General features: G+C 35.6%; 1 protein-coding gene across 1 annotated transcript; it reads right to left on the reverse strand.

Annotated features, from left to right (window-relative positions):
• Positions 1-24,409: 24,409 nt before the first annotated feature.
• Positions 24,410-26,786, reverse strand: LOC115709290 (homeobox-leucine zipper protein HAT5). Its single transcript, XM_030637356.2, has 3 exons — positions 25,909-26,786; positions 25,327-25,724; positions 24,410-25,230 (listed from the first exon to the last, which is right to left on the reverse strand). The coding sequence occupies exons 1-3, from the start codon at positions 26,057-26,059 to the stop codon at positions 24,736-24,738; spliced, it is 1,044 nt and encodes a 347-aa protein (XP_030493216.2). The 5' UTR covers positions 26,060-26,786; the 3' UTR covers positions 24,410-24,735.
• Positions 26,787-72,089: the final 45,303 nt, after the last annotated feature.

Below are 72,089 nucleotides of genomic sequence, written 5' to 3' on the forward strand. Positions count from 1 at the left end.
TTTTGAAATTTGCAATTAAGTTCCACCTTATAAAATCGAGCTCGCCGACTTCTACTATTTTCCACTAAAATATGGTAAAATCTCTCCAAAAGACTCTAAATGCATGAATAATCTTTAAAATAGCTTAAAAAATTAAAATCACACTAATCAATAATTTAAAGAATCAATTTAAGAATATTAACACATAAATCGATCATATTTATAAGACAAATATTGACTCATCATTGGACTAATCCTTCCTTTCTTTAGTCTTCTCTCCTTAAAGCCAGATATTTTAAGCACAATGAGTTTCTTAGTGCTTCCAAAGGCCACTGTGTTGGAAATTATTTTACCAGGATCTAGATTTACTAACAAGTATGTTGGATTAACAACCTAATATGAATTCTAAAACAATGAAAATAAACACATATAAAGTTAGAAAACCTTACAGTGGGTGCAGCGGAATAATATGACTCCTTCCGTTCAGATCTCTAGCCCTTGATTCCTTTCTGTAGCAGAGCATCACCAAGATCTGAACCTGGATCTTCTTTGATGCAGAAATTCCATAGTCTTCCATACTATGATTGAGATACCACTTGATGTGTGTGGGCACTACTCATCTCACAAGGATTTCGAAATTTTCTCTCATTTTCTCTCTTGAATTTCGTGGCTCATCATGCATAGAAGAGAAGAGAACAAGGTTGCTTTATATAGGGAAAAGGGAGAGCACAACTTTCCAAATAAACAGTTTCCTCTTTTACTGTGTAATCAATTAACTGCCTTATTTAGTGTGATCCACCACTTTCCTATTATAGCTAGGCTTTGATTAGCAATTACATGGCAATTAAAAAATAAAAATAATAATTGGGAAACACAAAGGGAGTGCTCGGCCATAGAGGGAATATGGGCCTCACTTGGATTTTGCAGTTTCCTCAATTTTATTTCAATTTCTCCAAAAATGCCATTTTTCCAATTCTAATCATTTAAATGCCAAAACTAATTATTTAATAACTAAAATAGATTATTAAATAATATTGTCATTTAAAATAATTATTAATTAGACATACAAAGTCTCTTAATTAATAATTAAACCTAGAAACCCTTTTCTTTACGATTTCATCCTTAAACTGTGAGAATTCATAAAGTAGACATAGTCTAACTTTTAGAATTATAATTGATTAATTAAAATCAATTAACTGAGTCTTACAAGCAGTATGGCCTCAAATAGTATGGGGACCAGGGGTCTATATAACCGAGCTTCCAATAAGTCGAACCGAATTTACCAAGTAAATTCCCTAACTTATTAATTCCTCATTGAATCCACACTTAGAACTTGGAATTGCACTCTCAGTCATATAGAAACGCTCTATATGTTCCACGATATAGACACGTCATTAGTTATCCATTGTTATAACCCTAATGTGATCAATGATCCTCTATATGGATGATTTACACTGTACAGGATTAAATTACCGTAACACCCTACAATATATTTTATCCTTAAAACACTTAACCCTGTATAAATGATATTTCACCTAAGTGAAATGAGATCTCCACCATTTATCTTCGTTTGGTTAAGCTCGAAGGAAATCATCCTTTAGTTCTATTTGCCAAATAGAAGCTATAGATTCCATATTTATGTTAGCGCTCCCCCACTCAATTGTATTACCGTGTTCCCAAAATGTACGTATTACCCTGACTAAAAATTAGGCTTAACTAACAAATCAAAGAACACGAATAATACTCTTGAAATTGAGCCTAACCATATCAGGATTTCGATCATGTGATCTAGGATCAACTTATGATATTGAATTGAATAGATGTTTACGGTAAGTTTCAAAATCTAATTCAAAGTTCAATATCGGTCCATTCCAATGTATACTCCATACATCCGATACTGGTAAACTTTGCCAATGTCCTGGAAAGGACATAACACTTTTCCAAGGTGTAAGAATACCTATCGCTGATTATACCATGTTAGTCTAAATCCAGTGTTCTGACAAATCAGGGAATCAACTTTTGAACATATAATAAAGATTATATTCCACTGTGCTGACAACACTATAATCTTTAACAAACTCATATGTTCTGGACTTAAAAAGAATTCATACATTATATACATATAATCATGAAATAAATCATGTGAACCATGCAACATAAAATGTTATTTCTGATCTTTATTAATAAGTAAATCTGATTATACGAAATGAGTTTTATTTAGGGCATAAAACCCAACAAACTCCCACTTGCACTAATATAAAACAAAAAGTGCATTTCAAATAATCATTAACACCTTGATATACCAATCAAGTGTAATAGTAGTATACTCCTCGTAATGGGATCTGACAGGTTGAATTAAACACAACCTCTTCTCCACCATTACTCTTCCTTAATCACAAAATCCTTGATAATGTGAAATTCCTCTCTATATGTCTACTCTTTTGGGATCTTTTGGATTCTATACTTTTGGGCAACTACTCTTTCGTTATTCAGGAAGTAACCCTAGTAGTTAAGGCAAGTTGGAACACTGCCACAAATGTATAGAACTTTCCTTAGACTGAATAAGTATCTTTCCTGCAACTTTTAACATTCAGTCTCTTTCTGGTAGACCAAGAGATTTCAGATAGGTTTTTACACTTCTCCAAAATCACTGCTCCACCCCCAAAGTAATCACCATCTCATCAGCAGACTTTCTAGCACACAGGCAAATCTCAAAATCTGATGTGGTGTAGTCTAAGAGTTTCAAAACCACCCTTATTGACTAACATATAGTTCCTCTTCTTAATCTTTAAAATTTTTTTGATTGTCTTCCAATGTTCTTCTCCTGGATTAATCTGATACTTACTCATTACTCCCACTCAACAGCAGGTGTCTGGTCTAAGGCATACTAAAGCATATCTGAGACCTCTCACTGTTGATTTAAGAATTTCTTTCATGGCTTTATCTTCTCTGGAATAGTTGAAACTTTTCCTTAGATAAATAAAATCTATGCCTAGAAGTTGTGAAGCTTCTATAGATTGCCATTGGAAAGAAAATGTTTCAGCATCTTACTAAAGTAAGTTGCTTGCATTAAAGTAAGTAATTACCAGGTATACCACAAGCCATAGGTTTAGATAAACTCAAACCTATAATACTAGGAACAGGAAGTTTTGTTAAGTCCATTGAATAGACTTATTAACGAAAATTTCCTTTCATGTCCTTGTAACAGAAAACTTTAGGTTACTCCATGTGAATGGATCAAACCATAGTTCTCTTGGCTTTCTTCTTAGTTTCTTATCTTGACAATCCATTACTTGTTTAAACTCACAATGGATTTTAATCACTAGTGTCTTCCAAGTTATAAGAAGGTGAGTTCCTAGAAACTCTCCCACTACAACAAGGTACCGTGAACTATGTCTAAGAAAACTAAATGGTATAGACCTCTTCAGTTGTGTTAAGACAACAGAGGCAGTGGGATCATCTTGTAAAATAAGATGATAGAACACTTTTGGAATCAAGAAAAAATATCTCCTTTATTTGCTACTTTATTTTCAGACTTAGTCATTTTCTTAGAAAAGCAGTATTTGTTTAAACAAACACTTTCCTGTCTAATGACTATGGGATGCTCCACCCCTAATCACTTAGAATAGCTAACAAACATGCAAACCAAGGTTAGCAGTTCTAGCTTTTCTTAAGATTTCGATTAGGTCATCCATGAATCTAGTAATGATTTACATTAAGTATACAACCATTACATCATTCTGAAATTTCCATATAAGGATTTGGGCAACGACTAGTAACTAATCATCAATATGAAACTAGAATTTCTGGGGAGGTAAGTTTGGATATAATTCAAAATCAAATTAATGATCTTTGAACTGCATATCTACTAACTTTTTCTCCACCCCTATCAGTTCGCAAGATCTTTAACCACTTACCTTCACCATTGCTAGAAATTCATGAAATTTTTCAAACATTTCAAATTTCTTTTGCATAAGGTAAAATCTAGAGTGATCGTTTTAAGAATACAACGAAAACTCATATCCACCCCTGAATGTACATCCATCTGCGAATGAGATGAAATTACTTTCAGTGGATATAGGCATATTAACTCTTTGCAGAGAATGATCATGTCAAAACCACTATGAACAAGATACAAATGCCTTAGATTTATAAAATATGTGGTTGTATCTTTTGATGTCTTAAGTTTAGTTACATCAAAGAGTTCTTAGAATAGTGCAAGTGGATTCTGGTCACAGAATTCTAAACTCATACAGTTTGAATCCATTGAAAGAAAATGGTTATGAAACACTTGTGAAAGTGTAACTGTATAATTAGTAATTCTTTCTTGGACCACCACTACTAATCTAACTCTATGATTTGCCTATACAAGTAGGAGATATCTAAGATTGAGGATTTATATCATTTAGGGATAGAATTCTGGGAATATAATCATATGCGTCATCTAATTTCTTAAGAGAAAATAAGACTTTATATGATTTATAGACCATTCATCCAATGATATGTCATTAAGCTAATTCGAAATGAATAAGCTAAGAGGAATTAGGATAATTTCGTTTTAAATAAGAATCCAACGATGCTCCGATTAGCGACAGTCAAAGTAATCTTATTTATACAATCTTCTTATTTCATATTGTAAAACACTAGTCTAAGGTGTCATCAATTGATGAACAACTAGATGTTGCATATACAATATTTATCTTTCGATATCTAACACTATTATGTTAGTCTAATGGTGAAAATCCATTAGGAATTTATCTCATTAGAAAAACAAATCAAGTTAGACCAACAATGAAGATTCGAAATTAAACTACAATTTAATAACAGAAAATAACATGGTTCAATACAAATTCATACACAATTCAGAAATTATCAAGCATATAGCAAGTAGGAATGACAAGTGAAAATACTAAAACATACAATCCTAAATAATTTCCAAGGTTTTCAACAAACTGATATCAGTGTCCCGTTTAGGCGAGAGTCAAAGCTACCATTCATTGAATAGAGTTGTCAGCTCATCTAAAATGTCAAACATTCTAGCAACCTTTTATTCGATCAAGATTTGAATCCGCGTTGTCCCGTTTAGGCGAGAGTCAAGGCTATTCTATCTTATGAGCTTCCACCATTGTTTCATATTCTTGCAAGTCTTATACAGTCGCCACCATTAGGGTGATCATAAACTATATAAAAAACTTACAAGATTACTTATCTTTCGAGATTAAACGGTGCTAACTTGCTAATGAACGTTCCTCCATTAGGGAGGATTACTCACTAAAACAATAGCTATGTAAAACCAACAATGGAGATCGAATATCCTTATAATAAAGCTCATTATTTAATGAAGGGTTGTATTTTCTTCTAATATTTATTTTAATCCATTTATTTTAAATATATATATTTATTTAATTAAAATTTCCAATTTAGAATGAAAAATTCTAAATATAAATTTTAATGTAATATTTATAAATTATACTTAGATGGATATGAAAATAACGTGAATTATTTCCATCTTAGTAATAATTTCCATAAATATTTAGAAAATTATTCAATTTAAGTTGTTTCAAAATTAATTTAAATTAATTTACAACTCAAATTTAATTTTCTATAAATATATATTGCATTTTCGAAAATGCTTTAAAATAAAATAAAAATAAATCCTGGAAAATTACTCTAATTTTATGTTGGCCCAAAATTAATAAAAATTAATTTTCAACAAAAAATATAATTTTCCTATTTAATTAAATATCTAAGAAAATTTTCAAATATTTAAGTATCATGATTAAAAAATCAACTTAAATATTTATTTTTCTACTTAATTAAATACACTAGAAAAATACTTCAAGCAAAACAGATAATAACTATCTAGACTTTTCATAGACTAATTAATTCAATTTCTAATTATTATATATTTTAGTTCATTTATTTTAATTAACCATCAAATGAAAAAGTCACTGATTTAAGTTGGTCCAAAATTAAATAAATAATTTTCAACTTTAATCTATTTTTCAAATAAAATTCGAAATTTCTACATTAAAGAAATGTAATTTCGAAATTTTGGGAAATGATTAATAAAATAAAATAAAATATATTCTGAAAATTATTCAAACTTAAGTTATTCTGAAATAAGATTCCAAACTTAAAATAATTTTCAACTTTAATTAAATAACATGAAAATAACAATATTAAAGTATCATGATGAAAATCAACTTAGATATTGAAATTTTCAATTTAATTAAATGTATTAAATTCAAGAAATAAATAATTAAGTAAAGAGGAAACTTAATTATTAATTCTAGTTTAATACTAGGAAAATATACTAAACTTAGATTGTACCAAAATTAATTAGGAAACAATTAATTTCACAATCTATGATATTTTCCTATTTAATATTAGAAATAATAATTAGTACTAGAAATAGCTATCTAGAATATATCATTGACTAAGTGTTTTTCTAAAATTAACTTTAAAATATTACAATGAAAAATAAATTTCATATATTTTAAAAGTTAATTATGTTGCTAATTCAATTTTAATTAGGTTAGACTAATATAATTAACCTAATACAATTATTTAAATAAGGCAAATGGGCCTTCACAATTGGGGTAGTTCATGTGAGGGGGAGCTGGGTTCAGTATGTCGTACCCACTTCTATGGCCCCCAACTCTCACACAAGGCCCAAAAGAGAGGAATTTAACCTTTCAATAAATAATTGTTATTCATTGAATAAGCCCAAATCTAATTGGGCCTAAATAAATTTCCTTATGTCAAAATTTATTTTAGCAACCTAGTCCATTTACTTAGTAAAAACTTATATGGGCTCCCTATATGTATCTAAGCCCCAAAGCAAACATATAGGCTCACACAGGTCAAATGATTTGGATGGACCCTATCATGTTACTAGGTTTACACAGATGAAAGAAGTACAAAATTTACCTGTTACAAATTATTTATAAGATCTATCGTCAATTGGACTATGATTAAAATCAGATCATTGGACCATGATCTGTCAACAAGTTAATCATAGCAATTTAGATCAGATAAATAATAGGTTTGTTAAAAAGTTTTGAATAAACAATATAAATAAACAAACATTGTCCATGTAACAGATGTGAATCAAGATATTAATATAATTAAATTATTATTCTTAAACTAACCAAATAAAGGAAACTAATTTTAAAATATCTAGGTTTATTTGAATCAAATTAAATTAAATATCTAATAAGATCAATGATTTAAAAGGAAAGAATCTCCAATATCACTTTCAGATCTTATAATTTAATAAAATAAACCAATTTTAAAATAGATTTGGTTAAATAATAATTACCATAATTATATGTCAAAATATCTCAAATTAAGCAATATTCAAATCTCTACAAAAATATCTATGTTATTTAAATATTTAAGATATGATTTATAAATTTCTAATAAGGAAAAAATGATATATATAGAAAAAATATCATTTTTATACTTATAATTTATAAATAATTAAATATTTAATAAAATAACAAATTTTTGAATTTGAAAATATTATGGCAAGTATATCTATAAAAATATCTATGTTAATTTCAAATTTATTAATTATTTAATTTGTCATATAAGATAATTTTAATATAATATTTAAAATAAAAAGACAAAGTTATCTTTTAATTTAAAATATCTTAAATATCAAAATATCTAATCTTATAATTAAATAATAAATAAATATTAAAGAACTTAACAAATTTTTAAATCTGACCATAATAGGAAATATTTAAAAATTGGAAACAATCCAAAATAGAAATATTTAAAATTGGAAAAATTCCAAATTGAAAATATTTAAAATTGGAAACATTTCAATTTAGAAATATTTAAAAAGGAAAAATGAATTTTTGGGAAACAAACCCATGAAAAAATTGGATTTTTGGGAAAAAACCTCAAAAATTCGCAATTTGTGGGTACTGCCAGGATAGGCTCCATGCAGCAATCATGATTTTCAATCTTCCAAAATTCATATCTTTCTCAATTTTTATCGGAATCGAGTTCCGTAAAAAACAAAATTGCTTAATTTTTCACAAGTAATCCAAATAAAATATTTTCAAAAATTGAAAAAATATATTTCATGGAAAAATTTCGTACAACATAAACATTCATCACATAAGCACATAAACCAACATGAAACCATCCAAATCAACACAGAAACATGCAATCATCGTTTTAATTCATATTACATGAAAGTAAATCATTACCATGGCTCTGGTGCCAGTTGTTGGAAATTATTTTACCAGGATCTAGATTTACTAACAAGTATGTTGGATTAACAACCTAATATGAATTCTAAAATAATGAAAATAAACACATATAAAGTTAGAAAACCTTACAGTGGGTGCAGCGGAATAATATGACTCCTTCCGTTCAGATCTCTAGCCCTTGATTCCTTTCTGTAGCAGAGCATCACCAAGATCTGAACCTGGATCTTCTTTGATGCAGAAATTCCATAGTCTTCCATACTATGATTGAGATACCACTTGATGTGTGTGGGCACTACTCATCTCACAAGGATTTCGAAATTTTCTCTCATTTTCTCTCTTGAATTTCGTGGCTCATCATGCATAGAAGAGAAGAGAACAAGGTTGTTTTATATAGGGAAAAGGGAGAGCACAACTGTAACGTCCCCGCTTCAAGCCTCCATTGGGCCCTTACACCCACGGAATGAATGGCTCTTATACACGAGTACGTCACTCTGGCTGCTTCATGGATTGATGACTGACCCTACAGACCAACACGAGTGTTTTCAGCGTGCTTTGTCCTCACTCACACACATCCTGGGAAAACTTCCCAGGAGGTCACCCATCCTTGAAATTGCTCCAAGCCAAGCACGCTTAACTGTGGAGTTCTTTCGAGATAGGCTACCCAAAAATAAGATTATTAATCCCTAAAGTTGGTGCCTCCTCTGTAACGTCCCCGCTTCAAGCCTCCATTGGGCCCTTACACCCACGGAATGAATGGCTCTTATACACGAGTACGTCACTCTGGCTGCTTCATGGATTGATGACTGACCCTACAGACCAACACGAGTGTTTTCAGCGTGCTTTGTCCTCACTCACACACATCCTGGGAAAACTTCCCAGGAGGTCACCCATCCTTGAAATTGCTCCAAGCCAAGCACGCTTAACTGTGGAGTTCTTTCGAGATAGGCTACCCAAAAATAAGATGCACCTTGTTGATATAGGTAGTATCAATCAATCCATTTAAGCTCTCTTCAACTATGTAGTCTTATACCTACACAGCCTCAGAATCATCCCACTTGACCTTCCCCAGGCGATGTGGGATTGCACAGCTTACCCGGTATTTCCCCTTACGGATCACGGGACTACTGACTGTCACAATCACCCCCCTTACGGGGTTCGACGTCCTCGTCAACCACACTTCCGGCTGGGTCAAGGCTCTAATACCATTTTAACGTCCCCGCTTCAAGCCTCCATTGGGTCCTTACACCCACGGAATGAATGGCTCTTATACACGAGTACGCCACTCTGGCTGCTTCATGGACTGATGACTGACCCTACAAACCAACCCGAGTGTTTCCAGCATGCTTTTGTCCTCACTCGCACGCTTCCTGGGAAAACTTCCCAGGAGGTCACCCATCCTTGAAATTGCTCCAGGCCAAGCACGCTTAACTGTGGAGTTCTTTCGAGATGGGCTACCGAAAAACAAGATGCACCTGTAAGGGGGGGTGATTGTGACAATCAGTAGTCCCGTGATCCGTAAGGGGAAACACCGGGTAAGCTGTGCAATCCCACACTGCCTGGGGAAGGTCAAGTGGGATGATTCTAAGACTCTGTAGGTATGTGACTACATAGTTGAAAAAGGGCTTAAATGGATTGATTAGTACTACCTATATCAACAAGGTGCATCTTGTTTTTCGGTAGCCCATCTCGAAAGAACTCCACAGTTAAGCGTGCTTGGCCTGGAGCAATTTCAAGGATGGGTGACCTCTTGGGAAGTTTTCCCAAGAAGCGTGCGAGTGAGGACAAAGCACGCTAGAAACACTCGTGTTGGTCTGTAGGGTCAGTCATCAGTCCAGGAAGCAGCCAGAGTGGCGTACTCGTGTATAAGAGCCATTCATTTCGTGGGTGTAAGGACCCAATGGAGGCTTGAAGCGGGGACGTTACAACAACTTTCCAAATAAACAGTTTCCTCTTTTACTGTGTAATCAATTAACTGCCTTATTTAGTGTGATCCACCACTTTCCTATTATAGCTAGGCTTTGATTAACAATTACATGGCAATTAAAAAATAAAAATAATAATTGGGAAACACAAAGGGAGTCCTCGGCCATAGAGGGAATATGGGCCTCACTTGGATTTTGCAGTTCCCTCAATTTTATTTCAATTTCTCCAAAAATGCCATTTTTCCAATTCTAATTATTTAAATGCCAAAACTAATTATTTAATAACTAAAATAGATTATTAAATAATATTGTCATTTAAAATAATTATTAATTAGACATACAAAGTCTCTTAATTAATAATTAAACCTAGAAACCCTTTTCTTTACGATTTCATCCTTAAACTGTGAGAATTCATAAAGTAGACATAGTCTAACTTTTAGAATTATAATTGATTAATTAAAATCAATTAACTGAGTCTTACAAGCAGTATGGCCTCAACTAGTATGGGGACCACGGGTCTATATAACCGAGCTTCCAATAAGTCGAACCGAATTTACCAAGTAAATTCCCTAACTTATTAATTCCTCATTGAATCCACACTTAGAACTTGGAATTGCACTCTCAGTCATATAGAAACGCTCTATATGTTCCACGATATAGACACGTCATTAGTTATCCATTGTTATAACCCTAATGTGATCAATGATCCTCTATATGGATGATTTACACTGTACAGGATTAAATTACCGTAACACCCTACAATGTATTTTATCCTTAAAACACTTAACCCTGTATAAATGATATTTCACCTAAGTGAAATGAGATCTCCACCATTTATCTTCGTTTGGTTAAGCTCGAAGGAAATCATCCTTTAGTTCTATTTGCCAAATAGAAGCTATAGATTCCATATTTATGTTAGCGCTCCCCCACTCAATTGTATTACCGTGTTCCCAAAATGTACGTATTACCCAGACTAAAAATTAGGCTTAACTAACAAATCAAAGAACACGAATAATACTCTTGAAATTGAGCCTAACCATATCAAGATTTCGATCATGTGATCTAGGATCAACTTATGATATTGAATTGAATAGATGTTTACGGTAAGTTTCAAAATCTAATTCAAAGTTCAATATCGGTCCATTCCAATGTATACTCCATACATCCGATACTGGTAAACTTTTCCAATGTCCTGGAAAGGACATAACACTTTTCCAAGGTGTAAGAATACCTATCGCTGATTATACCATGTCAGTCTAAATCCAGTGTTCTGACAAATCAGGGAATCAACTTTTGAACATATAATAAAGATTATATTCCACTGTGGTGACAACACTATAATCTTTAACAAACTCATATGTTCTGGACTTAAAAAGAATTCATACATTATATACATATAATCATGAAATAAATCATGTGAACCATGCAACATAAAATGTTATTTCTGATCTTTATTAATAAGTAAATCTGATTATATGAAATGAGTTTTATTTAGGGCATAAAACCCAACACACTGCTCATCAGTTACTTGGAGAAGCCTCCTCTGGGGTAGGGACTTACTGAAGAAAGGTCTAGTTTTGAGAGTGGGAAATGGTAGGTCTCCATCTCTTTACTTGACTCCAACTAGGTTCCAAGTTTGAACTCCCTCATTTTTTAAATAACTTTATTACTAATGACACATTGGAAAACTTCAACAATACTTGCCTCAATATCAGGTCAATGCAATCTTATAGGTTCCCACTGACCCTTCCTCAAACGATTGCCTTATTTGGGGGTATCATCAGTCAGGTAATTTTACTATTAGCACTGCCTATCACCTAGCCAACTCACAATCTATTTCCAATCTCCCATCTCATCCACACCCGATTGTTTCAAACTCTGGTTGAAAATTGTTTGGAGTAGCAAAATCTCCCCTAAAATAAAACATTTCATCTAGAAAGCCTTCAATCATGTCTTACCATGTGCCCTTAACCTCTATAACAAAAAGGTCCTTAGCAGCCCCAATGTTCCTCTTGTAAGAGTAAAGTGGAGACTGTAACCCATGCCCTTGTAGATTGCTCTAAAGCTAAATTTGTGTGGAGGAACTCTTCTCCCAATAAATTTTACAATTGTAACCAAATATTTGATATTAAGGAATTTTTTTTAAGAGGCTTTGATCAATTTAGTAAAGAAGATTTTGCTTTTTTTTATCAGTTTGGACTGCCAGATTTGATCCCGAAGGAATGATGCTCTTTTTAACAAAAAAAAATTAACTGTTTTTATTGAAGTGAAAGATTTTGTTAGAAATTTGTTGCAGGACTACTAGGAAGTTCAATCCCTTAGACTGGGGATCAACGTGGAGGGGGACAACAGCTCAAGTTCCAACTGACCCCCCCCCCCCCCCTAAAAAGGAAGCCCTTCTTTTGCTCAACAATTGAAGGAATGAGATTACAAATTGAACACAGATGCAGCTCTTGATACAAAGATGTTTCGTACTAGTTTGGGTGCTGTAGTTATCAATTGGAAAGGTCGAATTGTTGCAAGATTATTAATCCCTAAAGTTGGTGCCTCCTCACCTCTATATGTAAAGGCCCAAGCTCTCTTTGAGGCTCTTAGGTGGTGCTAAGCAATTAACCTTCCTATCACTCATATTGAGTCTGACTGTTTACAGTTAGTTTCAAAGGTCAGACATAAGTAAAAGAACAAGTCAACTCTTTCGGGTCTTGTTGCTCTGATTCGAGAATCCTTATCCAAATTTCCAAATGTATCTCTTTACCATATTTCGAGAAATGATAATGGGAATGCTTATAATAATGCTAGAGATGTATTACGACTAGATAATAATTTAGTTTGGAGAGTTTAATTCTCTTCTCTGGCTTGTAACTATTAACTCTATTTGTAGTCTTATCTTTAAGTTAGTTATAGTTACTTCTAAAAAAAAAAAACAAAAACAAAAACAAAAACGTAAAGGCTTCGCCTGACCTGATCCCTAGAGATGCAATAACTTTTAGTTTTGGCCCCGCCTTAACCACTCTAAGATTTATTCAATCTAATTAGAAGATTGCTATTGAATTAGCGCCGTAAAAAAAAAATATATATCACACCATGACATGTCCTTTATGACACTTTTATTATTGTAATAAGAAGCAACAAGGCCAAAATTGACATTAAAATTATCACACAATTATGTGATTTTTATAACAGTAAGAAGACATGCTAACCACGTGTATTTTCAGAAAAAATAAAAACAAATATAATTTACAATTTAGATTAAATTGATATATAATAATAGATAATTACCTAAATTAAAACGTCAAAGAAAGAACAATTTTTTTTTGAGGGGAATCAAAGAACAAATTAAAAAAGTTTTGAAGACTATTTGTGACAAAAACCATGATTTAAATAACACGGCTTACATATCAAAATAGTTTATGGCACGTAATCCAATAAATTTAAATATTTATATTTTTCTTGAAGAAAAAGGAGTGAAAGAGATGTCTAAGCTTATTTATTTATGAAAGATAATAAAATCTTTTGTTTTTAATTTTTAAAAGTAAAAGGAAAGATCCAAGATGTCGTTTAAAAGAAAAAGAAACAGAACGATTGAATTAAAATATAATAAAGTCAATTTTGGTAGTCGAGTGGAAGAGGGAGACACACGTGTCATGTATGGTCCCACCAGAGGGTAATGGGAAGGACACAAGTGTCCAAAACATAAAAATATCAGCCAGATAGGAGAGCTCTCACACAGACAGAGATGCCCCTCTCCGCCTGTCACCATTTTCCCATCACCCTCCACTGACTCCTTACGCACGTCCTTCTCTTCTTTTCTTCTCTATCTATCCACTCTCTTCTCTCTCACTAAACTACAAAAATCTTATTTTGTTTATTTCAATTCAATCCAAATTAAAAGTAAGTGTTAGAAGGCATTTTTTTTAGTAATGAAAATAAGGTAAAAAAACGAGAAACATGATAGATATGTATTAATACGAATTGGGGGATATAGTCTCTTTCTATTTTATTCTTGCTTTTTATTTTTTGTTTCTGAAGTATCTCTTTTTCATTTTAATGTGAATATTTATGCAATGTATCTTAAATATTAATAAAGTCGCCTGTATTACATATTACAAGAATTTTATTGATGCACGACAAATTATATAAGAACTATAAATACATTAATTACTTCTTTTTTTGGCAATCCCAACAGTTTCTATCTCACACAAATCTCACATTTTTCTTTATATTTTATCTCACATAATTATATTACTCCATATAATATTTTTATATTTTGTTTTCTATCATTTAGATATTATATTTTTATGTATACTTTATTAATTAAAATAAATAAAAAACAAAAAAGAATAATGAAATAATAAAAAATAATAATTAAAAGAATATAATATGTTTAATTCACCACTATTCATTGAACTATTAGAAGTGTAATTTCACTAAATTTTTTAAAATTTGAGCTAAGGAGCTCTTTTAGTTATTGGAAATGCTCAGAAAGATGTATCACTATTAGAGCTAATTTAAGACAAGCTAGCAATATTATAAAACGCCCCAAATAAAAAACTTTAAACCTTATAAGCAAAATTTAGTCAGACTGATATATAGTCTTTTAATCAATTTAGCTCCACACATTTTTATTGTATATGTGCCCTTAAAGAGATTAAAAGTCTCATTAGCATAATTACTAATTAGTAAGGGATGAAAGAGGGCAACCGGATGCCACAGCGACCCCACTAAATTTCCTTTTTTTTTTTTTTTTTTTTGGACATGACGACTAAATTTTCTTTAGTACATGTAAAATTACTTGTTTCTCATCTTGTCCCTATTATAAAAGATGAATCATCACTTTCATTATATTAAACCATTGTTTTTCTATTTTACTCAACTCCACTCCAATCCTAAAAGTGTCGTGGCTCGGCGACTGTGCATTGTAAGAATATGTACTCAGTCCAATAAGTATTTATATACGTATATATACATGTATTAATAATATATAAATAAGTATTTATTGTGGACAAAAAAAGGAACCAATGAGATGGTAGATCACGTGGCATGTAGGGAGTAGAAAATGTGGAGGTCGGGGGAGTGGGCCCAACGCACGATGGGGATTCCACGAGCGTTTGCTTGGTGTTGGTGGATTGGACGCTGTCTTGATGGCGATGCTTTGTTTGACGACGCCAGCTATGTCATTTTAGTCTCCTCTTTCATTTACAGCCCTACACGTGTTCACCATCCGCAACACTACTCCTCTCGTGGGGTCTTTACGTAGTCGGCACCAAATCTAACACTTCATATAAAGTAACTCTTCCTTCCATTTCATTGGTTCACTTGCCTTCTATTACTGGTCTTCTATTATTTACCTCTCAACTTAAATATTTTCCTTTATTTCTGTGTCAACTCTAGTGAAATTAAAAAAAAAAAACATAAACTCTGACGTGAAAAGCATTATTGATGAACTCTTTGTGCGAATATAAACATTTTTTTTTTTTTTTGAAAGAAAGGGTGCCCACTAAACAGAAAGGAACTCAAGAAGGTGGCAGGGGTCATCGCCTATCCAAATCGCAACCTCATCTAACCCCAAGGCTCGATGTGCCAGCTTATCAGCAAGAGCGTTGGCCTCACGATTGACATGGGAGAGCCGAGCATTAGGGATAAAAGATAAGGCTTCCTTAATTTGACAAATAAGATCTCCAAAAATCGAAACGTCTTCCCTGTTATTAGCTAGTGCATCAGTAATGGCTTTACAGTCCGTTTCAATTTCTTGAACCAAGAAATGCTCGTCTATGCACCACCGTAAAATCGAAAGGAGGGATTTTGCTTCGAGAGTAGCGACAGCTCCTCCCCCAATATAAGGTTGAGCAAGGGCTGCTACTACCAAACCATCGCTATTTCTGATAATCCCACCAAAACCCACTTTCCTGCTGTTCTTTGAGATTGCAGCATCCACATTTAACTTGAGGAGTCCTGACGCCGGAGGAGACCAGGAGACCGGATTGTTCTGCCCTCTTGAAATTTGCACTGGAGTCGCCTGGGAATCTTGGTACTCCGCTAGATAAGAGTGCGCCAAATCAAGGATTGCGTGAGTCTGATCGTGAGGTTGTCCTCTTAGCACTTTGTTCCTGTTGAACCAAATAAACCAAGCAGTACAAACAAACAATTCTACTTCTTTCTTGGTTAGAGAGGTGTATATCATGTCAGCTATATCATGAAACATAATCTCAGAAGAGCAAGAAAAAATGTAAGGATAAAATTGCGTACCTTTCCAGACTCTTCTAATGCTCTGACAGAAGAACAAAGCATGTGACACAGATTCTTCAGGGAACCCACAGCGATCACACCTCGGAAAGTGGATAATTTTCCTATGGGCTAAGTTTTGGGCAGTAGGGAGGGTTGAGTTTGTGGCTCTAAATGCAAAGTGTTTAACCTTGGCAGGGAGATTAAGGTGCCAAAGGTTTTTCCACCAAGGGGAAGGGGAGGAAGAGGAAGGGATATCAGGGGGGGAGGTAGAGGATAGACTAAGGTGGTAACCTGATTTGACAGAGTACACTCCTGATTTTGAGAATTCCCAAATCTGATCATCAGGAGAAGGGGTAAGAGGGAGGGGAATGGCCAGAATTTGGTCAACCACATGAGTCGGGTAACATCCCTGTAAAGCAACGGTATCCCAAGTCATAGAACTAGTGATGAAAGAGTCAACTCTGTCAGGAACGGGGGAGATGGGAGAGATATGACGAAAGCCCGGGATCCAATGATCCCTGGTGGTACTAGTGTTCTGCCCATTACCAATTTTTGAAATAATTCCTTTGTGCAGCAGCTCTTTTCCCCAGCAAATGCTACGCCAAACAAACGATGGAGAGTGACCAGGAGAGCTATCTAGGAAAGAGGAGTGCGGGAAATATCTGGCAGACAGAATTTTTGACACTGTTGAGTTTGGTTGTTTAAGGATGCGCCAAGCTTGTTTTGCAAGCAGGGCTTGGTTAAAATGAACAAGGGAACGGAACCCTAGACCGCCATCCCGTTTTGACTTGCAAAGTTTTTTCCAGCTTTGCCAATGAGTCTTAGGGCGGTTGTTTTCGTTGACACCCCACCAAAAGTTAGCCATAATGGACTCGAGAGAATGGCAAGTAGCAACGGGAAGACGGAAACAAGCCATCGAATAGGTTGGGATGGCCTGAATGACAGATTTGAGAAGCGTTTCTTTTCCTCCTTTAGAGAAGACTTTATTCTTCCAGTTGTGCAGGTGGCCCCAGACTTTATCGTGGAGATAGTGAAACAATTGCTTTTTAGTTCGGCCGATGTGCTGGGGGAGCCCTAGGTATTTCTCGAAGGAGGAGCGGACCGGGATGCTCAAAAAGTCAGAAATTAGGGTTTGATCTCTGAGCGCGACATTGGGAGAAAAACAGAGAGAAGATTTTTGAAAGTTCACTTTCTGACCGGAAGCCCTCTCATACAGAAGAAGGACTTCTTTGATGGAGTTGCACGAGCTGATGGAAGCTTTGCAGAAAAGAAAACTATCATCAGCGAAAAGCAGATGAGAAATAGAGGGGGCTCGACGGGCTACTTTGAAACCCACAAAGGCATTATTTCTTTCTTGTTGGTGCAAAAGGGAGGAGAAACCTTCCGCACACAAGAGGAAGAGATAAGGGGAAAGGGGATCGCCCTGGCGAATACCTCTGGTAGGAATTACATTACCAACCACTTTGCCGTTAAGATTAAATTGAAACGTGGCCGTGGAAATACAGGCAAAGATTAGATGGATGAATCGGGGGGGAAATTGGAATTTCCGAAGAATGGCGACAATAAAAGGCCACTCAACTCTGTCAAAAGCTTTGGCCATATCGAGTTTAACAGCCATCCAACCCGTTTTCCCTTTTGATTTAAGCTTTATGGAGTGCGCGACCTCCTGGGCTATGATGATGTTGTCCGAAATAAGTCTGCCAGGGAGGAAAGCACTCTGGTTGGGAGAGATCAAGCTGCTGAGGACAAGTTTAAGCCTATTAGCTATTGCTTTCGAAATAATCTTATAAACTATATTGCAAAGGCTAATAGGACGAAACTCAGAGATGGAAGTGGGTTGCTTGACTTTAGGGATTAAAGTAATGAGAGTGGTGTTCAGGGGAGCCACATCACCATTTCCATTGAGAAAACTTGAGGCCGCATTAAGGACGTCAGTTTTAACTGTTGACCAGTTAGCTTTGTAAAAATTAGAGTTGAAACCATCCGGGCCAGGGGCTTTGTCCAGGGGAAGTTGCAAAAAAGCTTTTTCGATCTCATCCATGGAAAACTCTTCATTCAGGAGAGATTTTTCCGGATCAGATAAATAACAAGAGATGCCTTCCAGGGCTTTTTGCATATCCTCTTCAACAGGCTGGGAGGAAGAGAAGAGTTGGGAAAAATGAGATTCGATCTCCCGAGTAATATCCTCCTCATTAGAAAGAACACCACCATTTGGGAAATGGAGCTTGTGGATAGAGTTGATCTTTTTCCTATGGGAGGCAAATCTGTGAAAAAATTTTGTGTTCTTATCCCCCTGAGCCAGCCAATGAGTCCTTGCTCGTTGCTTCCAGTAAGTTTCCTCCTTGTACAGGAGGGTTTCGAGATTGGCTTGAAGATCTTTGATTTTTGCTATGGTGCTGTCATCCCACACAGGAGAGGAGCGGGCCCTTTCCAAATCTTTCTCAATCTTAGAAATGTGCTTTTTGAAATTGAAATCTTTCTTATGGTTCCAGTTGCTAAGGCTTGTAGCACATCTGTCGAGAGAAGTAACCAGATTGGGGATCGCGTCATTATAGGCCGAGCAGCCAGTCCAGGATTTATCGAAAGCCAGGCTCCAGTTCGGGTCCTTTAACCAAGCATTTTCGAAGAAAAAGCGTTTTCTTGTATCCTTTTGCTGGGAGCCCGGGGCGGGAGCGGTATCTAACTCCAAAGCTCGATGATCAGAACCAAAGAAACCCAAATGAGAGAGAGCGGCCTCAGGGAAGATATTAGTCCAAGCACTATTGATGATTCCCCAATCTAATCGCTCTTGGATGTTTCTAGGGGCAGCCACATTGTTATTCCAAGTGAGTAAGGGCCCTGTTGGCTCGAGCGGGGAAAGATTAAAAGAGTCCAAAAGGTTTCTGAAGTCAGCCGAGGGACCCCTATCGGGATTACCGCCTTGTTTGTCATGCGAGAAAAGGAAAGCGTTAAAATCCCCTATGATGAGCCAAGGGATATTTGGGTTATCCCTACCAATTCTTTTCAATAGTTGCCAGGTGTGAGGTCTTTGAGAGACCGTAGGAGCACCATAGAAACAAGTGAGGTGAAAAGATACATTAGTAATAGCACACGACACATAACAATCAAAATGACTAATAGATTGGGAACGTAAAGTAACAGTTACATCATTAGTCCATAACAAAAGCAAGCCCCCACTTCTACCTACCCTAGGTATTTCTAAACCCGAATCAAAATGGAGCTTGATCTTAACAGGATTGATAGCATTTTTAACAAGCCGAGATTCCATTACAAATAACAAACTAGGATTACAAGAGGACACTAAGCGGGAGAGGTTACGGAATGCACGATCACTCCCAAGACCACGTGCATTCCAGCTCACAAGCTTCATGGCGGCGGGCAGGCCTGCTCAGAGGCAAGGCCTGCACTTCCAGAAGAGGCTTCAGTGCTCGGAGGGTTGCTCGAGCGGGATCGCTTGATTTGGTGACGGAGCTCTCCATGGACCATTTCCATTTGCCTTTTGAATTTGTCCTTGGAGTCGGGCTTGTTCCTTTTCCTCGAAGCCTTTGAGCCCGTGGGAAATGCCACACCCGGCTGGTAGGTGAGGTTCATGGCTTCAAGTCTTTTGCTGGTGTCCAGGAGAGGGAGATTTTCAGGTAAAGGCACTTGACAGTATTTGGAGCTGGTGGAATGTGAGCTACTGGAATTCTGGGGGGTGGTAGTTTGACTTGGGTTGGAAACGGGAGAGGCTTTTTGAACACTCGTGTTACTCATAGTGGCATTGAGCAGGGCAGTGTATGAAGGGGTGATTGTCTCAGGTGGAGGGTTGGGGTTAATAGTAGTGGTATGGGGCTCAGTTTGGGTCATTGGAGGGTGATCTTGAGCGTATGTCGAAGGGCCCGACTTGTATAAACCGACTTGTTGGGTTTGGTCATGGGGGGGGGCAAAGATTTTGGGAGCCATATGTGGGAAATGGTGGGGTGTTGTCGGGAGGGGCTACACACATAGCACTAGCCGGGTTGGAAGTCATAAAGGAAGCTACCGGGGGATTGGCGAAATTGAGCTGTTCAGGAGACAACAAAGCGTTAGTGGTAACCTTAACTTTACCCATGATGGTTTTGATGTCATACCTTAGCTCCGGGGGAAATGGGGCTTCGTCACAAGCTTTCATATAATCCATGCACCCTTTGTTGTAACTGTGTCCCATCCGGCCACAGAAAAAACAGATATCTGGGAGGTTCTCATATTTTAATTCAAGCCAGACAACCTTGTTTATCCCCGTGAAATGGACTGGAATGCCTCTAGGGAGAGGCCGAGAGACGTCAAACATAACCCGAAGACGAAAGTAGGGCCCCCAAGTTTCACGGAAAGATGGCCGGTAGATTTCAAGGAGATGGCCGAGAGAGGAAGAAACCAGGACGGCTAACTCTTCAGAACGTTTGAGGAATGGGGTGTTGAACACTTGCACCCACAGCGGGATTTTAAGAAGACTATCACCATTGAGAACATCCAAAGAGTTTGGAATGTCCATTAGGATAGCTTGATTAAGATAGGTCCAAGGTTGTTGGAGCAAAACCCGGCGCCTATCCCCATCACAACCAAACTCAACCAAAAAGAGACCATTGGAACGGTCCGTAATGGTCACGGGACTACGAGAGATGTGGTTCCAATCCCTAGTCATTTTCTCCATTAAATTCCTACGGTTAAAGGATTTAACCGTATGCACTTTGAGAACCAGGTAGAGGGGAACGGGCTGGACTTCATTCTCAGGAACATTGAGAGGGGAGGGATCATGGAGTGTTTGGATGGTACACTCAGTGTCTGTGAGATTAAGGGCAATGGAAAGGGAGTTTGTTAAGTCATCCATTAAATGGACTGGATGTTTAAACTGAAAATGCAGAGAAAGCAAAGATGACAAAAAAAGTGGAGAAAGAACAACAGTACAAGTCCTAGTAAATCTACACCACAGATAAAACAGAGCTAATATCTTTTCAGTTTGCACTTGGACGTAGACAGGAGAGAGTGTATGATATTTATAACAAAGACTCTTGTAGAAAATATAAACTAGGTGAGATTGATTAAGAGAAAACACAGAAGACCAAAGGAAACAATAACTGTTCGACACTAGATTTTCAGAGGGGGAATGTTTGTTTTGAAAAAGGGATGAAGCATTACGGGCGAAACTAAGCCTGAAGAGGTGAGAAGTGAAGATAACAGAAAATGAAAAATACCAAAAAAACAGCAGACTGGAAGAACAGTAATTGTTAAAATGTAACTGAGAGTGGTGTGTACTCGGGGTGACAGAACCGTGAGGTTGAACCAGGTTTTTAAAGTGTTTGGGACATAGATGCTGCGTATTAATGGTGATAAAGGCTAAATGGGAGACTGGAAGATACCTACGGGGAATGTTTGAACTGAGAGTGCAAGAGTACCATCTCGGTTTGGCTTTAAATAGAAAATTCTTCAGGAAACTAAGCCAAACCGATTTGGTAATTGTCACTTCAAGAGCATTAATATTAGAAGAGAGATGCTGCACAAAAGATACGTAATTTGTACTGGGCAGATTACACATACAGATAGAAATTAATGCACCTATTAACTCCAATTCGACAAAGAGGATTAAACCTCTTCTAGGGATATATATGAATTGATACTTATTGCAGAGAAACCCATTCAAAACAAAAAAGTCATATTGTAATTTAATAGGGATGCCAAATTTATACCTAAATTGTTCAGTAAAGAGCTTTTTCCTCTGCACCGATTTGACAAGGAACAGGGTAGATTGGAAGAGAAATTGAATACCTGTAAGAGATTTATTAATCTCCGTACGAGTCGACGATCTGGGAAGGAGGCCGGAATAAATGTTGATTCGACGGGGGTGGTTGGGTCGAGATCGGCTGGTGCAGCTCGAGTGGCTCGGATGAGTTGAGCTGCTCTGAGATTCGCTTGAGAGGGAATCGGAGCCACCTAAATCAGCAGATCTGGGGCTTTGCAATGGTTTCACGCTGTGGAAACGAACGGAGGGGAGGTGTGAACGCTCTGGATGCAATGAAAAAGCCATGTTCATACTGTGCGAGGGGAGAGAGAGAAAGCAGAGCAGAAGAAGAGTAGGAAAAGTTTTTACTACACATACAAACTTAAACATACAAAATTAAGCTCATTAATTTTCTTTTCTTTTTCCTTTTTAAATGCGAATATAAACATAGATAAGTTGACATTTTCAAGAAAATTAATAAACACCAACAAACCTTATTATATAGTTCTATCAAGTTATTTAGTTATATTTGGTAAGAAAAGTGCTAATATGTGATTATGTATTAGCACTGGCGCCACTGCCTTGTTTTACACAATTTTTTTATTTTTAATATATAAATATTTTTCTTAGCAAAATAATACATGAAAATATTAACTTATTATTATTATTATTATTATTATTATTAAAGAAACATAAAGCTGGTGCTACTAGATCCGTATAGTATAATGATTTTACTTACTTTTACTAAATTACTATCATGTACTCATTTATATACCAATGTGAGAAGTATGAACTATCAGATTATTACAAAAAATATATTAAGGTTTTACTATCAGTAGTGATAATATTAATAACTAATAAATTGACCACTATGTACCAATTCTTAACTAAGGTTTTACTTTTTGTAAGTAGAACTGTGACAAATCAGTATTGTGTGATATTGAATATATTGAAGAAGTATTATAAAGTTTAAAAAGTAGAGGTTAATATATACTATTAGTGTGGTTACATTTCGTCCATATATTTCATTAATTGGAACTCTCAAATTAGTATTTTTTTAAATAATTATCTAATTAGTGGCCACACTTTGCCCATCTCATTGAATAAAAACGAGCTTGTGGCACGCGTGAAAGAGAGATACAAAGAAGTTAAGAAATGCTTTTGTATAAAATTTGATGAGCAGTCACACTTGATGATGCCATTTCAATCAAATACATAGGAAAGAAATGGAAGCAAACCATTTTGACCAAGTAAAGACTATATTTTAATTTACTTGGAATAGCTCCAAAATTTGGTTGATAAAAAATACACAATTTTTTTTAGCATTTTTCATTTGCATTTTTGTGCTTTCTTGTATGAAATTGCCAAAATTAGTGGTTTTTTTCTTCTTTCTCACCAATTGAGGAATAGGAATTTTGGAAAATGATAAAGTTATTATATGGATGTGGACAAATCTCTCAATTCATTTATTAGGTAGATGAAAATTGCACTTTTTTTAAAAGCAAATTACAAATGCAGACCTTTTACTAAGGATCACTATCATTATTCTTCTGTAAGCAATATTACCCCTTTCAGTAAATAAATTGTGTAAATAATAATGCAAAAAAGGATATCATGAGTTGATAATACAATATATGAAGTTTGAGTTTACTTCTCCTGTTATCCAACATGGTCTTTTGGCTAAAGATTGAAATCCTCAAGCAAAGATAAGCAGAAAAATATCACAATCATTTCAAGGTCATAATTCTGCTATGTCTATAAGGTGGGTCTTACTATATGTCTCTTGATGTGATTCTTTGTACACACACACACACATATTTGTTGGTCCCTCTTAAAAAAAAATTCTTGTCAACATTCTTTGAATCTCAAAACGCTAAGAATGGTTCATATTTATGGAGGGCTCCCTTGAAAAAGCTTCCACTTTTAGTCTTAAAGAGAAGAAAAAGAATGAGTAATAAAATGGTAATGGCCCTGTGTATGCATGTTTAGAGGGGGGCAACTACATAAATTTTTCTCTTTTGGAACAGTAATTCTAAAGAAAAAATAAAGTGATTTTTGCCGAGTCACATTGAAATTGACCCCCACAAACATGAAAGAAAGAAAGCATAATTTGCCAAAATGCTTCAACAATCTCCACTATGAAGGAACTGAGAAAGTTTCTTTACACTTCTCCACAACTCTTAAAGTCAACTTTAATTTTGTGTGTGTGCAAATCTTGAGCTAATATTCATTAATGCCTTGGTAGCTAGTTCTTACTGCATGTGGTTACTATTCAAGAAAGAAACAACATATGGTAGCTTCACAAAACTTGATTCACCAACTTAAAGGAGTAAACATTTTCCTCATTTATTATTGAATTGGAAGGAAATAGTGGCATTCTTATACAATTGCATCAACAATTAACAACAGAGCATTAGTAAATAAACAAGCAAACAGAAAATATTACAGAATGGGGGGAAAACCATCATCTTTGTATATGCAGGCCATAACTCAAACATATTAAGATCAGTTCGTTATTTATGACTTTTATTGGTAGAAATATATATAGCTATTAACATGGTTTTTTAAACAAGACATAAACCCCAGAAATTGAAAAGACAAGACAAAAATATTTACCAAAAGACTAAAAAAAAAAGAAAAGAAAAGCTTAGAAAGACCATGACCAAAAGGCAGGGTCCTCAACAGGGTATCCAAAATTGCATGAAGTTTCAGGCGGGTCGGAGTAATCAACATCTTCCAACTTTGGGAAGATGTATGAAGAAGAAGAAGAAGGCAGGAAGGTCCTGTTGATGAAGTGATTATCTTCTTCATCCTGGGAAAGGTCAGACTGGTCAGCCTCAAATACATATGAGGAATCCCTTGCAGGCTCCATAAGTGGATTTGAGTGAACCCCATCAGTGAAACAACGTGGGCTATCTGAATCGAATATATCACTCCTGACCGAGCTAATATCTTCTAGTTGTTGACACACCACTGTTGTTGAAGCTTTTGATATCTCACCCTCCGATGCTGATTCTCCTATTATTGGCTTCTCCACTAGCTCTTCTTGATCACACAATTTGTTGGAATCATCACACACTTCTGAGTTACTACTCTCTTTCTCTTTCTCTCTTTTCAGCAACTCATCTGACAGAAGTTGAACCTGATACATCAAAAAAGAAAAATGTTATGACAAGATTTTATTTTATTTTAAACTTGAAAACTATATTCAGTTGCCAAAAGGGTAGTGAAATTTGACCTCAGTTTTTAGCTTATCAGTCTCCTTGCGGAGGCTTTCATAATCAGCCTTGAGGCTATTATAGCTTGCTTGTAGAACATCGTAATCTTTCTCCATCTGCTTTGTTTTCCACCTGGCTCGGCGGTTTTGAAACCATATGGCTACCTGCCTAGGCTGCAACCCAAGGTCCTTAGCAAGTTGGACTTTTCTTTCTGGCTCGAGCTTGTTTTCAACCTCGAAACTTTTCTCCAGAAACTGGACTTGGTCCACTGAGAGCCTCCTTTTCTTTCCGGGTTGATGAAAATACTCATCGAAGTCATCATCAATTCCGATTTCATCACAGCCAAATGACCGGTAAAACGACTTGTTCGATCCATTTGCACCATTAACATCTTCAAAACTCATCATGGATCTTGATCCTGAACAAAAACCATATTCGTGTTGTTCGTTTAAGCTTAATTGTACAAGTTGGGTATTTCATTAAGAAGACCAAGAACACAAACATATTGGAAAACAGAGTAATATGAGAAAAGAAAACAACAGAAACATATTAAAGAAAAAAACTGCATGTAACCATGGAAGAGTAAGAGAAAATTATGTTACCTAAAAAAGAAGGAGAAGAAGAGGAATTGCAAGACCCTGAGAGGAAAAGAGAATCAAGAGGCTCAGTAGCAGAAGAACCCCTTTGATTCTGAAGCAAAACACTAAGACTGGAAGATCCAGTACTGCCTCCATAAACTCTCCCACCCGCCATATTTGTTCAAACTCACAAATTAACTTCACTTCTTTTGTTTGCTCTTTAAGGATTTAAAATATATTGTAATTTTTGTTTTTGCTTAAACAACCATGTATGTAAGGCTTTCTTCTGGGTGTTGGTTTGAGGTAATTTCTATAGCTTGTGGCGAAAGAAGCTGGTTATGATGATTTCAGTGATGTGAGAAGTATGAGAACAACGGCAGCTCGTACCCATCGCTCAGAAGAAGAAGAAACCAAAAGGGTATATCTTTAGAGAGTTTCAGAAGATGATGATATGAAGAAAACGAAGTGGGACTGTGTTTCTGAGAATTGATAAATAGAAAGATGAGTAGAGAGAGAAAGAGACTGTGTCTGCGTGTGATTTTTCTCTCGGGAAAGACGACTTGGATGGAGATTATTATAGTAATAAGCTTGGGTGAGGTGTTGATTCTCAAGTTACTGTCATGCCCTTGTTGTACAGTACTATTTTTATTTTTTTCTCTTTTAAATTTATTTTTTAAAAAAAATGAAACAAACCGTAAAAACTGACTAAATCACAATTCAACCCAGTAATCATTTCATTATTAAATTATATGATTTAACTTCCAAGTGTGGTTTTGCTTATAATCTCTTGATCCTCTCCTAAACACGTGTCACACAAGTCATATATAGCAAGTTATAACTTTAAGTATCTGATGAAACCTGGATTAGGACTCGAAGGTTATCCAACACTAAAATGTTTACCACCATATATCAATGAATGTGAGACTCTAATACCCTCTTTTGTGTGTGGGTGGGTCCACTCTCATATTATTACCAGCCAATTGTGGCTTGTTAGTGAAGGATTACTTTCACTCTAATAAGTGAATCAAGTATATATCATAGAACATTTATGCTTACATTATGGAAAAATTAATCCCTTAAACATATATACCTAATATCTCTAGAATAGGTCAATAAATATATTATCTCCAAAATACTTTTCCCATTTACATTCCTGTTTTTCTGTCTCACCAAATAAACAAATAAGTTATCTCCTCTCTTCTCTTCATCCGACATTCAAAAACCCAAAACAAAAAAAAAAATACTACATTCATTTCTCTTCGCTCATTCTCTTCACTTTTTTTTCATTACACTACATTCTTTCACTCCTTTTTTGGACGAAGCATTATACACAACTTCAATGGGCAATTTTTTTTTTTTTTGTTTAATTTTGTTGGTAGTTGTTACATCTAGTTTAGAATATTGTTTTGATGGTTGATATGTGGTTTGTTACTGTTATTTTGTTATTCTGTGTGATCAAATGGTTGTTGTCTATGAATATTGTATTTTTCTTGGAATCTGCAATTTTTTTCATCTAGTCTGATGGGGTCCGATGTGGCCCCGATGGTAGTCCGATACTTTACTTGGTATTAGGACAGGAATAAAAGCTCGATATGGGCCCGATTGGAGCCCGATGGTGGTCTGATATAGGTTTGGGAAATTTGATTTTTGATGGGCGCAATTGTGGCCTGGCGGTGTGGTCCGATTGTGGTATTGACACTCTATTTTGTGATGGGCCCGATGGGTGCCGATAGTGTTGTGATGTTGTGTCCGATGCATTACAGATTTAAGGAATTTTCAAGAATTTGTATCACTTTTCTGTTAGATTTTTATACTAAATTGTTAATAGTGGGTTTTTTTAACTTTGATAGGTTCAACTGTTGTTGCTTTTGTTATGTATAATGATGTTTGGGAGCTTGAAAGAAGAGATTCGGTTTATAACTGGGCCAAAAATTTGACATTTGAGATTGATACGACCGTAAGCTACTGTTAAACTATTTTTAGCCTATGTTTCAGGTCACATTTTATAGTTGTTTTTCTTCTTTATTATTATTTTTGGAATAAACTTACGCTTGTTTTCTTTGGTTTCAGGTTTCGACACTTGGAATGCATAAATTGGATAAATTTTGGAAAACACTGATCTATAAAATAGAGAAAATTTTGAAAGAAAATAAAGTTGAAACTTCAATCCTAAATTCAGATACGTTTTATTCATATTTTGGAAAACGTCAAAGCATAAAAGTTTTAGATCTCTTTTTTAGCTTTCCAATGCATCTTGAATCAACTCATTTAAAGTTTTTATGAGAAAGTTATGTCTATTTTACTGAGAGAGGTAGAAGTAGAAAAAATGGATCCAGTGGCCGCGGCGAGACTTTTGGTGGCCACGGTGAGGGACTACAGAAAGCTCGTTTTTTCACTTTTCTACAGTCGATGCGGTGCCGACTTCGTACAGGTCAAGGATAACTTTGTCTTTTCTCGTTTTTGGGCTGAAAAACTCTATTTTAATGAAAGGGAATCGCAAATTTTAGAGGGGAGACAGAATAGAACTCAAAAATAAAAGAAGAAGGCTCTTGGAGCGAGCATGGAAGATCCGCGACAATCCTCCATCTAGTTTCTTTCTCTTCTCTTGATTTCTTATATTTTTATTTGTGTTTAGTTTAATTATAAATTTGATTGTGAGCTAAATTCTCTATTTAGGAATTTGATAGATTTTGACTAAGATTATTCTATGGATTAATGCTATTTGATTGTTCTTTCTTTCTCTATTATGGTAATTTATTCATATTTGTGCTTATTACATGTGTTTGATTGGCCACCTTATGCATGATTTATGATCTCAATATAAAATCTAAAAAGTGAGTACTGAGTAAATGAATAGACATAGGTTTTGATGTGAAACGAGAGTATTCACATAGCTTATGTGGCTTTTTAGATTATTGCTTAATGTGAATTGTATGTTGTTCTATTTCAAAGATGCAGTAGTTGGCATGCAATTTAGGACTTTTATGATTTGAAAAAAGTTTAGGTTAATTTATAATCTGACATCACATAAGAGGAAGAAGAATGGTTAATTAGTGTTAACAATTGGGTAATCAAAGCAATTGAAATCATCTCCCTAATTTTACATCTATTGTTAAATATTTTATTTGTTTATTTTATTTAATTTTGCTTAGTTTATTTAGTTCCAAATTTATTTATTCGATTGCCAAATAGAAATAAGAATTTAATTGATTGGTACTTGACTACAGTCCTTGTGAGATGGTTAGGTTCTGGTTTAAGTGTATTACTTGTGTTCTTTGACTTGTTCGTTCAAGCTAACCAATTAAATTAGTCCAATACTTACATCTTGGGAACACTGTAGTGCAATTGAGTGGGACTGCTAATCATAGATACTAAATCTATAACTTCTATAAATACATAGAAGTGAAATGATGGTTTCTTTCGAGCTTGGCTAAATGAGTTTAAATGGTGAAGTACATGTTTCAGTTATTATATTAGTATACTGAAACATCATTTACAAGTAGCTAAGTGTTTTAAGGATTAAATACATTGAAGGGTAAAACTGTAAAATTTTCCCTACTCGATGTAGATCATCAATAGAGGATCATTGATTTTTTAGATTAAAATAATGAATAATTTATAGCGTATTTGTACTTGAGTGTTCTATATAATCTAGAGTACAATTTTAAATCTATAGTGGAGTCAAGAGAAATTTATAAGATAGAGAATTTACTCGGTAAATTCTAAAACTACTTATTGAGAGCTTAATTATATAGGTTCATGGTCCCCGCACTAGTTGAGATAATATTATCTTGTAGACTAAATTAATTGATTTTATTAATCAATTAGAATTATGAATAATACTATGTCTTATTTATGAGTTTTACTAAACAAGAACTTATTTGATAAGTAAAGAGAATTTAAGGCTTGTTTATTAATTAAGAGACTTTTAAAGGTTTGATTGATAAATAAGTTAAATGAAATTTTTTTTTGATAATTATTAAATAGATATAATTGATATTTATAGAGTTAGAATTAAAAGATGGCATTTGAGAAAAGAAAGATAACTTTCAATAAAATGGCAAAATTGAAACTCATGAGGCCCACGAGGAATTCGACAATAAGGGTTTAAATAAAGCCAATTTTATCATTTTTTTTAATTCTATTTAATTCAAAACCTAACTCACTGTCATATAAATAGAATGATATAGCTCCTATTTTATAACCTAATTAACTCTTTTGTCAGACAAATAGAAAATAAACAGAGCTATCTCTATTTTTCGAATTTCTCTTCTTATTCTTCTCAAAAATTTTAAACCCTATAGTGAATGAGTGATTGCCCACATGATTCAAATTAATACTCAAGATAGTATAAAAGATTGTGCAGTGTTCTTGTCGCTTGAAGGAGAAACTAGGTTCAGATCTTGATCATACTGTACAACAGAAAGGATCAAGGGTTAGAGATCTGAACGAAATGAGTCATATTATTCCACTGTCATTAATGTAAGAATTTCTATAACTTTATGTGTTTAATTCATTATTTTTAGGAAATTCATATTTAGGATGATTATAGATTTATAATCAATATACATGTTAGTAAATCTAGATCCTGGTAAAATATTTCTAATAATTATAACCACCTATAACTATATTTTAAATTTTGAAAAAATAAAATAACCAATTATTTATTAATTATATAAAATATAATATAATTATAGGCTTATAATAATTTTAAAAATTTAAATATCACTTAACCATAATTTAAAATTATAAATAACCAACCAATTTTTAAAAATAGGTTTAATTAATATATATATACATATAACATTTTATTATTAATATACCAAAATAAATATCATATATTTTTAAAATTATATAATATATATAATAATAAATCCAATATTAATTTTGAAATAAATATTTTAACTTTTAACATATGATAATGCACTTTTTAAGATTTTAAATATAATCTATTAAAAAATTAAACATATTATTTAATAATAATGAAAAAAAAATTATATTATATTATAATATAATATATATACATATATATACATTCGGACAGGGTGGAGGTCAGGCCATCGTGATCGAGAATGGAGACTTGCGTGATCGGTGGCTTAATAGTTGTCTGGGTCATGACTTTCAAGTGGAGTAGGGTGGGACGGAGCAAAGCTCCTAGTGTGAGAGATTGGGTCAAATGACCCATAAGGCCATGAATTAGGCTGGAAAAATACACGGGACCATTTGGTCCCAACCCATGTCGCTCCTTTGACCACGGGACCATGGTGGTCTGGTCGACTGTCTTGGACGGAGCACTGAGACTCTAAAGTCGCCATGGTGGCTGTAAAACAGCCTAAGCCCAATCGTGTCTCACGGTTTTGGTCCTACTGGTTGCACGATGTGCATGCATGGCCCATGAAAGGTCATGCACACGTCCATCTCGTGTGTTGTCGATTCTTATGGCTTGAAGCCACAACCTTTGGAATTGTGACTCGTTGTGAATGTCTTGAATCATAATCTTGATGAGGTTAAGGTTTACTCCTTAAACTCGAGTTCACTCATCAATGTAGGTTTTGTGTATTTAAGAATTTTTTACATTGTACATACAATAATTTCCAATAAAAAATTCAAAATTACAATGAAAAAACCTATACAATATCAAAATAATTGTCTACATATTTTTTTCTAACAAATAAATAAAATAAAATTTCTAACCAAAAATTACCATATAATTAATGATTTGCATATTTGCATACATTCAACTATCCATTATAATATATATATATATAGATCATAATACATATATATAATTACATAATACCCAACACAATATTTGGATTATGCAAATTGTTGAGTATGGATCAAGTACTATTTGTTAGTTTTAAAATTCATATTTGAGTCGCAGTAAAAGAGTTAATTTCGATTTGGTTTAAAAAAAAATTATTGAATCTGATATAAACTATAAACCTCAGATTTCAACACAATAATACATAATATAAACTTAACTAATTAGTATATAGATTTTTTTTATCAGGATTTTCTCACTACTTTTTGTATAAACAAAATGAACATCTAATCTAGTATAAAAACTCGTTGAAGACTTCAAATCAATGTCTTCTAGATCAGTCTCAACACTTAGGAAAAAGTAAGCTTTTAAATTAAATGAGATAAAAATAATTTTTTATCACATTGTATTCTCAATTCACGAGACACTCTGATTGACAATTGGGAAAGCACACACCCACCCTCTAGAGAGAGTGGCGTGAAGAGAGGAGTAGAGAGAGAGGAGTGTAAGACTTTTAAAGAGAGAGAGTTAGAAAAATTAAATGTTATTTTTCAACCATAAAATTGATCTCTTAAAATTATTTCTCATATATCATATATATATATAATATAAAATTTATTATATATTATGTATATATATATATCATGTATATATATTAATAAATAAACTCTTTATTAATCATGTAAAATTAAAGATAATATTTATTGTAATTTAAATTTAAAAATAAATATCTTATAACTGAATAACAAAATTAATTATATTCTTTTATTTTATATTATTTATAAATTTTAAATATATTATCTTATAATATATTTAATATAACAATTAAAAGATAATTATCTATTTTAATTTAATTTATTTTATAAATAAAATCAACATGGACTTTTATATATCACCCTACCATGTGAGCCATGTTTTAAAGTCCAAAATTGATTTCTCAATTTTTTCACAAATAAGATTTATTATTTATTTTGCCAATAAATAATAATTAATTAATTCTCATTAATCTCTTATTTCAACAGGATTAAAATAAATATTATTTTAACAAAATAATATATTTTTTTCTTTAATATTATTTAAAGATAAAATTCTATTTAACTAATTAATATAGTTTATAAAAGAGAGAAAGTTAGTATAATTGATATTGATTGGTTTGATAGTTTAGGTACAATCTATTATTTGTGCCTTGAATTGTAAACATGTGAAATTATTCTGTTTGCAATAAAATTTATTACCGATTTATCAAAAATTAATATAATTTAATCAAATAAAATTAAATAGTTAAATACCATTTAATTAATCAATTCATAATATAACTATTCAAAATAATAATTTCTACAAATTACTATTTTTCCCCTAAAAACTATTTCTTATAGAAATTAATTCTTTCTCAAATTTATTCATCAAATTAAACCTTCCCATGTACAATGTTGTATAGAGGTGATCTGGAGAATATGGACCTATATTTTGAAGCTCCAATAAATACTTGATTATTATTGAACTCTTTAATAGAATAATCGGGTTTATTGAATCTATTATTACTCTACTATAAATATACAATTGTACTCTTTGACAATATAGAATTATATTTACAGAATTCTTACTTATAGTCCATTGATACAATAATTATAAGTAGTTCGCCCTCTAATTATTAGTTCATAATTAGAATTGGTCAAAATTACTATTTTATCCTTATAATTATCTCTTGATTCCTTATGTACCATTCAATGTGAACAACTAATTTATAATTGTTAACGCAGATTTTCGTTAACCAAAATTTGAGCTTGAATGATAAACTTGCACTAAAAATAAATATAGTAAAAAAAAGTATGAACACAAAGGATTTTTTACGTGGTTTTGCAGTTAAAACTTTGCATAGTCCACGAGTCAATCTTATTAGATTTCTGATAATTTTTTAGGGCCTTTTCTCTTATGAATTTCCCCCCTTTTTTTAGTATATATTGCCTCTATTTATAATCACATAGTAGGCAGTTAATTACTGAGTTGACTGATATTTTTACAACGATTATTCCCTAAAATTGTGGGGTCTGATTACATATCACGTAAAATAAATGCAGTTATTATTTAAATGCCACACAGCTGTGATTAATCCGCTTTTACTGGGTCAAAATAAAAGGTATATTAAATACATTGCAAACCGTATCGTTTTGGAACGTCTCGCTGGTAATAGAGCAGCGGTAACCTTGATAGCGAGCTAAAGCTTTTCCTATTTCTTTTCAATGTTGATAATGTAAATCTCGTCGCTTTTAATCTGGAAACATAACACCCTGTCCGACACTCACAGTTTTTGGTGACGAGGTGATCTTTTTCGTGTGCATGTCTTCCTATGGCGAGGTGGACGCCTCGCTATCACTTGATTTTGTTCATCTGTCTGTTATACTTAGTTTGTATACTGTATTTTATACGCTAAGTGTCTTCACAATCATTATATCTCATGCATGTAATCGAGTTTGGTGCCTCGTCTTATACACTTGAAGTAACATGGTTTCTCGTTGATGCACAAGGCAATAGTTTGTATATCTTTACCTCGCATAAGACTATTCAGTCAGCCGAGTTATAAATTTACTTTGTCAATTATGCTTTTAACGAGTTATTCCACCTCAAATGTAATTATAATTACGTGCCTTGGTTCATACTCTTCCCAGCTTGACACGTGTTTTCCTCTGATGTGTTAGTCGAATTTCGGGTATAACAATTGCCCCTTAAAAAGTTTTTTTAATAAAAAGTACTTTTTAATGATTACAAAGGGTATATTTGTCATAATTCCTTTTGAAAAAAATGCATGTCCTCAGATTTTGGCGGTTTTGTGGTTTTGAGGTACATCAACATTAAATGACCATCTTTTCCACTTCTACTTTGAATGTTGTCCGTAGGATCAAAGATCTCTCTGATCCGACGAAACTGATTTCGAGAGTATAAAGTAAGAAAAAGGAACCACCTTTGCATTATTTCCTCCATTTTAGAAATTCTGAGAAACTCTTAAGCTTCTTTGCTAAGAAACAGCATCGAGTTTGCCCGAGAATTTGCATGCCATCCCTGTCCTTGATATTTTTTCTACGAGTTTCCTCCGACTTCACATTCCCGAAGAGATCCTCAGTGCATTCAAAGATTCGCAGGCCGAAGAGTTATCTATCGCCCCAAACCCTAACTTGAAACAGTAAGTAGCTTTTCTTCTTGATATCTTACATGCTTGTTATGTTGCATTTTTGGGTTTAATTGCTGCATCATTTATTTACACCATCACCATCTTATTTGGTTTTAGTAATTTTTAGGGTTGAACTGTATTTCGGTCAACATTAGGATTTAGGCAATACGTAGATTTTTTCAGTTGCTTCAACTCACCACCTTCAGGTTTGATAAAATTCTTTCCAGGGATTGGGATTGCTTTCTTCTTGTAGCAATATCCTAATCTGGTTCTGAAATTTATCATCCAGAAGATTTAGAACTTGAATTTCCTACAGAATCAATCGTCCCTTATAAACCCAACCCTTCAAAACCCACATCCAAATTAGAGTTAAATGATGCTAGGGTTAATGAACATTTAGTGAGAGCCTATCAGGAAGATAATGCTAGTCGCCACAGGCGCTTCTTGCAAGAAATCATCGAAGGTAAATGCCTTTTTTTACGAGATGCAGCTTGGCCAGAACCTCCCAGTGTGTCCTTTATTCTTTTGGCTGAGCCTTTGTTTTTACCCTAAGTCACGATTGCTTTTGAACCAGGTGACTTGGACTTTGAAATAATGTCTCCCAAGCCACGTACATCAAAGACACCCCAGGATCCTAATGTCACCTTTGAGGCCGAGTTAATAGAATCAAAAGTGCGAACTATCTCAGGCTACACAGGTAATTATACTTAGGACCTATGGAATCAAACTTGGGCGAGCATGCGAAGTTAGGTCAGTGCGAGCTGGTGAGTTTAGCTGTTACCCCCCTGCGCGCCTTACAGGTGAGACCCCTGAGGAAGCCAGTGGTGAGACCAGTACTAGTGGCTCGACTGGCATTGGTGCCTGGAATCTTGAACACATCAATGAAGGGGCCATAATTTCCCTCGTGACTACTTCAAGGATTACATAAACCACCTCAGGCTTGCCCCATTTCAACTAAACCCCGTCTCCTATAGAATTCTTGCCAGTCTGAAGGTTTTGTATAAAATTCTGAAGTGGGAGTGCCATACACCTGTGGAAATCAAGTATCTCTACTCTGTTAAGGCTGTTCCAACGAGAAGAATGTCCCAGGGGGCTTCTTATATCTTGGTACTCACTCTAGCGAGCCTAAAATTATTGTAGACTTGCCAAACACGATATCTTTCAAATATAACTTTTTCTGGACAACTGGCCTCTTCCCAATTGGCACAACCACCTTCCGCAAAATTCGTAAGTGATTGTTTTCATCAGGCTCAGTTGGATAATCCGTATCTTTTCATTCTAAGTTTTCTAACTAATGTTTTGTTTACAGCCCTCTCGAAAAGACCATTCCCTACTCCTGAGATGGTCAATCGGCACAGGCTCCTGCTGACTCTTCCCCACGGCCTTAGGTCGTGCGACTTCCTTCTAAATGAGGTCAATCTGAGATCTGTGGATCTCCTCACTGACAAGGAGTATACTTGTGATTATAAGTTTCCCAAGTATACTTCTTGGCAGCAGGTTCCTGTTCCAAAGGGGCATAAGGCCTGGGATCGCGTGGCTTGGGCACAATACCTTCAAAACATAGTCCCTCGGGAAGTTGGTGAAGGAGCATCCTGAGGTAATCAATGTGGTTGGTCACCCACAATACTTAGGGCTGAACGTAACACATTAGTTGCTTTTTGAGATAGCCGCCTTAATTTTTATATTTGGAATTCACTTCTCGTAGACCGAATGACTTATAGGTTTGACAGCTGGTACCCTAAATTCCACGTCCAGATTGACTGTAACGAGTCATATTATGGTATAGCTGAGCAATATGGCACCATGACAGATAGGGCAAGCCATATAGATGCAAACTAGAATTTAGAACTAATCGAGCCATTTGATATATTCAAGATCACAGGCTGTAGGGATTTTAGTGGATACTACGGCCCTTCTACCCGCTCTTCTAGTGATAGCTCGCCTTCTAGTGGTTTTTGTAAATTTCTTAGGTAGAAAATTACACTCCACGCTTCCTTTTCATTTGTCTTTCAATAATTTTAACACTTTATTTTGCCTCGCAAACATGCGTTTTGAAGATGTTATGGACCGAAAAGGGAAGAAAAGTGGAACCAATTCAGGGGTTCCTACAGATACCGAGGTGGAGCCTTCTAAAAGGCAAAAGAAAACCACTGCCCATAAAAATAAAATAGTGTTTGAGCCCATTGACCTCGAGGTCTCTGAAACCAAGACCCATGAATAGACTCCTCCTCTAGTTAATCCCAACACCAAAGCACCTCCTCCTGATACAACTCATACCTCTGCCTCCTCGAGTCAGGCCATTGAAACTTTGTCTACCGCAGCGGGTAAGGCTGGTTCTGAATTTTCCAAGGTGTTTAGGACTGCCTGGTGGTGCCAACTCAAAGCTCTCCTTCCCCACGATTAGGATCTAATCAATCTTGGGAATCCAGAAGAGACGCTTTCGAGGAACTTGCATTATGCCCTCATGGTAAATTTACTGTATTAATCTATATTATTTTTTCTTTCTTTTTTCTCCTTGTTTCTTATATTCATTTGCTCATAATTCTTCAGACTTCTTTCCTCTCTTTTTCCTCCCATCGGCGAATGCTGGAGCGGCTCAAATACATGGAGGGCGAGGTCCAAAAATCACTAGCCCAACGCGAGGTCGTGATTAAACAATGGAACGACGCTCAACAGGAAATCACCCGTCTAAACACAGGAAGCCGAGAGGTCGAAGGAACGTCTTGAAGAAGCCAAGAAGGCCACAAAGACCAAGACTGATGAATGCAATGAACTTAAGAAGGTGCTCGCGAAGAAAGAGGCTAAACTCAAAGGGAAAGAGGCCGAACTCAAAAGGAAGGAGGCCAAAACCACAGAGCGATGCAACAAGGTCGGCCTTCATACCGTTTATCAAGCCTTGATGGCGAATCCCAACATGGACACAAGCTTCTTATAGGAGGATGAAGAGGAAACTTTGGCTTACTGTGAAAAGGCCAGGAAGGAGGAGGAAGAAGATCTATCCAAGTCTCCCACAATGTAGGCTTGGTTTTTATTTATTTCCTTCATTTTTTTTTTTATAAGGAAATGGCCTTAGAGCCGAGACAATGGTTTGCGAAGTTGGATGGCCAACTTTGTTTTTTTTTTTTTTTTTTTAATCTTTTAATGCCTCGTACTTTTATGTTTGAACTTCAATATGTAATTGTTTGCTTGCGTTTCATTCGCAATTTAAACAATCATATTTTGATCATGCACAAAGTATTTTAGGGACTTCCATCGCTCGTATATCTATTTGACATTGAGTAGTTAATAGCCTACTTTACGTGTGAGCAATTTATCATCAGCCATGCACTCGATTAGCGAGCGGTCATTAAAAATTGCCTCGTGATAACCAGTTATAATCTGTTTCAAGCAAACTTGAATATATTTTTAATGACTGTGTCACTTTGTATATACGTTTTTATTGCTTTGCATGAATAGTTAGATCCTCTACCCGGGTGTTAGGTTTAAGTACTTTTTCCAAGACACCTTGATGTCTCGTTTAATACTTTTCTTTAGTGCAAGCCATTAGTATTCAGCTTTATACGCGAGTTATGAGTTAAATATCATTTATAACTTTTGATTTTCCTTTCCTGTCAGATAGGTTTTTAATCAAAAATTATAATTGTTTGATCCCTTTCTCGTCAGAAAGGTTTGATCAGGAAGTTATAACAATTCGATCCCTCTCTCGTAAAAAACGTTTGGTCAGGAAGTTATAACAGTTCGACCCCTTTTTCATCAAAAAGGTTTGGTCGAGATCCTTTAAAAAATTTCAAATTTTTTATTTTTGAAGTGGTGGGTTTGCATTATATCATGTATTGCAAGATAAATTCCGATTAATCATACATACATACCCCTCGAGTAATTTTAAAGGGTCATGCTTTATAATGTTGGAATTTATTTTACCAGAATCTTAGATCTACTCACAAGTATGTTGTTTAACATCCTAAATATGAACTTTCTAAAACGATAATTAAACACATATAAAGTTAAGAAAACCTTACATTGGTTGCAGTGGAATAATATGTCTCCTTCCACTCAGATCTCTAACCCTTGTATCTTTTCTGTCGCAGAGTATTATCAAGATCTGAGCCCGAATGTCCTTCTCTTTGAGTGTGATCCTTCACAGTCTTCTAATCTATGATTGAGGTACCACTTGTTGTGTGTGGGCACTACTCTATCACTAGAGGGTTTGAAATTATGAAGAAGAAAAGAGAGAGAGAGAGAGAGGGGTCGGCTATAGAGAGAAAGTGGAAGGCTCAGATTTTCTGAAAGGCAATCTTAAGAAACTGTTGACAAAAACTTTTATTTTTGACTTAGCCATCTCTTTCTATTTATAGGCTACTACTAGGTTTAGGTTAGTAATTATTTGGCATTAAAATAATGAAAATATTAATTGGAAAAAGCCTATCAAGGGGCCGGCCATAGGTGTTATTGGGCCTTACTTAGATTTTGCAGTTTTCACAATTTTTATTTCTATTTTCTCAAAAACGCCAATTTTCCAATTCTAACCATTTAAATGCCAAAACTAATTATTTAATAACTAAAATAGATTATTAAATAATATTGTCATTTAATATAATTATTAATTAGACATATAGAGTCTCTTAATTAATAAATAAACCTAGAATCTCTTTTCTTTACAATTTAACCCTACTTAGTGAAAATTCACAAATTAGACATAGTCTAACTTTAGAATTATAATTGATTAATCATAAATCAATTATTGAGTCTTACAAGCAGTATGGTCTCAACTAGAATGGGGACCATGGATCTATATTGCTGAGCTTCCAATAAGCGAACCGAATTTACTAAGTAAATTCCCTAACTTATTAATTGCTTGTTGAATCCACTCTTAGAACTTGGAATTGCACTCTCAGACTTATATAGAGCATTCTATATGTTTCACGATATAGATATGCTATCTCATTTAACCATTGTTATAATCTTAATGTGATCAAAGATCCTCTATATAGATGATTTACATCGAGATGGGATAAAGTTTACCGTTTACACCCCTCAATGTATTTGGCCTCTTAAAACACTTAGCTACCTGTAAATGATGTTTTAGTGATCTAAGAAATAGTCACTGAAACAAGAGCTCATCCATTTACTTCTATTTAGCTAAGCTCGAAGGGAATCATCACTTGACTTCTATACACCAGTAGATGCTATAGATTCCATATTTATGTTCAGCACTCCCACTCAATCATACTATCATGTTCCCAAAATATACGTATCACCCTGACCCAAAAGTAGGCTTAACTAATAAATCAAAGAACATGAATAGCACTCCTGATTTGAGCCTAAGCATATCAGGATTTAGATTCTTTTAATCTAAGATCAACTAGTGATATTGACTTGGAAAGATACAACGGTAAGTTTATAATATCTTAACTAAGTTCAATATCGGTCCAGTCCAATGTATACTCCATACATTCGAAACCAGTATACTTTACCAATGTCTTGGAAAGAACATAACACTTACTCCAAGTGTAAGCACACACCATCGCTTATTATCACATCAACGTAAATCCAAAACACTGATGAAACAGGGACTTAGTCTTTTAAATCATATAATCACAACCACATTCTAATGTGTTGACAATACTGTAATTGTGAATAAATATATGTTCTCCACTTAACTGATTTTGTGCATATATTAAACATATTAAACCATAAGTATGAAAAATTCATGCAAACATAAATCACTTCAAATTTCTTAGATTGATAACTAATCAGATTGTAATGGGTTTTATTTAGGGCACAAAACCCAACAAACTCCCACTTGCACTAACATAAAACAAACTGTGCATTTCAATCAATCTGTTGTCTTGATCTTCAGATCAAGTGTAGTATATTTGAATCCACCCAAACTTCTGGAAACAAGTTCATAAAAACATTATGAAACATCCTTTACTATATGCTTTACTCATCAAGGGATACTGAAATCCTTACTGCTTATTAAGTACATCTGAATAAACAGAAGACATATCTCTCATATTTTAAAATTTGGAACTGAGATAATACAGTGTAGAATTTTCTTCAGTAAAATAACTTTCTGGTAATTTCGAATTTACAAAGTTATAAATCTTCTCTGGTAGAGCTTGAATTATTATAGAAGGGTTTTTACACTCTTGTAAAATAACTCCTCCACCCCCAGAGTAACCACCATCTCAAAATCTTGAATGAGTTGGGGTAGATATAAGGATAACTAATATACAGTTCCTTAATATCTAACATATAGATCACTTTCATAAATCTTTCTTGAGTATCTCCTAACGTTCCTTATTTGATTACATCTCAGATAGCTCCCACTCAATAGTAGATGTCTGGTTAAATAATACTTTTAACCTCTTATTGCTTGGAGGGATATCTAGTTGTGACTTATTGTATTAGTCTGAAACTGTAAGTTTCTTTAAGACTAAATCATCAACATAGCAGTCTAGTATTTGAAGTGAAAAATACTTGCTAGAGATTAAGTAATCAAATTAAGATACCATAAAATGTTATGAGGATTAGAAATCTTGGCTCAAGTCATTCGAATAGACTATGCAAGAATTCTTCTATCTTATTCTCATAATTCTGATAAGGTATTTCTATCCACATGAATGGTTAGATTTGCTTTCTCAATAGTGTTCTTAAGTTCCTATCACGAGTGTCAACCAAATGAAGCTGGGTAAAGAATTTTAAAATTCTCCCACTCAATTAAGGTAGTGTGATACATTATCAAAGAACTTTATTGGTATCATTATTTTCTACAACAGTAAAACTAAACTGGAACATATAATCAAGATCAAGGATGTATACTAATAATAGCTAATTTATTATATTACTTCCATGTTTAGAGAAAATATGTGTTACAGAGAGTACTGTGGATTAAAGTCCACCCCTAAGTATATAGAGATTATGATCCACCCCTAAAGGTTATAAAGATCATGATTCTCTAAGTGTTATAGAGATTATGTGGAGTTGAATATAATCCAGAGTTCATTAGATACAAAAGATCGTTGAACTACATATTATTCTTAACTTTTCTCCACCCCTATCAGATCAAAAGATCCTTTTATTAAACAAATTCTTAATAATTGTTTTAGAATTAAAATATTATAGAATTTGTACCAATAATAAAAACATTTACACATACAAACATATAAATATAATTGGTAATTGTTGTTTTTAAGATAAAGTAGATGAAGCTCAATCTCATAAATTGCAATTTATTTGTAAAAGAAAAAATTGTTATAAAATTAATAAAAAATTGTATTGCAACATTATGAGAAAAATAGGGAATAAAAATCCCAAACTAATATTCGAAATCCAAATTGTTTTTAAACTAAAACAATTAATTCAAAAATAAATAAATTAATAAATGAGCTTCATCTTTATCTTGGACGAACTCCATCCCTTTGTCCAGCTTTTTGATTCAACTCACTAAGATAGCATCTGAGTTCAAGCAGCTTGGGCTATAATAAGAAGAAAAACAAATAAACAAGGTTAGTAGTCCAGAATTAATAATCCAAATGGATAATAATTTACTAAAACTCATCAGTTTATAGAAAGAAATACCTTGTTTCTTTGCAAGAAGTTTAGGACATTGGGGTTTCCAATGGCCTTTCTCATTGCAGTAGAAACATTTTCCTTTTAGTGCATCACCAATAGCAGCAGCCTTTTTGTTCTGAACTGTTTTCACAGCTTTGGCTCGCTTCTCTGTATTTTTCCACTTCTTCTTTGTCTTGGGTCTTGAAGTAGAGGCTACATGTGCCTCAGGTTTAATCGTCCCATTACGATTTCCAGAATTTTGAGGTTTACTCCCTTTCTTCTTGGGTCCTCCAATAAAATTTTCATATGTCTGAAGGTCATTGACTAACGCATGAAAGTCTATCTCCTTTTTATTCATGACATAATTTGATATATAGGGCAGAAAAGCTGGAGTCAGACTATTCAAGATAAGGCTTAATTGAGTTGTGTGATCCATTTCAGCACCATGATTCTGGGCTTCCTGGAAATAACTTGCCATTAGGAGAATGTGATCACGCACATTCTGATGGGGTTCCATCCGTGCATTGATGAATTTTTTAGTCGCGTCAAAGCGAGACTGAATAGATGCCATACCGAATAGGTCAGTTAACTGCGTCATAATTTCTGCAGCCGTGTCGGTTTTTGCAAACCTTGTTTTTAAGGTGTCAACCATGCTGGAAAGCATGAAGTATCGAGCTTTATTGTTAGCATTCTGCCAATGCTCGAACTTCTCTTTCACAGCTTTAGTTGCATTGTCACCCGGCTGTTCAGGAGACGGCTTAGTTAACACAAACAGGGCACTTTCACCTATGAGAGCAATATTAATGTTCTCATTCCATTTTGGGAAGTTAAATCCATTTAGCTTATTTTCAGTCAAGAGTGATAACATGGTATTTGACATGGCTATACAGGATACTACAAAATGATAAATAGAAATCAATTATGGTTTAACACAAAATCCTATTTAGAAATTATTAGCACATAGCAAGTAGGAATGACATGAGAAAATACTAAAATATACAATCCTTAATAATTTCCAAGGTTTTTAACAAACTGATATCAGTGTCCTGTTTAGGCGAGAGTCAAAGCTACCATCCATTGAATAGAGTTGTCAACTCATCTAAAATAATAAATATTCTAGCAACCTTTTATTCGATCAAGATTAGAATCCAGCGTTGTCCCGTTTAGGCGAGAGTCAAGGCTATTCTATCTTATGAGCTTCCACCATTGTTTCATATTTTGTAAGTCAAATACAGTCGCCACCATTAGGGTGATCAATACCATATAAAACACTTACAAATATACTTATCTTTCGAGATTAAACGGTGCTAGCTTGCTAATGAACGTTCCTCCATCAGGGAGGATTACTCACTAAAACAAAAGCTATGTAAAACCAACAATGGAGATCGAATGTCTTAATAATAATAAAGCTCGTTATTTAAAATGTATTTTTTTTATTATTTATAATATATATATTCATTAAATATCAAATTTAGAATAAAACTCTAAATAGAATTTAATTTAATATTTATAAAATTATACTTAGATGGTTATGAAAATAAATTGAATTATTTCCATCTTAGTATTAATTTTCCAATAAATATTAAGAAAATTATTTAATTTAAGTTGTATTAATTTAAATTAATTTGCAACTCAAATTTAAATTTTCATAAGAATATATTTATTGTATTTTGAAAAAGAAAGTATAATACTATACTATTTTTGAAATACTTAAATAATAATAACTAGAAAAATACTTCAAACAAAAATATTATCTATCTAGATTTTCTTTTTGACTAATTAATTCAATTTCTAATAATATATTTTAGTTCATTTATTTTAAATTAATCATTAAATGAAAAAATCATTGATTTAAGTTGGTTCAAAAATTAATTAAAATAAATAATTAATTTACAACTTTAATCTATTTTTCATGATAAATTCAAAATCATCTTGCATAATTAAATGCAATTTCGAAATTGATTAATAAAATAAATAAAATATATTTTGAAAATTATTCAAATTTAAGTTGTAAAAATAAATTTCAACTTAAAATAATTTTCTATTTAATTAAATGTCATGAAAAAAAAATAGTTAAGTATCATGACGAAAATCAACTTAGATATTTACTTTTTCAATTTAATTAAATGTATTAAATTCAAGAAATAAATAATTAAGTGTAGAGAAGGCTTAATTATTAATCTCTAGTTTAATACTAGGAAAAATATTCTTAACTTGAATTGTACCAAAGTTAATTATAAAATAATTAATTTCACAATGTATAATATTTTTAATTTAATATTAGAAATAATAAGTAGTCTAGAAATAACTATCTAGAAAATATCTCATTTTAACTAAGTATCTTTTCAAAAAAACAAAAATTTGAAAAATATCGAATTTAAGTTGTTATAGAAAGAATCTAAAACTTAAAATTTTCAAATTTGAATTCAATTAAATATCAAAATTAAGTTGTAACCACCTAATTTGAAAAATATTCCATTTTAAGTTTAAAACTAACTTAAAAAATATCTCAAGAATCTTCAATAACCAATTCCTAGAATTCCTCAACTTAATTTTAAATTCAAAAAATATTCAAATTTAAGTTAGATAAGAAAAATCAGTTAAAATAACTAATTTATAACTTAAATAGGAATATTTAATAAATAAGCTTCAGAAAGAATCTAGTTAGTTAAAATTCTTTATTTAATTAAATACAAGAAAAATACAAATAGTTTATCTAGAAATAATATCTAAAAAAAAACTAAGAGTGTTTTTCTTAAAATTAACTTTAAAATATTAAAATGAAAATAAATGTCATATATTTTAAAAGTTAATTATGTTGCTAATCAATTTTATTAGGTTAAACTAATTTAATTAACCTAGCACAGTTATTCAAATCAGGCAAATGGGCCTTCACAATTGGGGTAGTTCATGTGAGGGGGAGCTGGGTTCCGTATGTCGTACCCACTTCTATTGGCCCCCAACTCTCACACAAGGCCCAAAAGAGAGGAATTTAACCTTAAAATAAATAATTGTTATTAATTGAATAGGTCCAAAAACTAAATGGACCTAAATAAAATCTATCAGGGTGTGATATTTTATTTAGCAACAACCTATATGCATCTATAATAAAATAAACATATAGGCTCACAAAGGCACACAGATTTGGATGGACCCTATCATGTTACTAGCTAGGTCATACACAGATGAAAGAACAATGTAAAATTAACCTGTTACAAATTATTTACTTGACCTATTGACAATTGAACCATGGGTTGAAATCAGATCATTGGATCTGTCAACAAGTTAACCATGTCAATTTAGATCAAGCAATAATAGGTTTTATTAAAACTTACACATAAGCTAAAACACATACTCCTGCAACAAGTTGAACTGGATAGTTGGATGTAGGATTTATTTAATTTTAAATAATCAAATTTCGAAAATAATAAATAATAATAAAAAAAATATTTTTCGGATTTTAAATTAAAATAAAATAATATTTAAAATTAAACCTACAATTTTGAAAAATTAGGTTTCTACTAACCTAAATATCATTTCAAAAATTTTCTAACCACTTTTAAAAATTTCATGTTAGTTTATAAATTAAATATTCAATAAAAAATCAAAAAGATAAATAAATATCCTTTTTCAGATTTTATAATTTAATTTAAATAAAAAAAATAACAAAATTTAAAAGTTAGCAAAATATCTTATTTCTATTCAAAATATCATGATTATAGTAATCTTATTTTAAATTTAAATAAGGTCAAATTATTTAAAAAACAATTAATTTAAAAAAAAAATTAATATCTGACCTTAAATTTAAATAATAAGATAAAAAATTAAGCAAAAAAGATAGATTTTTACCTATTTTAAAATTCAAATTACACTAATATCTAAAATTAATTTTAAAAAATTCAAATTAATTTATTTCTGATAATTAGATTTGAAAATTGAAAAGTAAAAAAATCAAAATACAAAAATACACAAAAAATCGAAAGTTAATTCCATGAAATAGCATGAAAAATCGAAGAAAACGAAAAAATTTGCAAGTGGTACGGACAGTATGCATTGCATACTGTCCGCGCGCGTATGCTGGGAAGGCTGACCGAGGAAGCTCGGTCAAGCTTGTGTCTGAGCGTGTGCATCCGAGGGTTGCACCCTCATCCGCGCGCGTAGGTGGGTGACACCATCCCGATATTTTTTTTCGATTTTCAAAAATTCATAACTAATTCAAATAAAATCGAAATTGAGTTCTGTAAAAAAGTAAATTGCTTAATTTTTTCCAAACTATCCAATAAAAATAATTCCAGAAACAGAATTTTAATTATTTTTCACGAAAATTTACAAACATCAATCAATCATCATATAACACATAGATCAACATGAAACCATCCAAATCATATCAAATCGTTTTAAGTACAAATTTCTTGCAAGAAAATCAATTACCATGGCTCTGGGGCCAGTTGTTGGAATTTATTTTACCAGGATCTTAGATCTACTCACAAGTATGTTGTTTAACATCCTAAATATGAACTTTCTAAAACGATAATTAAACACATATAAAGTTAAGAAAACCTTACATTGGTTGCAGTAGAATAATATGTCTCCTTCCACTCAGATTTCTAACCCTTGTATCCTTTCTATCGTAGAGTATTATCAAGATCTGAGCCTGAATGTCCCTCTCTTTGAGTGTGATCCTTCACAGTCTTCCAATCTATTATTGAGGTACCACTTGCTGTGTGTGGGAACTACTCTATCACTAGAGGGTTCGAAATTATGAAGAAGAAAAGAGAGAGAGAGAGGGGTCGGCTATAGAGAGAAAGTGGAAGGCTCAGATTTTCTGAAAGGCAATCTTAAGAAATTGTTGACAAAAACTTTTATTTTTGATTGAGCCATCACTTTCTATTTATAGGCAACTACTAAGTTTAGGTTAGTAATTATTTGGCATTAAAATAATGAAAATATTAATTGGAAAAAGCCTATCAAGTGGCCGGCCATAGGTGTTATTGGGCCTTACTTGGATTTTGCAGTTTTCACAATTTTTATTTCTATTTTCTCAAAAACGCCAATTTTCCAATTCTAACCATTTAAATGCCAAAACTAATTATTTAATAACTAAAATAGATTATTAAATAATATTGTCATTTAATATAATTATTAATTAGACATATAGAGTCTCTTAATTAATAAATAAACCTAGAATCTCTTTTCTTTACAATTTCACCCCTACTTAGTGAAAATTCACAAATTAGACATAGTCTAACTTTAGAATTATAATTGATTAATCATAAATCAACTACTGAGTCTTACAATGAGTATGGTCTCAACTAGAATGGAGACCATGGATCTATATTGCTGAGCTTCAAATAAGCGAACCGAATTTACTAAGTAAATTTCCTAACTTATTAATTGCTTGTTGAATCCACTCTTAGAACTTGGAATTGCACTCTCAGACTTATATAGAGTATTCTATATGTTTCACGATATATATATGCTATCTCATTTAACCATTGTTATAATCTTAATGTGATCAAAGATCCTCTATATAGATGATTTACATCGAGATGGGATAAAGTTTACCGTTTACACCCCTCAATGTATTTGGCCTCTTAAAACACTTAGCTACCTGTAAATGATGTTTTAGTGATCTAAGAAATAGTCACTAAAACAAGAGCTCATCCATTTACTTCTATTTAGCTAAGCTCGAAGGGAATCATCACTTGACTTCTATACACCAGTAGAAGCTATAGATTCCATATTTATGTTCAGCGCTCCCACTCAATCATACTATCATGTTCTGAAAATATACGTATCACCCTGACCCAAAAGTAAGCTTAACTAATAAATCAAAGAACATGAATAGCACTCCTGAGTTGAGCCTAAGCATATCAAGATTTAAATTCTTTTAATCTAAGATCAACTAGTGATATTGATTTGGAAAGATACAACGGTAAGTTTATAATATCTTAACTAAGTTCAATATCGGTCCAGTCCAATGTATAGTCCATACATTGGAAACCCGTATACTTTACCAATGTCCTGGAAAGAACATAACACTTACTCCAAGTGTAAGTACACATCATCGCTGATTATCACATCAGTGTAAATCCAAAAAACTGATGAAATAGGGACTTAGTCTTTTGAATTATATAATCACAATCACATTCCACTGTGTTGACAATACTGTAATTGTGAATAAATATATGTTCTGGACTTAACTAATTTTGTGCATATATTAAACATATTAAACCATAAGCATGAAAAATTCATGCAAACATAAATCACTTCAAATTTCTTAGATTGATAACTAATCAGATTGTAATGGATTTTATTTAGGGCACAAAACCCAAAATAGAATTACTTGTCGAAAGAAATGATTACTTTATTCACAACTGAAGTTCAAAATATTACGCCAATGATGCGGTTTACAATCATTAATTTAATCTCATAAGAACTCTCCCAGTTCAATTGCTTATTTTATCAATCTTCAAGTAGCATCTGGTTTTGATAAAATGGGTTTTGATGCTCAGGGTCAATCCCTAACATATTCTCACAATTATTTTGATATCCAGGGTCAATCCTTGCCATATCCCCAGGTTCTAGGTGAATTGATCCTGGTTTCAGTTTTTTGTCCCAACTGCCACTGTTTGACAACCGGCTTTTCTGTGTTGCAGCTCTATACGACAACCATTATGAGTCAATCTTTGATTATTTCGCAATACTTTTATGTAATTGCTTGACCGGACTAACTGTCCCTTGTCTAATTTTTTTGTAACATGTTCTCCTCTCGAGATAACCGAGGTATCCTTTCCTCCTACAAAGGAAGGTTATGGTCCCTAGTCGCTTGGGTTACTAGGCAGATCAGGCTGGTCATGGACATTGTTCTGCCCCTTTACATATTGTTGGAAGTGTCCTCACGCTATGAGGCCTTCTATCTCATCTTTCAACTGACGACACTTTTCCGTTGTATGCCCAATATCTCCATGGTATTCACATCGTCTGGTTGGGTCCCTTTTACGTCTCGCGTGTTTCATGGGCTTTGGTTTATTCAAAGCAACCTTCTGTTCATGCGTGAGGTAGATACTTTCCCGAGTTTCATTAAGCTCGGTATAGACAGTATAAATGGGTACGTATTTGCAGTGTTTCTTTTGTTTCTTATCTTTGGACAACCTTTTAGAGTCGTTTTTCCTCTTTGACCATGAAGCTTCTGACTCGAATTCTTCAACAGAATCACATCCCGATTGTTTTCTTGACTCCCCGACTTGATGTCTCCTGAACTTATTCTCCAACTCGTCTATTCACAAATGGATTGAATCCTTTTGCTTTGGACCAAGTTGTTAACGAAGATCAGGTTTTTTCTGGTTCAAGTGTTCCCATAGGTCCGATTGGCCATGACGGCTGGATCTTGTTCCACCCATAGACCGTATTCTACCTTCTTGATCATCGCTTTGATGAGTATTCTCTTCTCCTCGCATTGATCGACTATAAGTTACAATGCACCTTGCAGTAACACTCGCCTCTTCACGCCCTGCTCTTCTCCCTCGGGTTTGATTCATTCCCCCTATTGGGATTTGTGCGAGCTCCTTTCCTATGAGCTTGGAGAGAAGGTTGGCGATCCCTTAACGATGACCCATGTACCCCTGGTTGTGTCCCTAGATTTCCCTTATTCCTACGGGGAACTTTCGGTTCCTTAGTTCCTAGTTGATCGTATGGCATCTCGCCTTCAAGGTATCCCCTGGTTGTGTCCCACATATGTGTTCTGAATTAAAATCACACACACTATATTATAGTGTATAGTAAATTGTACTTAGTAATTCTATATTAAAGATTCCTTACTTTAATACACTACCAACTTATTTTATTCATATTGTATAATCTTAATTCTCTTGTACGACCTTACAAGATTATACCATCTCCATATGAATAAGGAATTTTTAGATATTTACTAATTATACTTCTATAATTAATGTATTCATTTATCTTATAATTGCATTTCATGTATTCTATGATATATCATCCATTAAATACTTTCTCTTAGGGAATAATTCCCAATAGTTTTGACATGCAATTTTGAGTTATAGTTATGTCCGAGCTTAGGGTGGTTTTATTCTAAAGTTAATTTGAATTGTATGGAGTTGGTTTGGTTTGTTTTTGGTGGTTGTGTTGTGTGTTGAGCAATTATTAGTTTTCTGAACTCAAAGCTTGCTCAACAATGGTGAAATTCATTATAGTGCTTGGGTGCTATAATGATCCACCATTTTTTCACAAACAATGGACCGTTTTCCTTAGTAGAACCCTAGAAAATGGTCCACCATATGGGAAATTTGGTTCACCTGTTGGGGTAGTTTTGGGAGCCTTATTTTTTTATTTTATCGATACTTAGGGTATTGTCGCACTATTTATCGATAGGGAGACTTCTAGTTTTGAATTTAAGTCCCCAAAAGTGAGTTGGCGAGTCACTTACTAGTTTTACATAAATTATGACTTAGGGTCTTTAATCGTTGAGCAACAGTTTTCACTCACGTTGATCGACACACTTGCACCTTGAATTCAGAATTGAGGTAATATTAGTATAATTGATATACATGAATACATGTTTAGCGTACATGTATTTATGTTGCCTATTAGATAACATATCAATAAGAGCAGTATTAGTGTACATAGAGTTACACTGAATATTAACGAATATATGTTTGGCAATACAGTTAAGTATGGATTGATGTTATCATACCAGTACGACTAAAGTACTAAGTATATGTTGATATTATGGTCAATCAAACTATTTTTAAGAACATTCGAGACCTATACACGTTGGATGCGGGATATAGAATCATGATTAGGTGCATGGGTCCCTAGTTACGGTTTGGTTTTATGTTTATATTTTATGCTATTTTTACCGAGTCTGTCGACTCACATATATATTTACATGTGTAGGTAAGGGCAAGGTAAAGCCTAAGCAGTAGTGAGTCCAGAGTCAGTTGAAGATTGTACATATCGGGATGGTTAGGCCTAAAGTGTTCACGTCTTTGGGACAGTAGGCTTAGATTTTGTTAATCTTCGAGTGATACTTTTGTATATAAAATATTTAGGCTCAGATTTTGGTTATATTTGTAAAACAAACTTGTGATCACAACAATATGTAACTTTAAATATTTAGTACTTGTTTATTAAAAGTTTAAATTTATTTAAAAAGTTTTAATTATTTACGTTTTTTAATAAACTCTTTAATTAGCAAAGGAGTGCACAATAAATTATAAAATATGGTGACGTGCCTATCCTAGAAGGGCGTTACATACTTACACATTTTTTCTCATATATTTTTTTTTAGTATTCTTTCTCTCTCTTACAAAAAAATTAGGCGCTCCTCCTATATCTTTCTCTCTCTTACAAGATTAATAAAGTAGTGTTTTTTAGATATTTCGTAGTTTATTCGGAGTTAATCTATGAATAATTTTTATATTGCAACGAGGTCGATGTCATGTTATATTTTAGTTGCTTTGTAGCTGTCTTTTTGTTGATTTTATAGTTGTTTTTATATTGTCGTTTAGGTGTTCTACAATTGTGTTATAGTTATTTTTATGTATTTTTTTTTTGTTGTACAATTATTTTTTAGTTATTTTTAATATATATGCATTTGTTATGGTGTATATTTTTAGTTTATTCTTAATAATTTTTTTGTTGCATATATTTGCATTTTTTTTTGTTATTTTACATTATATTTTAGTTATTTTTTAGTGGTTTTTAGAATATGTTATGTTGGACGGTTATTTTTTAGTTGTTTTTTGATTTATGTATATTTGTTATGGCGTATATTTTTAGTTTATTCCTAACAATTATTTTATTTTGTGTTTTTTTGTAGATACAGATACATATATTTAGTTTTTGTTTTGACACATTTTTTTTAATATAATGACAAGTTTGTTTTTACTTTGTTCATTAATACAATATGCACTAGTAGATATTGACAATTTAAAATTATATTGTTATCTAGTTAATTTTTTGTTGTTTTAATTATTTATTAACTATCATATTATATACTTCATTTTGAAATTATAAATTTTAATAATTTTTATTATTAATGTAACTATTTATTTAGGTGTCGTTGTGTTCTATATAGTTCATTTTCATTTTTATTTTTTGATTTTATTTACGTCGGGTCTAGGTCTGGGGTCAGATTTAGGTTCAAGTCAGAGGTCGGGTTCAGCGCCAGGACCATGGGGGAATTTGGGTCCGGGTCATGATCGAAGTCCAAGATATCGATTAAGAAAAAAAAAACTGTTTAAAAAATATTGAAAGTGATTTTTTTTTTAAATTTTGATTTTCAATTAAAAAATTAAAAAGTAAAAACAGTTTTATAGAACATGTTTTTGAAAAATATTTTCACTTTTTTAATTTTAAAAATAGAAAACTGATTAAAAAAGTGTTACCAAACGGCACCTTAATTTTTAAAAAATAAATTATCATTTTAGCTATGACTAACACAAAAAGGAAAAGAAAAAAAATAATTGAAAGTATGAAGTTCTAACAACAAATTTTATGAAAAAAAATAATGTAATAGTACAAAAGGATAAATCAAGTTGTCAAACTAAGGTGCCGTTTGGTAACACCTTTTTAATCAGTTTTCTGTTTTTAAAATTGAAAAAGTAAAAGTATTATTCAAAAACATGTTCTATAAAACTGTTTTTACTTTTCAATTTTTTAATTGAGATTCAATTTTTTTTTTTATTTTTAAAAAAAAAAATCACTTTCAATATTTTTTTAAACTGTTTTTTTTTCTTAATCAATATCTTGGACTTCGATCATGACCCGGACCCAAATCCCCTCACAGTCCTGACGCTGAACCCGGCCTCTGACTTGAACCCAAATCCAACCCCGGACCTAAACCCGACGTAAATAAAATCAAAAAATAAAAATGAACTTTACAGAACAAACTTTTGTTTTCTGTTTTTAAAATAGAAAAACAAAAGTGGTTACATAATGCATTTTTGTTTTTCAAAAGTAAAATTTTTAAAAATAAAAATTTTACTTTCATTTTGTGATTAAAAAATTAGAAAACAAAAGTGTTACCAAACGGCACCTAAATTAAGAAATTAAAAAAAGAAATTCGTAATACAAAAACATGTTGAGGAGTTGATATTGTTTTGCATATTGCAATGAGGTCAATGTCTTGTTATATTTTTGTTTTTTTTGTAGCTGTCTTTTTGTTGTTTTATAATTATTTTCATGTTGTTGTTTCAGTATTCTATAATTGTCTTTTAATTATTTTTTATCTTATTGAAATACAATATTTTTATAATTTTGATACTTTAAGACAGTATCTTTAAAAATTTAGTACACTAAAAATGTAAAAAATAAAAATATGATAGTAAAAAAGTAAAATAACAAAAAGGACAGGTATTTTTGTAAGGAGCCACGCAGGCCCAGTGTGACATGTCCACTCGTTGTAAATTATAAAACTTTTGGGTTTGGGTTAGCTTTAATGGACCCATGGTATGTAATCCAATGAGGAGGGCCCAACCCATGAGCTGGCATAGGTGAGACGTAGAGAAGGCTGGAGCGTAGATGTAGGGCCATAAGAATATGAGAAACGAGAAGTGACCCATTCACATGGCCCACTAAGGGTCCACTACATTGGTGAATGAGTTTGAGAATGGTGGGATCTGCAATTTTGACTGACTAGGTGGTCAATAAAAGATGGACGAGTCATCTATCATGTGACTCGCTCGAATGAAGCAATCTAGGCTGAGTCAGTACATCGACTCGCTTGGCCTTCAATCGAAAGCAACTGATTGGACTGAGTTTTTTTTAGGGTTGTACATCGGTAGGTTTGGACAGTTTATCCTTTATATTTTGGGTAAATGGCGGCAAAACCCCCAATACTTTCGTTTTAGTTTCATTAAACCCCCACAACCCAAATTTCTGCGGGTAAACCCCCAAAACCACTATTCTGTTAGCAATTTACCCTTCCCGTCCAAATTTAGCTGTTAAATGCCAGGTTGATTTGTCCACGTGGACACAATATACACGTGGCACAATTTTATTGGTCCACGTAAATAATTATATTAAAAAAATTAAAAAAATAAAATAAAATTAATTTAAAATTAAAAAATTTTAAATAATTTTTTTTTCTTTTTTTCTTTTTCTTTTTCTTTTCTTTCTTTTTCTTTCCTTTTTTTTTCTTTCTCTTTCGTTTTCTTGTCCGTTCGAGACATAGTCTCTCTCTCTCTCTCTCTCTCTCTCTCTCTCTCTCTCTCTCTCTCTCTCTCTCTCTCTCTCTCTCTCGATGCAGGTACAGACCTGCGGCCGGCGCCGATGACCACCTGCCAGGCGCACGACGTGCTGAAGCTTCCCCGACCCAGGTAACCCCGAGCCCTCTTCTCTTTCTTTCTCTCTCAGCCCTCTTCTCTGTCTCTCTCTCTCTCTCATCCCTCTTCTTCTCTCTCTCTCTCTCTCGATGCAGAATAGTCCAGTTGCCGTCGACGAGGACCACCGAGCCGTCCGTTGACAAGGACCACCGAGCCGGCCACGAGGACCCAACCTAGGTATCGATCACCGATATCTCTCTCTCTCATTTAGGGTTTTTCATAATTTTTCTTTGCAATAGATCTGTGTACAAATTTTTTGGGTATTATTGTGATTTTTATTTTTCAGATCTGTAGAAAAATAATGGTTGTAGAGAAATAAATTTAGGGTTTTAAGGTTTGTGTTTTTGGACTAAAATTTTGTGTATATATGTGTGTTTGTTTATTTGTTGGATTTGGATTTATTTAAATTGGTTTGTTTTGTGTATATATGTGTATATTGGGGTGGTGTTTTGTTTTGATTTTTTTTTTTGTGATTTGGATTTGAAAATAGGCGGTGGTGGTTTTGGCACTAGTAGGTTGTGGTGATTTTTGAGATGGTGGGTGGTGGTTTCGGTGGCTGTGAATGGTAGTGGTGGTGGTGGGCATCTGTGGTGGATGATGGTGGTGGTGGTGATGATATTTTTGAAGAGGAATAATGGTGGTGGTGAGATAGAGAAAGAGATGAAGGAGTTAGAGAGAGAGAGAGACAGAAAAAGAAAGAAAAGAAAAATAAAAAAAGAAAGAAAAAAAAATTATTTAAATTTTTTTAATTTTAAATTAATTTTATTTTATTTTTTTAATTTTTTTAATATAATTATTTACGTGGACCAATAAAATTGTGCCACGTGTATATTGTGTCCACGTGGACAAGCCAACCTGGCATTTAACAGCTAAATTTGGACGGAAAGGGTAAATTGCTAACAGAATAGTGGTTTTGGGGGTTTACCCGCAGAAATTTGGGTTGTGGGGGTTTAATGAAACTAAAACGAAAGTATTGGGGGTTTTGCCGCCATTTACCCTTATATTTTTTAAAGTTCGGGTTGCTAAAATTTAAGTGCAACCCGCCCAATTTTAAAAAAAAAAAAAATCTATAAACCAACCAACGGTTTGGGCGGTTTAGTCGGGTTAACCCACCCAAACCGGCCAAACTTTTTTTTTTTTTTAATTTTAAAATCAAAATCAATAAAAATTAAAAAGATAAATTAAAAATATCATATATATGACTTTAAAACTAATAATTAAGTATATAACTTTATATTATTATATATTTAATTATTTATGTTATATATAATAAAAATTAAAAAGTTAAAAAAAAATTAAAGGTTCAAAATCAGGTTGGTCGGGTTGGTCGGTTTAATTGGGCGGGTTGGACATATTTTCAACCCGCCCAATTAACAGATTGGGCGGTTTGTAATTTTTTCGGGTTATTTCGGTTTGTAATTTTTATCGATTTTTTCGATTCGATTTGGGCGGTTTACAAATTTTTTTGTACAGCCCTAGTTCTTTGTCCTCCATATTCCTTTCTTTGCCTTGTCTCTATTTTGTAGTTATGCCCTTATCTCTCATGTATAATTAATAATTTTTTCTCATTCCTCGACTATATAAACAAAACTAGGTATTAATTTAATTTATTTTTAGTATTATAATAAATAATTTCTTAAAAATATAATTATAATATATAGTAAAATTATAAATATATTATCTTATTTTATATTATTATTAATAAATTTATTTATTAAAATTTAAATAAATACATTAATTAATTATTACTTAGAATTTTTTATTAACAAGTTTAAAATTTATTGTATGTAGTATTTTAAATTATTTTGTTAAAAGAAGTTATTTTTATTAAAATACATAAATAGAGTGGTGTAAAAAAAAATACGGTATTCCCCATAATGTATTATTTTTATATCTCGATCATTCAAAACATGTTAAAATCTGGGATAAGATAAATGAGGTTCCATCGCAAAACCAATTGGCTATGGGAGGAGTAGCTCATTCATCTTATATATCACAATTTATTTCCACACATTAGCAATGTGAGACTAACTCTTAATACACCCTCCACACGTTTGGACCTAGAAAGTGTGGGTATAACGAACGACCTTTAAGAGACCACAAGACTGAACGTAACATTTGAAAGTATCCCACAAGGCCAAATATCGAGAAATTTATAGGTGTACACATCTGGAAGTTTGTAGATTTTGAAACAGGTCGAAGACCCCAACACTGAAAATTGACACACATTGGCCGAAAAATCCTAAACGGAAGTTAAAGAGGAGACAACGGAAGTATCTGTTTGGACCAGTAGCACTTTGGCTCACAACAGATCACAAACGACTTTTAGAACCGATGACACTTTGGGCTCACAACAGATCACAAGTGGCTCTGATACCATGTTAGAATTTGGGATAAAATGAATGAGGTTCCATCTCAAACCAATTGGCTATGGGAGGAGTAGCTCATTCATCTTATATATCACAATTTATTTCCACACATTAGTAATGTGGGACTAACTCTTAATACACCCTCCTCACGTTTGGGCCTAGAAAGTGTGGGTATAACGAACGAACTTTAAGAGACCACATGACCGAACGAAACATTTGAAAGTATCCCACAAGGCCAAATATCAAGAAATTTGTGGGTGTACAGGTCGAGAAATATATGGCTTTTGAAACAGGTCAAAGACCTTAACACTAAAAATTGGCACACATTAGACGAAAGGTCCCAAATAGAGGTTAAAGGGGAGACAGCGGAAGAATATGTTTGGAACGGCAGCACTTTGGCTCACAACAAATCACAAACGGCTTTAAAACCGGTGGCACTTTGGGCTCACAACGGATCGCAAGTGGCTCTGATACCATATTAGAATTTAGGATAAGATGAATGAGTTTCCATCTCAAAATCAATTGGCTATGGGAGGAGTAGCTCATTCATCTTATATATCACAATTTATTTCCACACATTAGCAATGTGGGACTAACTCTTAATAAAACTATTGTTATTATTGTATCTCACTTGTTGTCTCATTGTATCTCACCCGTTGTCATCACTGTATCTCATCCCTTGTCATTACTATAGATCACTTGTAGTCGTCACTATTGTATTTCTCAAATCTATATTTTAATCTTAAATTTCATCTCGAATTTTAAATATTTTTTTTAACATTTTAAGACAATAGAGAAAATTTATTAGTTTGTTTTGTTATTGTTAATTAATATGTTTTAGAAAAGTGATTATTATTTTTTAAATATCTAATTAAAAAAGAAAAATATATTAAAAATGCGATATTTTAGTTATGCATGAGAAATGCTAAAAGGCAACGCTCGTTGGTATCATACTACTATTGGTGTAATTATGTAGCAGATTCCATAAAACATAAAAGAATAAAATTTAGGGAATATCGTTAACCAATCGTAGGGTGCCACTACTGGTGCCCAATAGGCATGCTCTTTAATTATAATTATGTGATACTTGACATTAAAATTATCATTTCAAAAAAAGACGTAAAGTAGAGTTTTGTTAAAAATTAACTAATATTTTTAATACAAAATTTAAACGTGGTAAAAAGGAATTGAAATATTATTTCAAGTATCACCTACAACTCATTCATTTATTATTATTATTATTATTATTATTATTATTATTATTATTATTATTACATCTTAATTTTTTTTAAAAAAAGTCAAAAACGTACACATTAGAGTTATTATTTTTATATTATTATAATTATTATATTTTATTTTAAAATAAATATGGTTAGACAATTATTATTTTATAAATAAAATAATAAAAAAATAATAATTATCCAAATTATATGTCAACCAATGAAATAATATAAGATTAGAGAACTGTAAGAAATTAAGAGAAGGATTTTTACGTGGTTGGGGCGTTAATGAGCCTTAGTCCACGAGTCAGTGTATTTATGAGTGTATTAAATACAGAGAATGTTCTTGGTGAGCATTTACTCTTTTTGCTCTTATGCAATCCCAAATTCTCGACCCCATTTAATGAGCTTTGAGGGGGTATTTATAGTGTTTTTGGTGGGGTGATTCCCAGGATTACAGTACATGTATTTCTGTAAAAATCCATAAAGTTGGGTATTCCCAATGAATATACCATGGGTAATGCATGGTCAAATCCCTAGGTGCTGTAGGGCTTTTATGTGGAATGTCCTTATTGCCTTTTGACTGACGTGACTCTTCACAGTGTAGCCGTCAATAGACTTAAGTGATCATAGCTTCGTAGGTGCAGATTGGGAGTTGTGCCGTCAGACTTTATTGCGTGTAGCAGTCCCAACATGCTTCCTCCCATGCAGCATTAAATGCGAATTGACTGCTCAGGGGAAGCCTGACACCTCGCGGAGATGCTTTGATGTTACTTAGGCCTCCGGGAGCATAGGCTTAACCGTATGCCTTCTCTGGGAGGTAGGTCCCGGATGCTGCCTTCTTTCATAAAGACTTAGAAAATAATTCAAGTATTAAGATGTTTTGATCCACGTGTCCCTGTCCGGTTGGTCCACGTATATTGGGCAAAATCAGGGGCAACATTTACCCCCCGAGCCTTGTTTATTTCAAAAATAAAACCAAGGCTTGTTCATGTGCCTCCGGTTGACTCCTCGGTTTCTTGGCACGTGCTTTGGGCGCATGAAGGTGCATTTAATGATCGCCATTAATGCAGCGATTCACTTTTTGCAGGCGTTGATTCGTTTCATGCCCCTTGATTGATACGCCGCATTGATGGTGTCAGACGGATACTCAAACGTTTCCACCGCCTTAATTACGAATCAATCCACCCGTTGATTCTTGGGAATTCGAATCGTGCGCCTACCCAGCCGTTCGATTGGTAGGTGATTGCGCCTGTTCCTCATGCACTTTGGCCTATAAAAGCCACCACCTTTCCTTCATTTGGTTACTTTCCTTTTTTTGCCAACTTTCTTCGAGTTTTCTAGAGAGAAAGAATTCCTCAGACCAGAAAACCTTCAAATACTTTACAGATTTCTTTGCTAACCTTTGCTCATCACTGTCAGTTTACATTTCTTTGTGTGATCAACAGCAAACCCCCAGTTCCAACACTTCATGTAAGTTTCTCGCATCCCTTACTTTCCTGTTGTGTTCATGGCATGCTTTACTATTTACTTGTTTTTCTGGGTTTAGCGTTTGAAGTTTCTGGGAATGTTTGACCCTGAGTTTTTACGTAATACGTCTAGATTTCCCTTCTCTGATGTTAGGGTCACTCTTTTTACACATTATCGTTATTTTTTATGAGGGCTCACTCATTCTCTGTGTGTGATGGCCTTCAAGGGCATAGAGAAGACTTTGTTTTTCTCGATTTTCTGCCCTTCCTCTTTCTTTTTCTTTTATGCGCACTGTCACTATCTGTGAGACTTTTGCACCCGACTTTTGTCCAGGGAATCTTTCTAAGGTTTTCTTGTTGACAAATGTCCGGAGGGGGCCTCTTTCCAGCGGTTAGGGAACCCCTATTCCCTTTTTTGATTTAGGGTTTGGTAGGGGGCCTAATTGCTAGAATTTTAACCCTTTTTCAGAATCGAAAATGTCTGCATCCGGTTCAAAGTCTTCCAAGAAGGGGGGTAAGCGTTTGGCCACCCTGGAAGAGGTCATGATGGGTCCCGTTGCCCAGGAGGGGTATAGACCTCGTGCCACGGGATGGGAAGCGGCCGAGCTTCACTCCACTCTGACTTGCCCTCACCAACTAGAGAACATTGTGGAGGTGGCCGGTATCAAGCCCGCGACGTCCGGGACGTACCACCGGCCGCCCCGTGATGCGGAGACGCCCAACCACAATTACGGAGGCTTCGGAGCTTGGAGCCAGACACATCTGATGGTCAGGGCTATGCTTCCCCTTCAAGATTATTTTATAAATTTCCTTGTATTTGTCAGCTTTGCGCCATACCAACTAATTCCTCAAGCTTACCGCCTGCTTTCAGGCTTATTCATTTTTTACTCCGCTCGGGGATGGGGCTCTCCCAGTCCGGCAAAGATTTTGTATTTTTATGAACTTGTTTCTGGCCCCAAAAGGGGGACAAACTTAAGGATGGTTTTTACGGCTTCCGGGCCCACCCTTCGAATGAGGGCGTGGTCCCTTATAACCAGCAAACACATGTCAAGGAATACCGCCGTCGCTTTTTCTTCTCTTCCGGGTTCCGGGCTGTGGAGCACCCGGAGCTCCTTACAGAGTGGGTTAGGATCCCTCCGTACGAGCGGACCGCGCCTACTCAGGTCTTCCTTCAGCGGGCCAAGACCTTTGCGACTTACGATAGGGCGGATCTCGACGTCGGGGGATTGGTCACGACGGAGAACTGCCGGAAGGCTAAGCTGATCCTGGCGCACCAGTCGGTGGAGGACTCCAACCTTTCTAAGGTCATCTGCCCGAATGTGAGGGTCCTGGCCGCGGAGAAGACCTTCCGGGATGAGATTATTGCCACCGCGGAGAAGAAGTACCAGGATTATCTCTACCGGAAGGCTCAGGAGAAGGCGTATACTAAGGCCCAGGCGGCTTCCGGGAGGCCCCTTCGCGTTGGGAGCCCGGTCGAGAAGACAAGCCAACCGGCTACCGGGAGATCCCTTCGCATTGGGAGCCCAGTTGAGAAGAGGGCTTCCATGCCAAGGCCTACTGTCCAGGTGCCGAATATAGGGGCTCCTGACGCCAGCACTTCCGGCTCTGGTAAGTCTCCTTTAGCAATACATTATGTCCCTCCTGTTAGCGAATATGCTAGCCTTAGGCCTGTAGAGTTCGATGAGCGTCTCCTTAGGTTTAGGATGCCCTCGACCCGGTGGGGGGATCATGCAAATGAGTATTATTTCTCCAACTTAGGAGATTATTTAGGTCGGTCCCAGATGGGTTCTGGACCTCCGGAGCCTGTTCCCTTGGATCCTTCGGCCTATCTTTCTTCTAGCTCGTTCCGGCCCTCGGACAGCTATCTCGGGGATGATGCAGCCAGTATTAAGATTCAGAACTTTGCTAGGGCCGAATTAGAGAGTCAGGGTAGGACTAGCTTGATTTCTTTTTTAAGAGTTTACTGCTTTCACAGATATTCTAACACTCATTCTTTTCTCTTGCTGCAGCAGCTAATCCCATGGAGGCGATCTTGGCCACCCTTGCCAGAGCTCACAGTCCTGATGCTTCTCTTCCTCCAACTTCTTTCCAGATGGTCACCCCCACGAAGGCTTCTTCCAGTGCCCCTCCAAACACTATTGACTTAGTGGATGAGGAGGAGGTACTTCCTGAGGAAGCTAAAGAAGGTCAAGAAGAGCAATGGGCTCTTGCTGAGGAAGTTGAAGAAGGTGAAGAAGAGCAAGAGGTTGCTCTGATCCGCAAGCGTAAGGGCAAGATGGTAGCCGAGGAGGTGCCTAAACGGCAGCAAAGAGGGGACACTCCGGCCCCTGGCCCTGATTCTGGGATCCCTTCCGAGGCGGAGGAATATACAGTGCCTCCCAACATAGTGCTGACTCCGGTTCCCGGAGATGAGGCGAGGCAGGAGCTCCGGATAGCCAAGCATAACTACGCCATGGACGAGTACTCCCAGGGGCATGCCGATGTGGAGGCCTTGAGGAGGGTTTTGCGAGATGAAATGCAAAATACCCTTAACGATCAGAACTACCAGAACCCGTGGGATCTAAACTTGGACCCCCAGTCGGACTGGTTCAATCGTTTCCTCGGGCCCACCTTGGCTCCTTTTGCCGCGGAGATGACCAACAAGTTTGTGTCTCAGCTAACCCGGTGCGCGCCCAAGCGGTTCGCTACTTGTGCATCCTTGAACTCCGTCTTTCAAGTTTAGGATCTTAGCCACTCCTTGACTGTGGTAAGTATTTCGTAGTTTACTTTTTTCCTCATTATTTTTCTTAAGGACTTTACTCACTCTTGCATCCTTTTCTAGCTTGCTGCAGAGGCCGGCCGCCTTTCCAAGAACCTAATCAACCATGGCTTTGTCTTGTCTGAATTTGGGGGCATAGACGAAGTCATAAAGACCCTGCAGGATCTGTCTGCTGAAAGGCGGACGTTCCAAGAGGATGCTGAGCGGCGGGAGGCCCTTGCCAAGGCCAAGTTTGAGGAAGAGGCCAGGCGGAGGGAAGCCCAAGCGGAGGCGATGATTCGGGAGGAGACCCTTCGGAGGGACAAGCTGGAGGCCAAGCACTGGGAGGAGCTGAGGGCGGAGGGCGAGGCTGTTGCCAAGGCCAAACGCGAGCTCCGGGAGGCTAGGGAAGCCTTAGCTGAAATGGCTGCCAAGGCGAAGTCCTTAGAGGAATTGCACCAGGCGGACTTGGAGTCCAGGGAAAACTTGGCCGTGGAGCTGAAGGAGCTTAAGGACTTTAAAGAAAGGCTAAGAAAGATGAGCTCCTATCTCCCATCTCTTGCAGCCGGTGCATCAAGCGGTTCGACGATGGCGTCTACATGGCCTGGTCAACAAATGGCCAGAGTATCAAGCTCAACTTCTACCCAAACCCTGTGGAGATTATTGCTAAATTTTGGGAGAAGAAGAAGAAGCTTAACGCCATGCTGGAGGCCGTTCTGAATACAACCCAGATTTTTCTTATCTCTTTTTTTTTTATTTATTTATTTACAGCCAATTCTCTTTTATTTAAGACAATCTTTATTTACAGCTGTTTTATTTTCTAAGGGGAAACAATGGTTAAGGCATGTCCCTGGGCCCTTTGTAAATATTTACAACTTATTTTTTGACCTGCCCTTAGAACTAGGATTTTTATATATATATGATCCTTCTTGATGCACATATTTTTCTTTTTTGGACCTGCCCTTTGGGTCAGGATGTTTAAACATATGGTTTTTTTTTTTCTTTTTGGACCTGCCCATTGGGTCAGGATGTTTATACATATGCTCTATTTTTCTTTTTGGACCTGCCCTTTGGATCAGGATGTTTAACTTTTGGCCTGTTTTTTGTCTGTCCGTGTGGTATGCCCTAGTACCCCCCTGAGTGGCATAGAAACTTTGTTTTTAAGGCACTCAGTTTTATTTAAAATACAGAGGCTGCATACACTTAGACGGAACAAACCCTTTAAACAAAGCCTAAGTTACACTTTTTGGGCTATTGGTAATATTTTCTGAGGTAATCGGCCTTCCTAGCCCTTGGCACAATGGTTCCGTCCATCCTTTTTAGCTTATAAGTGCCTAAACCGATTTCGTCCTCGATTTCATATGGTCCTTCCCAATTTGCCCCAAGTACCCCCACTCTGGGTTCTTAGGTGGCTGGGAAGACTCTTCTTAAGACTATATCCCCAATAGCAAATTTTCTGTTTTTAACTTTGGATTTAAAATATTTGGTCACCTTCTTTTGATAAGCTGCCATCCGTATTTGTGACTCGTCCCGGAGCTCTTCAACTTGATCCAGAGCTTCTTGAAGTAAAGCTTTATTTGTAACTGGATCGTAAGTCGTTCTCCTGTGGGACGGGAATAACGTTTCTACCGGGACCATCGCTTCACAACCGTACGCCATTGAGAAAGGCGAGTGGCCGGTCGTAGTTCTGGGGGTCGTCCGGTAGGCCCACAACACTCTTGGCAACTCTTCGGGCCAGTTGTTTTTGCAGGCCAGTAGCTTTTTCTTCAGGGTAACCTTTAGGATTTTATTGACTGCTTCTGCTTGTCCGTTTGTTTGCAGCCTTGCCACCGCGGAGAAGCTTTTTACTACTCCGTGTTGGTTGCAGAAGTTAGTAAATTCTTCGCAATCAAATTGCTTTCCATTGTCAGAGACTATTTTGTGAGGCAAGCCATATCGACACACTATGTTTTTGATAACAAAGTCTAGTGATTTTTTAGCAGTTATAGTCTTCATAGGCTCAGCCTGCGTCCATTTGGTGAAGTATTCTACTGCTACTATTGCATACTTTACTCCTCCCTTTCCTGTTGCCAGGGACCCAATAAGATCTATTCCCCAAACCGCGAAGGGCCAGGGACTAGTCATCAGGGTAATCTCATTGGGAGGAGCTCTCGGTATGTTCGCGAACCTTTGGCACGAATCACATTTTTGGACGTAGTCTATTCAATCTTTTTTCATTATTTGCCAGAAGTATCCCTGTCTCAATATTTTCTTTGAGAGACTGGGTCCTCCTGTATGATCTCCACAGAACCCTTCGTTGACCTCTAACATAATTTGTCTAGCTTCAGGGTCCGATACACACCTTAAATATGGCATGTTGAGTCCTCTTCGGTAGAGAATTTGATCCATCATTACATAACGATGAGCCTGATACTGAATCTTTCGAGACAGTGCCCTTTCTTGGGGCAACTCACCTTTTGTTATGTATTCTATGATGGGGACCATCCAGCTGGGTTCTTGCCCAACCGTTATTATGGCCTCTTTTACTTTGATGCTTGGCTCTGCCAAACGTTCCACTGGTACTACCCCCAGCCCTTCGATTTCACTATCTGAAGCTAACTTAGCCAGATAGTCCGCGTGAGCGTTCTTTTCCCGGGGGATTCTTTCTACTTTGTAGTCCGTGAACTCATGGAGCAGCTCCCGAACTATTGTTACATATGCGGCCATTCGCTCGCCGCATGTTTGGTACTCTCCCGATATCTGATTTACAACCAGCTGGGAGTCGCTGTAGACTTCTACTCTTTTGGCCCCTACGGCCTTTGCTAGTCTCAGCCCTGCTACCAAGGCTTCATATTCGGCTTCGTTGTTTGAAGCTGAGAAGTCAAACCGTAGGGCTACCTGGAGTCGAAGTCTGGTCGGGGATATCATCGCAACCCCCGCTCCGGATCCATTTTCATTGGAGGCTCCATCCACAAACACTCTCCATGTGGGGATCGATGGTATCGGCGCATTCGTAATTGCCTCGGCTTCATTGCATTCGGTGATGAAGTCTGCCAAGGCTTGGCCTTTTATGGAGATGCGGGGAACATAGCGTAAGTCGAACTGACTTAATTCCATTGCCCATTTGAGGAGCCTTCCAGATGCTTCTGGCTTTTGGAAGACTTGCCGGAGTGGGTGGTTGGTCAGTATCTTGATCGGGTGTGCTTGGAAATATGGCCTTAATTTTCTTGAGGCCATTAGGAGGCAGAAAACCAGTTTTTCGATGATGGGGTACCGTGTCTCCGCTCCTATCATGCGCTTGCTGACATAGTACACTGGATGCTGAGTTTTCTCTTCTTCCCAGACTAGGGCAGCGCTGACCGCGTGCTCGAAGACGGCCAAATAAAGGAATAGGTCCTCTCCGAGAACGGGTTTTGATAGGATCGAAGGCTTGGCCATGTGTTCTTTCAACTTTTTGAATGCCTCCTCGCACTCGTCTGACCATTCGAACTTTTGGCACTTCTTCAATATGTTGAACAAGGGGATGCACTTGTCTGTAGACTGGGAGATAAAACGGCTCAGGCAGCAACCTTTCCGGTTAGGCTCTGCACGTCTTTATGCTTCTTGGGGGATGGCACACTCAGGAGAGCTTAGATTTTTTCTGGGTTTGCCTCAATCCCCCTCTAGCTGACGATGAAGCCAAGGAACTTTCCTGATTTGACCCCAAAGGTGCATTTCTTTGGGTTGAGCTTCATGCCGTATCTCTGGACTACCTCAAAACACTCTTCTAAGTCATCCGCATGGCTATTGCATGCTTTTGACTTGATGAGCATATCGTCCACGTACACTTCCATGTTTTGCCCTAAGAGGCCTTTAAACATTCGATTGACCATTCTTTGGTAGGTCGCTCCGGCGTTCTTCAGTCCGAAAGGCATGACCAGGTAGCAGTATACCCCTTTATCGGTCCTGAAGCCAGTGCACTCTTGGTCCGCCGTGTGCATCATTATTTGGTTGTATCCGGTGTAGGCGTCCATGAAGGGCAGTAGTTCGAATCCAGAAGTGGCATCTACCATTTGGTCGATCCTGGGTAGCGGGAAGGAGTCCTTCGGACAAGCTTTGTTTAGATCAGTGAAATCTATACAAACTCGCCAAGTCCCGTTCGGTTTGGGCACCAGGACCGGATTGGCTAGCCATTCCGGGTAGTACACGTCGCGGATCATGTTGTTTGTCAAAAGCTTGTCCACCTTTTTCTCTAGGGCCTCGGCTTTTACTGAATCGAGGGGGCGTCGCTTTTGTTAGACTGGCAGCATGTCCGGGTTGAGGTTGAGGACGTGGGTGATGACATGGGGACTTATGCCGGTCATGTCTCTTGGCGCCATGCAAAAATGTCGATGGCGCCCTTCAGTGTTTTTATGATTTTTCTTTTCCCTCCATATCTAGGCTCTTTCCCAGTCGGAGTACTTTGGTGGAATCGAGGTCGCACACTGATATCTCCTCGACATCCTCCATTGGTTCTACAATTTTTTCGGACCCCACTCAGGGATCCAACTCATCTTCTTCAGCCATTTCTGGCTCAATGGTTTCCCGGACCATCAGTACGGGCAGGTGGGTTACAACGTTGTAACATTGCCTTGCCTCCCCCTGATTTCCTCTCACCGTCCCTATTCCAGCTTCCTGGGTAGGGAACTTTAAGCACAAGTGCCGAATGGATGTGACTGCGCCAAAATCTACCAGGGCCGGTCGGTCGAGGATCGCGTTGTAACAGTCGGGCAGTCCACCACCACGAAAGTGCAGTATTTGAACGTGCTTTGGGGGGTGTCCGGGCACAAGGTGACGGGAAGTCTCACTTTTCCCATTGGGATAAGCGTCGTTCCGTTAAATCCTGTGAGTTGGGAACCACTGGGTGAGAGGTCTCTGTCTGTCAGGCCTATTGCAGTGAAGGCCTCCTTGAAGAGTAGATTCACGGAGCTTCCATCGTCAATCAAGACTCTGGCCACCACTTTATTAGCGATGGGGGTCTCGATGACCAACGGATCATGGTGAGGGAAGCGCACCGTCTTGGCGTCTTCTTGCGTGAACGTGATGGGTTGATCCATCAGTCGGGGCCTTTGAGCTGGGAGTTGAGTAACCTCCCAAACCTCATTGTGTTTTACGGCCCCCGCGTATCGCTTCAACTCTTTGCGGGTGGTTCCTCCAATATGGGGTCCTCCTGAGATCATGGCCACTCTCCAATTGGGTCTGGGTGGCAGACCGGGGATGTGCTGGGCATCTCCGGCGGGAGCAACTGGAGCCAACACTCCAGCTGCACCCCTTTGTGCTCCCTGCGGTACAACCCCTGTCGCCTGGCCCGGATTAAGGTGAGGCAGCCGATTCTTGATCCACTCATAGAGGTGCCCCAATCGGATTAGGTTTTCAATCTCATCCTTGAGATTTTTGCATTCATTGGTGTTGTGCCCAATGTCGTTGTGGTACTCGCATCTTTTGTTGGGATCCCTCCGGGAGCTGTCTTTGTACAAGGGAGGTGGTCTCCGGTAGTGCGTATTTTTCCTAGTAGCAAAGTACACACGCTCTTGGGAGTCCGTCAGCTCCGTGTACTGGGTGTACTGTGGAGTGTACCCCCTCTTTTGGCATTTCTCCTCCGTCCGGGTGCTGCCTTTGGAGGATCGTTTACTCCTTGAGCCCTGGGAAGGGGCTGCCAGGCTAGCGGTTGGAGCGGAGTGCGAGGGAGCTTGTCCATTTATCCCTGAGGGATTTCCAAAATGAGACGATGCGGGGGCCAAGGCCTGGCCCTGACTATATCCGAGAGTGGCAGAGAATTGTATGCCGCTCATTGGTGGAGCTGCGGTCGGGACAGTACCCGACGGCGGGGCTCTGGGCATATACCCTGCTATCCCGGTGGGATAGTATCCTCCATAGGCCACTATTTGGGCCTCTTCAAGGTTGATGTACTTTTGGACTCTTTTCTGGAAGTCGTGAAGGCTGGCAGCTCCTTCCTGTTGTAATTCATTCCTCTTTTCTGTTGTCCGTCATCAACTTTCTTGGTCTTCGAGGCTTCCTCTCGGAACCTCTTTATATTGTTTTTCAAGGTCTTTGTGGGCAGCTGCTTGATGTTAGTCAAGGCGCTGACCTCTAGGTTGACCTTCCTTGCGGCGACAAACTGTCTCCGGAAGTTGGTCTGTAACTTGTTCCAACAGCCCACGGATCCTGGTTCCAATTTCTTGAACCATTCCTCCGCGGACCCACTTAGAGTAAGAGGGAAGCACAGACATTTTGCGTCATTGCTGACTCTCATGACCGTTATGACACAGTTAAACCGTGACAGGTGGTCGCTTGGATCGGAGTTCCCGGTATAAGCTGCCATTTCGGGCATCTTAAAGTTCTTGGGGAGCTCTGCTTCCAGGATGTGCTTAGCACATGGCTCCCGGTCCTCACAGTCTGAGTTGGAGTTGTCCCCTTTCTGTCTCCGGGAGACTCGGGCGATATCTTTTAAGAGTGTGGCGAGTTTCGCCATGATTCCTTCATTTAACGTTCCCGTGGAGACCGCGGGCCCGTATTTCTTTTGGTCAAGGTGATCCCGGAGGTCACCTTGATTCCCATTGATTTGATTTCTCAAATCAACGAGAGGACATCTTCTTCCTCTACCTCCGGGCTCCTGGTGCACGGAAACGCTTTTTCGGTCCTCTCGATCCTGAGGGCCAAGACTCCTTTTTTGGAGTTTTCCCCTCTGCGGACCTTTCCCTTTTGAAAATTTGAGCGGACCTTTCGCGGATCCTGCGCCTTTTTCTTTCTCCCAGGGGTAGAGGAAGGATTTTTCTTTTTGTTCCCTTCAGCGGGATACCTTATAGGGCTAGGCTCCCTAGTCTTTTGCTGTTGGGTACTAGGCGAGGATTCCTCTGGTGCCTTGCCAAGTCCAGCAGTCATTGCCTTGGGATGCACGTGGATGTCAGCCGCCTCCATGGCTTTTTGCATGGCTAGCATTACCTCTTGCATTTTTTGGTTTTGTGTTTTTTGGGCTTCGATCTCAGCTTCATGATCGATAACTTTTTGCCTTAGAAGCACCAACTCTGAGTAGCTACCTTCATCGTAGGCATACTCATCGAGGTTTCTCTCGTAGTCATCATCAGAAATTCCTTCTTCTTCCTCGGAGCCCTCAGCCACTCTTGAGGCTACGTCTTCCTAATTTGGATCTTGAGCATCTTCTAGGGGGCGAGGTTGACGAGTGCTTCTAGTCTCCACCATTATTGTGATGCAAAGTATATTTGCAGAAGCTTTCTTCAGCTCTCAATGAAAGCACCAAAATGTTGACAGAGGTTTTCAGCAACCAATGAAATAATATAAGATTAGAGAACTGTAAGAAATTAAGAGAAGGATTTTTACGTGGTTGTGGCGTTAATGAGCCTTAGTCCACGAGTCAGTGTATTTATGAGTGTATTAAATACAGAGAATGTTCTTGGTGAGTATTTACTCTTTTTGCTCTTATGCAATCCCAAATTCTCGACCCCATTTAATGAGCTTTGAGGGGGTATTTATAGTGTTTTTGGTGGGGTGATTTCCAGGATTACAGTACATGTATTTCTGTAAAAATCCATAAAGTTGGGTATTCCCAATGAATATACCATGGGTAATGCATGGTCAAATCCCTAGGTGCTGTAGGGCTTTTATGTGGAATGTCCTTATTGCCTTTTGACTGACGTGACTCTTCACAGTGTAGTCGTCAATAGACTTAAGTGATCATAGCTTCGTAGGTGCAGATTAGGGGTTGTGCCGTCAGACTTTATTGCGTGTAGCAGTCCCAACACACTTCCTCCCATGCGGCATTAAATGCGAATTGACTGCTCAGGGGAAGCCTGACACCTCGCGGAGATGCTTTGATGTTACTTAGGCCTCCGGGAGCATAGGCTTAACCGTATGCCTTCTCCGGGAGGTAGGTCCCGGATGCTTCCTTCTTTCATAAAGACTTAGCAAATAATTCAAGTATTAAGATGTTTTGATCCACGTGTCCCTATCCGGTTGGTCCACGTATATTGGGCAAAATCAGGGGCAACAATTATATTTATTATTATATTTATTATTATACATCTTAATTTTTTTTAAAAAAAGTCAAAAACGTACACATTAGAGTTATTATTTTTATATTATTATAATTATTATATTTTATTTTAAAATAAATATGGTTAGACAATTATTATTTTATAAATAAAATAATAAAAAAATAATAATTATCCAAATTATATGTCAACATATCTCAACTTAAGCCTTTTTCGAATTTCTACAAAAATATCTAGGTTATTTAAATATTAAGTATAATATTTATAAATGTCTGATAAGTGAAATGATAAAAAATATCATTTTTCTAATTTATAATTTATAAACAATAAAATATTTAACTAAATAACCAATTTTGAATTTGAAAATATTATGGTTAGAATATCTATAAAAATATCTATGTTAATTTCAAATTTATTAACTATTTAATTTATCATATAAGATAATTTTAATATAATATTTCAAATTAAAAGATAATGTTATCATTTAATTTATAATATGACCAATATTAAAATATCTAATCTTGTAATTATATAATATATAAATATTAAAGAAATTAACAAATTTTTAAAATCTTACTATAAATAAAAATAAAATAATCAATTTTTAAATTTAAACCTCAAAATATCAAAAAAAATTAATAATAGTCTATTAAAATTAAATATTATTAATTTAAATTTTGATATAAAAGTTCAAATATTAAAAATAATATTTTATTAAGATATTTGTGGTTTGAAAAGCAAAAAATTTGAAATTAGTGAAAAATATCCCAGAAAATCAAATTTTGGTGCATTATGCACCTACTGCCAAGGAAGGTTGCACACATCCTTGGGCGCGCGCGGAGGTGGGAGCTTGCAGCCTCCCTGACCGAGAAACCTCGGTCAGCTGCAGGGGGACGCGCGCAGACAAAGCTCCAATCGTGTCAGAATGCAGTGTCTAGAGGATCCTTCAGACAGCATTTGTCCCCGCACATGCGCGCGCATGAGGATCTTGTCTGAAGCTCCTAGTGCGTGCGTGCACCAAGCTTCGACACCCATGGCATCCAATTTTCAAACTACCATAACTTTATCAATTTTTATCGGAATCGAGTTCCGTAAAAACAAAAGTTGCTTAATTTTTCACAAGGAATCCAAATAAAATATTTTCAAAATGAAAATAAAATTATTTTCATGGAAAAATTTCGTAAATCACATACATTCATCAAGTAACACATAAACCAACATGAACACATCCAAATCAACACAAATAACATATTCATTAGTTTAAATCCATATTTCATGATAGTAAATCATTACCATGGCTCTCTGAGGCCAGTTGTTGAGAATATTTTACCAGGATCTAGATTTACTAACACGTATATTGAATTAACATCTTAAATATGAATATCTCTAAAACAATAAAATTAAACACATAAGAGTTTAAAAAACTTTACATTGGTTGCAGCGGAATATAATAGCTCTTTCCACTCAGATCTCTAACCCTTGTTCCTTTTTATCGCAAAGTATTATCAAGATCTGAACCTGGATCTCTTTCTCTCCTTCGGGTTTGTTTACCACCGTCTTACTCAAT

The sequence above is a fragment of the Cannabis sativa genome, chromosome 3 (assembly GCF_029168945.1).
Source record: "Cannabis sativa cultivar Pink pepper isolate KNU-18-1 chromosome 3, ASM2916894v1, whole genome shotgun sequence".
In the NCBI taxonomy this organism is placed as follows: Eukaryota; Viridiplantae; Streptophyta; class Magnoliopsida; order Rosales; family Cannabaceae; genus Cannabis; species Cannabis sativa.

Excerpts from the sequence above, each read along its gene's own strand:
- LOC115709290 (XM_030637356.2), bottom strand. The coding sequence starts at position 26,059 with ATGGCGGGTGGGAGAGTTTATGGAGGCAGTACTGGATCTTCCAGTCTT. Across the intron at positions 25,725-25,908 it reads TTCTTCTCCTTCTTTTTTAG|GATCAAGATCCATGATGAGT; the intron begins GTAACATAATTT and ends GTTTTTGTTCAG. Across the intron at positions 25,231-25,326 it reads CTGATAAGCTAAAAACTGAG|GTTCAACTTCTGTCAGATGA; the intron begins GTCAAATTTCAC and ends TTGATGTATCAG.